This window comes from Bubalus bubalis, chromosome 20 (genome assembly GCF_019923935.1).
Source record: "Bubalus bubalis isolate 160015118507 breed Murrah chromosome 20, NDDB_SH_1, whole genome shotgun sequence".
Taxonomy (NCBI): Eukaryota; Metazoa; Chordata; class Mammalia; order Artiodactyla; family Bovidae; genus Bubalus; species Bubalus bubalis.
This window is the reverse complement of record NC_059176.1, coordinates 1,094,673-1,163,617: the sequence shown is the minus strand read 5'-3', so window position 1 is coordinate 1,163,617 and position 68,945 is coordinate 1,094,673. Positions and strand designations below refer to the sequence as shown.

Here is a 68,945-nt window from a genome sequence, read left to right as displayed (position 1 = left end):
AGGAGAAGGGGATGACAGAGGATGAGATGGTTGGATGGCATCACTGATTTGATGGACACGAGTTTGAGCAAGCTCTGGGAGTTGGTGATGGACAGGTAAGCCTGGTGTGCTGCAGCCCATGGGGTCGCAAAGAGTCGGACACAACTGAGCGACTGAACTGACTGGGAATCCTGGCTGGCCAGGGCCTGGGAGAAGCTGGAGCAGGGACCCTCCCTGGGACCACTTCTGCCCTTGGCCTTGGTGAGGGCTGAGCCGGCTTATATTGTCCTGCTGGGGCCTGGCTGGCGCTGCAGCCAGGGAGGTGGCTGAGCACTGGCTCAGGGCCCCAGATTCAGGATGAGGGTAGGCAGGGGCCCCCAGCCTGAGGGGCTGCCCCCGCTGTGCCGCCTGCTCTGAGGCAGAGGGCTGGCATCACCTGCTGCGCTCATCCCCATGTAACACCACAGTCCCTGCACGCCCATTTCATTTCTGGAAGGGTGTGGCCCCTTGGGCAGTGGACCCCACAGGTGGTAGCCTGCAGCTGCATAGAGGGAGATGGCCCCCAAGTTGGCCCTGGGGCAGGGAGGCTGAGCCCTGCCTCCCCGCATCCATCCCTCCTCCCACCTGCGGAGGCCTTGGATGCCCCAGCCTCGCCCCTGGGCCACAGAGCAGGACAGGTGGGATCTATGAGGCCTACGCGAGCCCCACTCCCGCCCTTCCTACAGCCCGGCCACAGCTTGGCCAGGCCCCTGCCGTGGAGCCCTGGCAGCCAGGAGATCCCGCCGTCAGGCTCCGCTCCAGCCCCGTCCTGCGGTGCCCCTCTGGGCACAGACGCCCCGCCAGGGAAGGCCACAGCAGCTAGGCGTGGCTCAGGAATAGCTGCCCCTGCACCCACCCCCAGAACCTGGAGATATGGGCTGACCCACAGCCGTGCTGGCACTCATAGGGCCCCACACCGCTTCTGAGGGTCACCCTACGGGGGCCGGCAGTGGCCGTCATGTGGCACTCACAGGCTCACCTCCTCCCTAGGACCACCACACTGGAGAGCTGGGGCCACACCCCAGCCCTGGGCCACCGGTCAGGGGTCTCAGACTAGGTCTCGAGGCGCTGGGGCTGGCGAGACAGAGCATGTTGGGGCCAAGGGTGAGGAGCCAGGGCTAGAGCCCCCTAGGCCCCAGGCCCTCAGCAGAGCCCGCAGCCTGCCCCACCCACCTGGCTGGCTGCTCTCATGCCTCTCCAGGCAGGCAGGGATGTCCAGAGCATCAATGATTGATGCCTCCTTGCAGCCGCTGCAGCAGAATAATCAAAAATAGCTCGGCTGGTGTCCCTGCCCTAGCCCAGCTGGAGGGGCATAACTGCATGGTGTGAGCCCTGGGACTTCCTCCACTGCCGTCTGCCCTCCCACCCAGTCCTCGCACAGAGGAGGCTGGGGAGGGCTCCGGGCCTCTCACTGCAGGCTGAGTGCCCGCTCCAGGCCTGGGGAGGGGTGTCCTCCTCAACTCACCCCAAGGACTCAGGGTGCTTCCTGAAGCAAGAGACCCTTCCCCATGGCTCATCAGGTGATGCTCAGAGATGCGAGGATCCTCTGGGGCTCCAGGCAGAGTAGAGACTGGCCCCTTCTTCCTGGGGCTGGGTCAGGGGAGGCTTGGCTGGGCAATGGGAGAAGAGAAGCTCCCCCCACCCCAGTCTGCACCATTCAACAGGGCTGGGGCTCAGGGACAGACCCAGGAGCCCATGTGGGCTTTCTCCTGCATGCTGCACCCGGCCTCCACAGCACCGTGGGGTGTCCTGGCTTGTGTCCCAGTTACTCCCACTTTCGTGGGGACCTGGCCCCTCTGACCAGTTTCCTCCATATGAAGCCATTTAAACTTCAACAGCTGCCTGCCCTGCCCTCTCTGCTCATCTGAAGGGCTGGCCCTCAGCTCCTGTCCCAGGTCGTGCCCAGAGCCCCAGATGCTGGCCTGAGGAGTCGGGGCCACCTGTCAGCTACTTGGGCTTCCCCCACCCACTCCTGCATCCAGCGCCGGGCACCAATGTCAAGGTTACGCCTGCTGCCTCTCTGAGTCTTGGCTCCCCCAACACAGCACCTCCTGAGCAGGGTAGCCAGGGGTCAGCCAGGTGTATTAGCTTCCTATGGCTGCTGTAACAAATACACACACATGTAGTTTAGTTCACTTCAGGTCAGTAGCTCAGTCGTGTCCGACTCTTTGTGACCCCATGAACCGCAGCACGCCAGGCCTCCCTGTCCATCACCAACTCCTGGAGTTCACCCAAACCCATGTCCATCGAGTCGGTGATGCCATCCAGCCATCTCATCCTCTGTCGTCCCCTTCTCCTCCTGCCCTCCCAGCATCAGGGTCTTTTCAAATGAGTCAGCTCTTCACCAAAGAGCTGGCCAAAGTATTGGAGTTTCAGCTTCAACATCAGTCCTTCCAATGAACACCCAGGACTGATCTCCTTTAGGATGGACTGGTTGGATCTCCTTGCAGTCCAAGGGACGTCTTCTCCAACACCACAGTTCAAAAGCATCAATTCTAGTGGCTTACACCAACTCTCATTTATTCCTTACAGTTCCAAGTGTCGGCAGACTTGCATTCCTTCTAGAGGTCTGTTCTGGGGCAGATCCATGTCCTGGCTTTTTTCAGCTCCAAAGGCCATCTGCATTCCTTGGTTCATAGCTCTGCATCACTCTGATCTTTGCTTCCATCTTGCCACCTTCTCTTTCAGACTCTGACCCTCCTCCCTCCCTTTTGTAAGGACCCTTGTCCATTACAATGCTGTAACCTAGGACCATCTCCCCATCACAAGAGGTGTAACATAATCATGTCTGTAAAATCCCTTCTGGGGTTTCCCTGGTGACTCAATGGTCAGGAACCTACCTGCCAATGCAGGAGACTTGGGTTCAATCCCTGGGTCGGGAAGATCCACTGGAGAAGGAAATGGCAACCCACCCCAGTGTTCTTGCCTGGGGAAATCCCATAGGCAGAAGAGCCTGGTGGGCAACAGTCCACAGGGTTGCAAAGAGTCAGACACGACTTAGCAACTAAAGAACAAAAGTTCCTTCTGCTTTGTAAGGGGTCATATTCACAGGTTCTGGAGATCAGGAGGGGCTCCTCCTGGAGGCATTATTCACCTACCACACCACATAATGTAGGACAACCCACCCTTGGCTCTGTGTCATGCCTGGGTCATCCCCTTCTGTCCCCTGAGGGTCACAGGGCCATCCTCACTCTTCACATGGGGAATTGCTGAGGGTCAGAAGAGCTGGTTCCGCCCCAACAAAACTTCCTACTCGGGCTTTTGTGCCTGAGCATCAGCTTCCTTACCTGACGGGGGGACACTCCGCCTACCCCTTTCCAGCTCCTGGACTGTGCAGATGGCATGGACAGTGGATGAGGGGGTCCAAGCAGTGGGTGGACAACAGGGGACAGCTCGCCCTGGGTGCTGTCGGGGCAGGAGAGGGCTGGTGTCTGGTCACCTTCCTGCAGGTCACCCTGGTGACTGCCCAGCGCTGGGCAGTCTGCCTGCATTGCTCCAATACTGCATCTCTGGCCACCGTGCCCCTCAGGAGGCAGGGGAGGGGCAGATAGTCAAGGTCCAGAGTTCAGAAAATGATCTCATCGAGTCATTTTTAAAATTGAAATTTCCTGTAGCTTGGCTGAGAAGGACCAGGGAGAGAACCAGTGATTGATGCAAACTGGACAGGGCCCAGGGAGATCCCTAGGTCACAGGGTGGAGAAATCTGAGCATGGAAGTAGACCGGGAGACCCGGCGTGGATCAGGGCTTCCGCGGGAGCATGATGGTCGAGTCTGCGGAAGGCTGACTTCATGAGACTGGGTAAGATGGAGAAAGGCCCAGAATGACTGGGAGGGGAGTTGGCAGGAGGGTGAGGCTGGTCGTCAATGCCCACCTTGCTCTTGGGCCGGCGGCTGCAGGAGGGTCTGATGGCCCATGGCCCAGGCTGGCCCTGCTCTGCCTTGGGGCCGGCTGGTGACCACGCTGAGAATCAGGGCACTCCATGGGACCCTGGGGTTCGGATTGGGCATCACACAGCTAGACATGCCCGTTGCGGCGGGGCCGCGGAGCGAGGGGCAGCGGCGGGCAGCCTGCTTGGGAGGACTGCTGGTGTGGGCAGCGGGCGCCTGCTTCTCCCGGCCGCGCAGGGCGCGCTGCAAAGGGGCGGATGAGCGAGGGGCGCATCTAACGAAAGGAGAGCCCCTTCACGCGGCGGCCGAGGGGCACAAGGTGACAGCGCCCACCCAGGCCGGGCCCGCCCCACCGCCCACGAGGCTCGGCAGACACGGGGGGGCTGAGCCTGGAGTTGCCACGCCCCGCGCGGCGCCGGCGCGCTGACGTCAGTGCGGCAGACGCCGGAAGTGGGACTGGCGCGCGTCGTTGCCGGGCAACGGGCCGGCGCCGGCCTAGGGACACCCGGCATTCCTGCTGCGCAGGCTGGCGGAGGCGGCGAGGCAGCCTAGGTGGGTGCGGGCCGGGGCTGATAGCCGCCGGGGCCCCAGCGCACCCTGAGTCCGCCCCTCAGGAGCCCTAGGCCAGGCCCGATCGGGGTCCTCAGCGGCCGCCTCGGATCTCCGCCCCCCTCTCCCCCGGCCCCAGAGAGGGAACTACCCCAGCCCCCGGCCCAACTCTCGGGGCTTCCTGGGCACTGCCCTCCCGCGGGCGCCCCGACTCTCCCCTCCTCTGCCGGACTGTGCCTCGGAGACCCTTGCCCACGGCGACCGAGGCAGGACCCCGCAGCTCGCCCACCCTGCCAGGCTGTGCTGACCCCCAGGACCTGTCTGGTCTCTAGGACACGCCCCTGTGTTGGACCGGTCGCCCAGGCGCGCGGAGGAGGAAAGAGGGCAGCGGCTCCGGTCACTTCTCCTGGGTGAACAGGCAGTCTGTGTCCCTTCCACAGCGACAGTGGACTCACACCAGACTATCTGTACTCCTGAAGAACCCGTGGGCAGCTGCTGGGCCGTGGGCGAGCAGGTGACCCCCTCCGGCGCTGTCCACTCGGGGCTGCTCCCGCGCAGCAGTATGGATGTCTCCTGAGCGTCTTCCCATCGCGTCTGTGCGGGCCCGGGCACCAACATGCAAGACCAGCGGGAGCTGGGGGGCGCAGCTGGCCAGGGGCTCCCTCTCCGCGCCTTTCTGAGTGACCTCCCAGAGCAAGGAGGCGGGGTTTCCCTCCGCCAGGTTTCTAAAGACAGCGGTGCCCCTGAGAGGCAGAGTGGTGACGCTGTGGAGTGGGCGAGGCTCCGCTGCGCCCTTCCCCCGCGGGACGGGGAAGCCAGGACCTCTGGGGGCAGCTGCGAGGGCTTGTCTACCAGCACCGCCAGGGGTCCAGACCCAGGGGAACACAGCGGCGCCTGGGGGGAGTTTGAAGTCTTTCAAGAATCCTCAGCCAGCTCTGAACAATTCTCTCAGTCTTTTGAGCTCCAGGAGAGGCCCGCAGCCTCTCAGCCATGGAGAACCGCTTCTGCCCAAAAGGAGCATGGTTCTAGCCAGCGTCACCAGGGTGGAGTGACAGGAACCGGCGCCATTGCCGCTTCTGAGGTATTTCTAAAGTCTTGGCCATGTTGCACAGGAAGTGTCTCCTACCCTGTTGTGGGCTGGTCAGGGAGGGGTCCGCTTGTCTCTGGGCCTTCACCCTGGCCCCTCCTGCTCTCTGTCCCCTCCACCTTCCTGTCTGCCCACTCTCCATCAGCTGGGCTATGTTTTCCTGGGCCCAGTTCTGGGCATGTGGGGGAAGAGCATTTTGTTTGAGTCCGTAATCTCCTTACTTAGAAAACCTTGCCAGATCACATGTCAGTGTGTGTTAGTGATGGGGCGCTGGAGGCAGCCTGGAGAGCCCAGCACGCGCCCCTCGTCCCTCCGGTCCTGCCCTGACCACCAGCGTTTCCTTTCACTGTGACTGCCTCTCACCCTCCTCTCTCTCTGCCTTCTCGTCCCTCGTGGTTTACCCCTAACACCAAAAGCGAAACAGAGAAGGGAGGAGAGGAAAAGGTCCGCTGGTTCTAGGGTGGACCATTTACTTTCTAAACCCGGCAGTGTTTCCCTGGACCTCTGATGAGATCAACTCCCCATTCAGTTAGCTCTGCTCTAATGCTTGTTTTGAAGACAGGACTGTCTTCCAATGCAGTTACTGTATTGGGGAACAATTTGAGTGTAATGTGAACTTTGTCGTAAACACAGGGTAAATGCAGAAAACCACACGTGCTGAACCGAGGCCCACGTGAATACACACCACACACATGCCCACCTCTCCCAGCCACCTCGGTCTGCCACACCCATCCCCCGCCCCTGGGGGCTCCCCCACCCAACCCCCCTGACCTCAGACAACTCACCTTCAGGACTTCACACTTCTCACAACCCACAAACCTCTCTTCCAGGAAGTGACATTTTTACTGCAGTCGGGACGGATTTCTCAACCATTCACTCGTGCGGAACAGCACTCACATTTCCACGGGGTGCCTGTCTTCTTCCCATGTGTCATTGATGAAGTTTTTGACTGTTGTGCCGCGATCGCACTCTCCCACACACCCCAGTCTCCACAGCACGACTCAGTGCAGCAACTTTTAGGAACAAACATGTCATGTTTCAGTAGCGGCAATGATACACGATCATTTACAAATTTCACTTGTGCCACAATTACATTTGGAGTGAGTTGACGTGTATATGTCTCCTAACTTTGGTGTGTTTTTCTTCTTTTTCAGCCTGTTGTCAGCTGTGAGGATGTTTTCAGGTCTGCTTTTCAAGAAGTACCAGTCCCACAGGCCACCGAGGGTATCTCCACCTTAGACCACTTCTTAGAAGCAAGGAATGAAGAAAACTCTGGCCTTGAATCCGCGCATAAACTGTGGTAATGAACTTAAACCAGCGCTGGCGTGTCGTCTGGTGGCTGAGCTGGTGGTCCTGGGGTCGTCGGTCTTCTGCTTCTACTCTGTGGAGAGCGCTGACACTCCCGAGTTCCCGCCACCTGAGCTCACAGGGCCACAGGGCGGCCTCCTCTAAAGAGCCCTGTCCAGCCCCGCCTCGGGGCCCCTCCAGCCGGTCCGGAGCAGAGTGGGTCTGGGTGGGAGCACTGCGGGTTCCAGAGGGCCCAACGGGCCAGTGTGGTGGGCTCAGGGGCTCCTGGGGGATGGGAGCAAGTGATCCCCCAGATCCTAGAAAGGTGCTCAGTCCACCGCAGGGCTGCCACCCCCAGGGCCAAGTCCCTGGGATCACAGGTCACAGAGGCACTTGTCTGCCGATGGCCATTTCGTCAGACGGCTTTAGTGGAAACCCATACTAGCTCAAGTGAACGGTGAGGTGGCCCCAGGCCCCGGAGGGCAGTAGAGGTGGCTGGGAGCCGGCTCCTCTGGGACCTAAGCCCGCCTTACAGGCTGGCACTGCAGACAGCGTGGCGGGCAGGCCCTCCTGGGCCCTGGCAGAGGTCTGAGCCAGCCTGCGCGGGGCACTCTCCCCCACCAGCAGAGGTCCTGGGGACGAGGGCTGAAGTGCTCCCAGGGCACACTGCTTCCCCAGCTTGTGGTCCAGGCCCGCAGGCGGGGGGCATGAGCCTGGGGCACCTGTATGCATAGGTGGGCCTGGGGGTCGGGGCTGGCCTGGCTCAGCACTGTGGCGACATGGAGGGATGGGCCAGAAGCACTTTAGCACTGGGCACATCTGTCGCCCTGGAGCTGTTTGAGGACCAGCCACACACCCTCGCTCCCGGAGGCCCTCGCTCCCGGAGGCCTTAGCTCCCAGAGGCCGGACCAGTCCACCAGGCAGGGCCCCAGCACGCACTCTGGCATCTGCTTCTTGGTCTGTGGGCATCTCTCTGGCACCTGGCATGGTTCCAGGCACCTGAGATCGTCAGGGAGCAAGACGGCAGAGTATATCTAGCCCCCTGGAGTTTCTGCCCTAGGAGGAGACACATGGTGGTGAAATCGGTCATTCAGGCCAGGGCTGAGCTCTGTGGAGACAAAGCCGGCAGGAGGGAGTGGTGTTGGGCGAATAGACGCTTGAGCAAATGAACAAAGAAACAGCAGCCGGGGCTCTGCTTTCAGAAGGCTGGAGGGCCAGATGCCTCCGTGCCTCCCTGCCGAAGGCCTTGCAGGCTGCCCTGTAATTAAGGCAGCTCTTTTGCAGTTCTGAATCTAGAAAACTCTGGAGGGCTCTTCACAACTCCAGGACCACGACAATCTCCCGATGCATCTGGAGCGAGTCCCGCAGCTGGGAAAACTTCCTTCCTGTTCTCGGAGTAGATGCCGCTCAGAAGGTGGGCTGACCTGGGTAGAGAGGGGCTCCCAGGGGCCGGCCGCACCGCACGCCTTGCCAGCCATGCTGCGCAGCGCACCACAGGGCCCGTGTGGGGCTGGGGAGGGGGCAGGCGCACCGGCGGCTGGGCATGGCTTCCTCAGGCCGCCTGGCCAGTGTGGCTCCTCGGGAGGGGCCTGCGGGGCTTGGGGGGGTGGGCACCGTTGGGCCAGGGTTCAAAAAGGGCGGCCCCCCACGGAGCCCAGATCGAAGCCACGTTGCCGTTTTACAGGGAGGTGTGCCGGAGGCCCAGGTGGAAAGGGAAGCCAGGAGGAGAAGACCCTCTAACCTTCTGTCCCTCTGGCTGACTCTGGTTTGCTTTCTCAGAGCCTCTCGGGAAGCCCTGGCCGCACTCTGGGGGAGCCCGGCCTCCATGATCCTGACGAGTTTGGCTTCCACCTGCAGCGCTGCAGAGCCCTGATCCAGACCAAGGTGAGCGTGACTCGCTTCGCTGCTTCACCTGTGGCTCGGAGAGTCTGCAGGGTCGGGGCGGCAGCTCCTCCCCACTGCACGGTGGGGCCCAGGCAGGAAGAAGGGGCTCCATCCCGCAGCCCCTCGCACGAAAAAGCCTCTCCAGGAACGGGTCTCTGCCTACCCTTGGAGCAGGCGTTGGGACGGGGGACGCCCTGAATCTCCTCTAGAGCCCCGAGCTCCACCCGGAAGGGCCTGTCCACCCCCCAACCCCCACCGCGTGCTGGGCATCCCGCCCCCAGGGACAAGGCCTGACGCACAGTGGGTGAGAGGGGGTCATGTGGGGAGGGGCCTGAGTGGAGCTGGGGAGGAGGAGGGTGTGGAGTGAGCCCACAGGCAGAGCAGGGCCGGGCAGTCCAGCCCTCTGCTCTGTAGAACCGTCACGGGGCAGGAGGTGGAAACTTCCAGAGGCACGTGGCTGGGCTGTCTTAGAGCAGCAAGACCTAAGTGTCCCCAGCAGCCCCTCTCCCGCGGCAGCCCTGATGGGGATCGGAGCACAGCGGTGGCCCGACAGGAACGTCCAGGGGCCGCAGCTGGGCGGGAGGAAGACCAGGAGGCCAACCTGGCCAGGCCAGAGCTCCCCTCGGGGAGAGGCTGTGGCTTCGTCCAGAGCTCCTTCGTGTTGACAGTGTGTGGGAGAGCCACAAGACGAGCTGGCCTGGCGCCACGGCCGGGGCGTCCTGGAGGGCACGCGTGCTCGCCCTGACCGGTGCCTCCTCTCTTGGCAGCTCTCGGGGATGCCGGCTGGTGGACAGGGCAACCTGATCGCCTACAGCCTCTTCCTGAAGACCCCCGTACATGGAAATGGGCAGTACATCACGATTCCAAGGAAAAAGAAGATTTTCAGTCCTCGTAACCTAAAACTGACATTGTTTAATAGTGACATTTGCTGAAGTGGGAGAGCTTTTGTGTCTTGATGCAGGATTCTACCGTTTCCTCCGTCTGGTTTGGTACTGGAAACCAGAACTGTTTTGTGGAGGTGGTCCACATCAGGGCAGACACTCTGATGAGGGGGTGCGCCCCTCAGCAGGGCCACCCGCCAGGAAGGGTGCATCCGGGTCCCCAGGAGCACCCCCCAAGCCTGGTGGAGGAGAAGGAAGGTGGCTCTGGGGGCGCCTGTGAGACCCCAGGCCGTGTGCCTGAACCACGCTTCCGGGACCCCAGGCTGGCCTGGCACGCAGCTGGGACTCTCACTGGGAGCAGCCGTCAGGGCCCTCGGAAGGTCCTGCACTGGCCCCCGGCCCGGGTGTCCACGCAGCTGGGTGCGCGGCGGGAGTCGGGGTGCCGCTTCCCCGGAGCAAGCGTGCTCCCTGCAGTAGCCACACCTGCCTGCCAGCGGTGGGTGGCCTGTCATCAGCTAAGGCAGAGATCCCTCCAGTGAAAGAGCCCAGCAGGCGGCACTGACTTTTGTAAAATTTTATTAAATAAAACAGCCCGGACAAGCTGTGTTCTTGCTAAATCGCCCTCGGGGAGGCCTGGGGAAGGAAGGCCAGTGGGGCCCGCAGGCACAGGGACCCCAGACGTCAGCTCCATGGACGTGGGTGTCAGACCCCAACAGAGGCCCAGCGGGGACACAGTGACCAGCAGCTGTCACTTGTCACACGTCACACGGGAGATGGGGGGTGGTGGTCACCTGCACCCCAGCGCCCTCAGCCACTCCACAGACCACCTACCTGTAGATCTGAGGCTTATTTAGGGGTGACTGATTCTGGGGGGCTGTGTGTTTGAGAAATCTGCCTCTCCTTTCTAGCCGGAAAGTGGGAATCTGGAAACAGCTTTCTGCCATGCTGCTTCCATCACAGGGAGGGGACTGTCCATGTGGGGTCTCCCAGGGCCCCACCAGCAGAGATGGCCTGGGCTGTACCATCTCATCCCGACCTTCGGTTAAAGACTTGATGACCCAACATGTGCCATCCTGCGCCCCCCTCTAATCTCGGTGTCCGCGGCCTGCAGCAGGGCCTGGGCTCCCAGAGACAGACGCTGGGTTCCGCTGGTGACAGCACCAGATCCTGGTCACTAGACGGTGGTCAGTAACAAGGGGCCCAGCCCCCAGCTCTACAGAAGAGAGTTCCCACAAAGATGGAAGCAGTGAAGCACCTACTGAGAGGGAAAAGAGTGCCAGACGTGTACAGGCAGGCACAGGGCAGCTCAGAGGGACAGCCCCTGGGTCGCCCTGTGGCAGCTCCATCACTCCTGTGGGGCGTTTCTTCCTTCGGCCAGTCACCTTGGCATGCCTGGCTCCCAGCCCACTTCCCCTGTATCGCAGGATCCTCCCGTGCGCGCGCACACATCTCAGCCAAGGTGGATTTTACCAAAAGGGTGTCTGGATAGAACATCCTTGACGTGACTCCCCTTTGGCCTCCAAGGAGCCTTTTCTGCCCATGGTTGGGGAGGTCTCCTGGACGAGAGAATAAGCAGCGTGTGGTCTGGGTGGGGCCCCGCCTCCTCTTGGTGTTCCCACCCGCAGGGCATGTGTCCGATCACTTTATCCTAAGGGGCCCATCTGCCTCCTGCCTCCCACCCAGACTGAAACTCAGACGCTGCCGTGTTCCCATTCCAACAGCAGCCCTCCCTGCCCCACTGGCCCAGGGTCCAGCCAGGGCTCGGGCAGCTCCTCACCGGTGTCCCAACTTTGAACTGTCCCCCACCCCCCACCCCGCTCTGCTCCTTCACCAGAGCCTGGGCCCCCTCACTTGCCGTCTAATCGGACGCCCAGTCCGGCCCTGATTCTGCACCCTCATGTCCACCCGCCTGAGGAGGGGGCTTCCTGAGCTGGGAGAGACTGGCAGGCTCACGGGGAAGAGCTGCCTGGCCACCCGATTCGGAGGTCAGGGTGTGGACGGCCAGCACCCTCACCCGGACCAGAACAAGCCCAACCAGCCACCAAACCAGGGCTTAAATAAAGCCGCTAGAAAAACTTTAAAAATGAAAGGGGAAGTGTCACTCACTCAGTCGCGTCTGACTCTTTGTGACCCCATGGACTGTATGTAGCCCACCAGACTCCTCCGTCCATGGAATTTTCCAGGCAAGAATACCAGAGCGGGCTGCCATTTCTTTCCCCAAATTTGAAAATAAATGTAAATAAAAAGGGTTGAGGTTATAAAGAATACTTAGGCAGTGGAAGAGGCCCACAGCCACTCTCGTCACCCCAGTGGTGAGTGAAGGGACTTTCAGCTCCACTCGGGGCCAGCGAGCCCAGGGCCAAGCAGCCCCAGCAGGGGGCAGGTCTGGACGCCGCCTCCAGCCCAGGCGGGAAGACTGTAAAACAGAGCACACTGCTCTGACCAGCACTCTGGGGTTTCTGCCAAGTCTCCACCAGCCTCGCGGAGCTGGGTTCACACACAGCCCTGCAGAGACTCGGCTGTCATGTGAGGAGCCTGGCTCCCTTGATGCCTCCACGCTGGAGACAGTGTGCAGCGCACAGTGACCCCACAGACAGGCCGAGAGCTGCCCGAGGACCCAGCACTGGAGTCTGCCAGCCTGGGAGCCAGCCACGTGGGGGGGAAGCAGCAGCCAGGCCGCAATGCGAGAATGTTTATTCCAAAACCAGATGACAATGAAAACACAGCATCAAGATGAAGGAGGCAAGGAAATCAGCGCTTGCTGTGAAATTCACAAACACAAGAGGAGGAAAGGAGCTGAGATCAATCACTGCCTGACACGCCTCAGCACTTCACTGTGCGTTCCCTACGAACTTCTGAGTCACCTTCCCATGTGATGACAGTCTCGTATCACTTACTATCCTTAAAGAGGACAATGTGTGCTTACAATGGACAGTTCAGAAGCTTCTTTCAATGTTAGACTAGCCATTGGTCAAGACGTGTGAACCACCCTCAGGGTTGGGCCCCTCCGGAATCTCCCCTCTCCACAGCTGGCCACCACATCCATACTCCATCCACAGAATCCCACTGCCTCCCACCACACACTCCCTGGACCTTGGGCACCTGGGCAAAAGCAGGTGAATTCCACGTCCTTCCCGTCGCTGAGGAGCTGGCAGAGCTCAGCTGTGGTCAGAAGCAGCTGCAGACACGCACTGAGAACCTCTCCCTGAAAACCCAGTTTCCTTATCTGGAGCCCAGAGCCAGCCTGGACTGGGGGGAGAGGGTCCCGAGGTGGTGGGGTGAAGGCAGAAGCCTTAGGACTGCAGCCAACACGCCTTTTTTGCAGTTTACAAACAGGTGACCGCGTGCACATGGAAACTTAAAGCTTCCCCCTCCCCCTCCCTAGTCCTGCTGCTGCTGCCAAGTCGCTTCAGTCGTGTCCGACTCTGTGCAACCCCATAGACGGCAGCCCACCAGGCTCCCCCGTCCCTGGGATTCTCCAGACAAGAACACTGGGGTGGGTTGCCATTTCCTTCTCCAATGCATGAAAGTGAAAAGTGAAAGTGAAATCGCTCAGTTGTGTCTGACTCTTAGTGACCCCATGGCCTGCAGCCTACCAGGCTCCTCCGTCCATGGGATTCCAGGCAAGAGTACTGGAGTGGGCTGCCATTGCCTTCTCCTCCCTAGTCCTGCACCTCCATTCAAATCCATCACCAGCAACTGACCACTGTTCCTCCCTGGGGAACCTGACACTGCCAGGGGAATCGGTGTCCAGACGGGCCCCATCTCACCCTGCCCAGGATGACTGGACCATCAGCAGGCTCCCGAAATGCAAGTGGGCCGCTGGCAGGAGCAGAAGGAGACTGGGGGCTCAGCTGCATCTGCAGACAGGGACCTAGAGCCAAAGCCCAAGTCACCGCGGAGGCTGCCGGACAAACACTGCGGCCGCCCCCACACGGAGCCCGTGCTCTGAAGACAGAACACCACGAAGACGCAGAGCGCCGCATGGGGTGGGCTGCTCACACACACTCACTTCAGCTCCTTTCCACAGGGAACACTTTCAAAATCCGGAGGGAGCACCCCTTGGACAGCGAGAGCCACAGCCCACCTCTCACCCGCAGCTTCCCAACCCGAACGCCCGGGTGCTGTCCTGCCTGCCACAGAAGGCGGGACGAAGAGCTGCCCCTGAGCCCCACGGGCCTGGGAAGGAGATGGCCCACTGCCCACCCGCCAGCGCCCCGCTGGGTCAGCAGACCGAGCTGAGCGAGGCAGGAGGTCTGCCCAAGGACACCGTCCGGCAGGTAACTGACAACACGCTCCACTCCGTTAGATAACTTTTTAATAAAATGAGGTGTAACCGCGGACACTAAGGAAACAACTCTTCTTGGCTAAAGGCTGGAGAAGAAAAAGCACGAGAAATGGGAAACGTGGGGTGGAGTGGGGAGTGAGACTTACTTGTAAACAAGTGATAAAGATCGAAAAGCTGTGGGCAGTCTGGGTGCCCCGGGCACAGGACACACAGCCCAGACCACCGTCACAACCCTCAAGACGGAGGAGCCATGGTAATGACACGTGTCCAGGCTCCTTCAGTCCTAGACTTGAGCTCAAGCTTAAGAGTCTGTCCCAGCACTGGTTTAACGGAGCACATACAGACGGCCTCTGACCCAGTGGCGCAGACACCCTCCCCAAACACGGCAGCTCACAGCAGCCTCCGCGAACGCAGGCCAAGCGTGTGGGGGCCCAGCAGCTGGCCAGGCGGGGGTGTTGGAGGGCAGCAACTGTAGAAGCTTGGCTGCGCTGGGCAACCTGTGCAGCAAGGGTCTAGACGCAGACCCTCGGAGGCACCATCCGAGACCTCCAGTACGAGTGGTCTCCAGGCAGAGCGCACCCGACCTTCAGCCCCGAAGACAGTTACACATAAACAGGCATAAATAAAACCCTCCAGAACCCACACTGCAGTCCAACAGACATGTGGTCACACAGATCTGGTAAAGGTATCACATGCAAGGCCTCTGACCCTGACCTCGCTCAGACTGCAGCAGGGCCTACGGGCAAGGCTCACACCCGAGTCCAGAGTGGAAATCACGACGCGTGGACACTGCAGACTCAGGGCAGTGATGCTCGTTGTAAAAAGAACAGTGTTCCTTAAACCTTAAAAAAATGAAATATACCAACTGCAACTGTTTAGGCTGTAGAAGTTTCTAACATAGCAGCAGACCATGTTTATAGAAAAAATATACTTTTAAGAAAATAGCTAAAAAAATCTAAAGTGATCAAAGTATAAAAAGTTAAAAAATGTATCTTAAGACAAAATATTGCCTCAAACATATAAAAGTGAATTTTAGAAAATTCACCCATCTAACGCTGGATGAGGCTGGATGCGGCTGGGATCCTCCGGTGGGGCTGTCGCAGGACACGGTTCAGGGCTGAGGGCGGCACGACCGGCCCTCGGGAAAGCCGCCGGCCCTGGGAGGGCGGGGCCGCCGGACGCTGTTCCAGGGGGCTCTCCTGATTACAGAGAGCTGGCCCCCGGCACGCACAGCCTCACACGCCGGCTGTTTCCGTGAGCCTCACAGATGCACCGCTACGCCTCAGCTCAGGTCTCCACCAGGATCTCCACCACGTGGTCCAGCTCGCCCAGGTCCGCTTTGCAGCCGGTGCCGGGGGGCGGGGTGGCCGCAGAGGCAAAGGTCTCCAGCCCCTCCGGGCCCGACTTGGCGCCACTCACCATGCCCGTCAGCACAGCGTCCAGGTTGTAGTAGGGACCGTCCACGTCGGAAAACAGCTCGTCCACCGCGCTGGGGCTGTGGCTCTCCAGCGTCTCAAACACCTGATCTAGTGACCTGGGGAAGCCCCCTCGGCTCTCTCCGGGGCCAGGCCTGCCCCAAGGGCCTCCCAGCACGGCCCCGGGAACCTGCGTTGCCGGGACCACCTGCAGCGCAGAGGCCAGGTCTGCTGGGTCGGGGGCCTGGGGCGGCCCCGCCTGAGCTGAGCGGCACAGAATCTCAGTGGACACCAGGCGGTCACGTGGCGCCCGCCCCGCAGTCTGGGGCCCGGGCAGGCGCCAGCTCCCGTCCTGGGTCATCTCCTCCTGGATCTGCCGGACCGTGTTGGCGATGAGGACTGAACGGCACAGGTTGGGCTCCGCCAGCATGTGGCACAGCTGCAGCTTGACCAGCGACATGTCCAGCAGTGACTGGCGCTGCAGGGGGTCAGCGGGTGCCTCGTCCTCGGAGCACTTCCTCTTCAGCCCCCGGGCGAACATCGTGCCCTGCAGAGACGAGAGAGACGCTGCTGAGCCCGCTGCAGGGGTCCCGGGGATTCTGCTGCACCTCGGCCCGACCTGGGGGGTGAAACATGTGGGGAGGGGTGGCTGGGGCACAGACAGAGCGGACATGCTGCACTGCACCCGCCCCGCCTTCCGAATCCTCCCCTCCTCAGCGTCTGGAAGGCCCAGGGCTGGGGCAGGGTCCCCACTTGGGGCTGGAGCGGTCTGCGGCCACCCCGGGGGGCACAGCTCCTAGTGGACACCACGCCAGGACCACTGGATGAAAATGCTGGTTCTTGGGCCTCCCCTGGACCGAGGCTGGTCAGACACAGCCAACCTGCTGCACCTCTGCTCTCACAGGCAGAAACACAAGGAAGCTGCCTTCTGAACAGGCTCTAAGTTAGGAGACCCCAGGGGACCTTAAAGGTGGAGCAGAAAGGGCCAGGGCCTGTGTTTCCCCACAAGCCCCCTGTGCGGGGTCCCAACTTCCGAGAACAAAGTGAAGCTGTAATGTACAAACCCTCTCTCAAGTTCATAAAGTAACTCAACATTTTTATTTCAAGGAATCCACTTGAGTTACGCATTTGGAGTTAGAGCGGCCTGTGCCGCCAGCCCTGCCCTTGAGCAGAAAGGCCCCGTCCTGAGTCTCCTTTCAATATCACAGCTCTCGCCTCCTGTGCATTTTATCATTTAAAGACTCTTTTAAACGCAGGTGACTTATTGAGCACTTATCCCAGAGAAATGAAAGCCAGTGTTCACATGGAAACATGCACAAGAATGCCCACAGCAGCTCCACTCACAACAGGCCCAAGCTGGGGGGCGGCCCTTCAGGGAGCGGGGCTGCTGCTCAGACGCCACCACGCAGGGGACTGCCCAGCAGCAGGGGCTCGGACGGGCATCGAGGGGGTCACGCGGCATGAGCACGCGGCTGCCCAGGGCCAGCCTCCTCCGTAAGGATCCTACCACTCAGAGGGGGCTCCCTGGGGCCAGGACAGCTCACACAGGGACCTCGGAGGTGCTGCATGAGCCCCGACTGCTCAGAACCACACGCGGGCACACGACATTCGGGCACACGCATGCACGACCTCACCAGCGCCAAGGCTGCTCAGAAGCCAGTTTCCTGCAGGGGCTACCAGGCCAGGCACCGCGCACGGATGCGGACATCGGGAGGCAGGGGGGCAGGGACGCCCCCCCGGGATACTTCTCTACAACTTCCTGTGGACCTGCAACCACTCCAAAACACAGAAAGGGCAGAGAGAGCTAATATAAACTACGTCACACTATAAAGAGACACCCTGCGTTCTGGAGAAACACTCGAGCTTCAAGGGCTCCTCTCTCTGTGGAAGATGAATCACCTCAAGCATCTTTCCACCTAATCTCAAACCCTGACTCTGCACAACCACTGACTTAACCCAGGGCCCAGGGGATTTCCTGGTGTGTGTCCAGGGCTTAGGGCTCAGCTCGCACTGCTGAGGGCCCAGGTCCCATCCCTGGCTGGGAAACCAACATCCTGCAAGCTGCACGGCGTGGACAGAAAAAAAAAAGGTAATTTAGAGCCAAAACAAAACTCCCTCAAATAACATGATTAAGCTCAACTTCACCAACAGAGGAAGTCAGGCCACCCTCCCTTGGGCCCCTCGAGGCTCGGGTCTAGGACAGGTCAGCAGCCACTTGGGCCAGCGGGCATGGGTTGGGACCACAGCCAGGAGGCTTTACGGGGCACCTCAGAACGGCCAGCCCTTGAATTCATAACCCGGGGGAGCCCTCCACTCCAGGCGCTGAACTCAGGGTGGCTGCAGCTTGGTATGCTGAGCACCTGGGGCGGCAGCAGCAGGAGAGCAGCCCGAGGGCAGCTTCCCCGCTGTTTGCCGAGACTAAACACAGAGTGGGGACACCTGGCCGCCGCCGTGGGGAGCAACCGGGACGCAGCCTGCTCCCACCCCAGACACGCGGACAGCAGGCTGCCATCACACAGCCCAGGACACCCCACGGCCGCCGGCCCATGGCATCACCCTCCCCAGCCCAGGCTCCATCAGCAACCTACGCTTCCTGGTTTTTGGTCTCACTCCCCACGGAGGACCAGCTGGAGAAAGCTGCACAGGACGTGCCACCAGCCAGCATGCTGGTCAGTCATCCGGCCCTCAGGCCCACTCAGGACCCCAGGCCCCCCCACTAGGAAGCACTCCCACTCCTCTGCTGCCATCGCCCCTGCCCAGCCTGGTGGTGCTCGAGGCAGCCCCGTGGCAGCTCGGAAGACAGTGCTGTGCTCGTCGCGTGGGGCCCGGTTCACGTTCGCGGTCCCCGTGGGTAACGGGGAGAAGCCGAAACACAGGGCAAAGATGCTCGGCAACCAGTCATTAGGCCGTCTTCCCGGCGTTTCCGGAGCACTCTCTCCCGGGCGCATCCGCGTCTAGGGACGCCCTCCTTTCCACGCCCATCGCGCCTTCCCTGTTACTCGGCACTTTACCGCCGCTTCTGACAGACACATGTTTGTCACAACATCCAACACCCCGACCGTCCTGCCAGTCTCTCCAGGGCTCCACGTCCCCGGCCTTCCGGGGGGCAGATGAGGCGCCATCAGCTCCAGCACGGACTCAGCGCATGGCGGGAGGAGCAGCTGGGATCCTGCCAAACTGCCCTCAGGAAGGCGAGCCCCTGCCCCCTCCGCCATCTCCCCCGTGCTGCCGGCACAGCGGCTGCTGAGTCTCCGTGCCTCACCGACGGTCCCTGCAGAAGCCAGAACCACCCTCCCCCACCGCCACCCCCAGTCTGCCCCACTAGCGGATGGAATGTCCCCTAAGGTTCAAAGTGAGCTAGTGCACGGGGGAAGCGTGCTGTCCCCGAGGACGGGGCACTACGCAGTAACAGAACTCTGGAGACAGACGTGAGGATACGCCCCGCTGGCCTGGGAACACCCGCTGAGCATAAGAGCAATAAGGCAAGAACAGGAACACACGAACTGTGCTCCCTGTGCATATGAACCTGCAGGAGAGGAGAAGGAACCTGGGCTGTTGTCACTGAGGAGTTGGGAGTGGCAGGAACACAGCCCCTCCAGATGGGAGCATGGGTCAGAGAGGAGGTGTTCGTAGGAATTCACTGAGCTGCACAGCGAACATCTGTTTGACTGACTGCACTAAATTATACCTTCATTAGAAACAACAGCGCGTCAGTAAACAAGGCGACGGGGCGGCTGCCAGGGTGAGCATGAACCACCAGCTACCGCCTCTGTGTGCCCAGCGGGCGTGCCAGGACAGAGCGGCCTAAATGACTCCTTTCAAACACTCCGAAACCTAAGCGACTGTTAATCTGTGTTACACTCAACACAAGAAGGTGTTGGCGGACTCACAACCATGGAAGGGAGCAGCCCTTGGGCAGTGCCCCACCTCCCAGAGGCTGTCAGAGGGCAGGGCCAGGGTGGCCCCAGAAGGGGGCCTGTGAGGGTCCCTGCCTCAGACATCTGCGTTTGGGGCCAAATCTGAACAGAGGGTGGTTCTGAGGGACCCTGAGAGATGCCCAGGGCAGAGGAGGGGATGCGAACCCCCGGCTGGCCTAGCAGAGCCCCTTCTCAGCCCAGACTGCGGTCGGAGGGCAGTGAGCCCTAACACAGGGGACACAAGGCCCCAGCCTCCCAGGCCGTCCTCACTGCAGAGCCTGACCCGCCGGTGAGCGCTGAGCAAAAACTGTGGGGCATTACCCACCTCTGCAGTCGGCGGGAAGGTCTCGCCACGGAGCTGGCTAAACCCCGAGGCCCCAGTCCTCATGTGCCACCTAAGACCCCCAGCCTCCCCGGGCAGCCACCTACCAGAGTCGCCCCCATCCCCAGCCTACAGCACCGCCCTCAGGCCTCCTCCGGACCAGCGCTCTGCCGGAGGAAAACAAGAGGGACGGACAGGCTGTGAGTCCCAGGTGGTGGTGGGGCCAGGGGGTGCCGCGCCCGCCCACTGGGGCACCCTAGCATGCACAGCCAGGTCCCCGTGCCTGAGCAGCTCACACTGCAGCCCCCACCGAGAGCTGGTGGGAGATGCAGATCCCTGACTCAGAGGAGGAGGGCAGGGAACAGATGGTAACCACAGCCCTCAGCCCTGGGCAAGCACTCACCCCTGTGAGCTTCAGGTATTGATGGCGAATCAGCATCAACAGTCTCAGTGCTGTCTCACTATCAGACTGGCTTTGAAATACTCACCAAAGGTGCAGCTCGTGTGGTGGGGTCACCCTCCACTACTGCCTGCCTGGAGTTTTCATAAGCTAGCACTAAAAAGTCGATTGCAATTATCTTTTTTTGGGGGGGGGGGCGGGGTGGAGGGGCAGCATCAGGTGACCTGTGGGATCTTAGTTCCCCACCAGGGCTTGAACCTGGGCCCCTGGCAGTGAAAACACGGAGTCTTAACCACCTGACTGCCAGGGAACTCTCTCAAATAATTTTCATTACTTGGAATATAACACAAGCTTTCTCTTCCTCAGAATATGTTCTAATAGCAAGCTTGAGGGAAACTTCCAGCCTTTTCCCAAGATAAAAGCTGCCATCTTCTCTCTCCCTCTCTCAAAAGAAAGTCATAACTGTTTTTCATTCTGAATTTCAATTTTAATTATAAAACATGGTGAAACTTGAAAATAAAGAGCAACTGTATGTAAGAAGTTCATACAATATTTAACTTTGTAAGAGGACAATACCTTTCCTGGCTCATTCCAACAGAATGGTTAATTCCGTAAGGTTGTCCTGTGCAAGCCACACAGGGCCCCCGAAGAGGAAACAGGCGAGTTTCCAGCAGAAGGAAACCGGCTATTTGGACCCCAGCCTCTCCCAGCAGTTACCTGGCAGATGCTCTTCCTGGTCAGCCTGCTCTGGGGACAATCGGCTTTTGAAAACGTAGAGCGGTGCGCTTGCCTCTGAAAGCGAGTCTGGTACTTTTCCTAGCCTGGTGACCGAGGCAGGATGGGGCAGCTCAGGCAGCCCAGTGGACACAAGGTCTGGGAGCCCTCCTCCCCCATGCCCTGCTCCCCTCCCTGACGTCAGCGTCCACTGGACGGGGCAGCTAAGGCCAGGCTGCGGGGAAGCAGACGAGTGTGGCTTCAGGCCAGCCAAGGCTGGCATCACTCCCCTGACCAGCTTATAGAGAAGCTGGGTCTCCTGCTGTACAGAGGAGTGAAACCATTGCAAAACATCCTTAGTGTTCCTTTTCAAAACAATTAAAGCTGAGACACAAAGGAAAGGATCTCAAACTGAACACTCACAGGCACGCAGCCCGCTGCAGGGAGGCAGCCCTGACTTCGGGGGTTCCAGAGAAAGGAGCCTCGGCCTGGGCCATTTCTGGAAGGTAGGACAGCACTGCAAAACCCTAGTTCCGCTGAAAAGACTATGATGAAATCCAAGCGTTCCATTGCGAACACCTCTCACCCACTGCTCGCTGCACAAGAAATGCAGATTGGGAAGGAAACCTCAAAACGGGCGGGTGTGGAGATAAAAGGATGAATGGATAGATGGGTGGAAGCAGCACAGAAGGGTGGACAGATGAGTGACCGAGGGGCAGCGGCGTCGGGGCACTGTGGTCAGGGCTACAAAGAGGGTAAGGGTCCCTACAGGTCTTCCTGGAGGGTCATCGTGGGAGCTGGGGGGCGGAGGACCTGCATGACCTCTTGCAAGTCCAAGGCAGGAAGACAGTGTGGGGGATTCCCCGCGGAGAGCCCGACAGACCCAGCTTAGGGGTTTCTCCTCCTTAAAAGATTCCCCAGTTAAGTTAAAGCTAAGGGGACGCTCCTGTGGACTGAAATGGAGCGGGACAGCCCAAGTTCAGGGTGCGGCAGCAAGGGAGCCCCAGGCGGCCGGTCACTCGGCGGGAGAACGGGCGGGGGACGCCGGTCTCCACGGCCGTGCCCCTCCTCCGACACGCCCTCGGCCCCCAGGCTGCCCCGGAGCCCGACGCCTCGGGCGCCCCCCGGGTCCGCCTCAGCCTCCCGGGTCTCCCGTCTGGGACAGCCCCCCAAGGACCCCTCCAGGAGTCTAGCGTCCCCGACTACGACCGAGCCCTCCCGAAGCCCAGCAGCCGCACAAAGACCCGGGAAACGCCGGCACGCTTACCTGGCCGCCAGCGTCCGCGCCGTCCGCGCCGCCCGCGCCGTCCGCGCCGCCGCCGAAGGAGGGGCTGCCGGAGGGGCGGGGCCGCGCAGCGCCCACAAAGGGTCGCCGCGGAGCCGGCCGCCCCGCCGGCTGATTGGCCGGGCGCGGGGGCGGGGCCTCAGGTTCAAACCGCGGGCGGGGCCTGGCGCGCGAGTTCCCGCGCGGCCGCGTCGGCCGTTGGGCCCGCGCCTCGGGCGCCCCGCCCCGGGCGGCTCCCAGGTCTCCGCGCGCGGCCCCAGCGCGCCTGCGCCGGCCTCCCGCTGGGTAGGGCGCGAGAGGTTGCGCTTGGGGTATTTCTTTTAAAAGCTAACTTTTTAGTGGAAAGGCCCTGAATAGGATACAAAAGCTTCAATGCACTCAGTCAAGGAGCGTTTCTCGAGTGCAAGCCGGGGGCTCGGTGGTGACGCAGTGAGAGGCCTGCAACCTCCCGTGTCCCGTGACGGGTGCCCAGCGGTAGACGCTGGGAGGCCATCTCGCGGGCAGCGCACGCCCACGTTGGATGCGGGCTTTACCCACACAGGCCTCGAGGGCTATGGTTGCCTGAGGACGAAGGAAGGGAATAGAGAGGAGAGCGTCCGGGGCGTGAGCGGATCTGGGTCCAGGTGCGCCGGGTGCGGAGACGGGGGCTTCCTTCCGAGCGAGGCGGGAGACGGCCTCAGGAGTCTCAGCTGGGCATAGGTTGGGCGAATAAAAAGTCCAATTAGCTGACTGCAGGGAGTCCAAAGGTCATACGTGTGCTCGTCAGACAAGGAGGAAAACGAGGGGCAAGTTTGCTGCTGGCCATATGCAGCACCAAAGATTAAATTCCTTAATATGCAGATTACCCTACAGCTGGAACCGAGATGAACAAACCGACAGAAAGTGGGTTGAGGGCAAAGGAAATAAGATTCTCTTAACCAGAGGATGAGAAAGGGCATCACCAGCTCAATGAACATGAGTTTGAGCAAATGCCGGTAGATAGTGAAGGACAGGGAAGCCTGGCGTGCTGCAGTCCATGCGGTGGAAAAGAGTCGGAAAATACTGAGCAACTGAACCACAGCCTGATGGAAAACGCTCAGCCTCGGAGGGAAAGCAATACAAATTTAATCTACACTCGCTTGATTCCAATTTACACTCTCAGATTGACAAAGATCCAGAATGCTGTAAGGAAGGTGATACCTTCCAGAGACTTCAGTCTTACTCACCCAAAATGTCCAGCTTACAATAAAAAATTAACGGGCATGCCAGGACACAAGACCAAAAATGGCAAAAAAACAAAACAACAGATAATAGAAATAGACTTGTGGGTGAACCCAGGTATTGGTGTTATCGAGCTATTTAAAAACAGCAATTGTTGTATTCCAGAAAATTAAGGAGAACTGGAATCTATGAAAAACACTCAAATGGGAGAAATAATACCAATCTTATGCAAGATACTGAGGAAGGAACTCTTTCCAACGTGATCAAAGGATGGGGGGCTTCCCTAATGGTCCAGTAGTTAAGACTCCTGGCTTCCACAGTAGGGGGTGATGGTTCAGTCCCTAGTGGGAAAACTAAGATCCCATCCTCACTCTGACGTGCATTGCAAGCTTATGAGTCACCAAGAATATGGGATACCCCTGTAAGTTAATGATTATTCAAGAAAGCAGGTTTGCTTAGCCACAAAACCAAGAAGACTTGCTTAACAAAGATGAGATGGGAATCCAAGTTCTTGTTCACAGAGCCAAAGAATGGAATCCATGAACACTCAAACATTCACTGTAGCAAGCGAATAGGATTTATTAAAGAGGAGGAAAGTACAAAGCTCTCAGCATAGACACTGAGAAATCTATATGCAGGTCAAAAACCAACAGTTAGAACCTGATATGGAACAACGGACTGGTTCCAAATTGGGAAAGGAGTACGTCAAGGCTGTATATTGTCAACCTGCTTATTTAACTTATATGCGGAGTACATCATGAGAAACGCTGGGCTGGATGAAGCAAAAGCTGGAAACAAGATTGCCGGGAGAAATATCAATAACCTCAGATATGCAGGTGACACCACCCTTATGGCAGAAAATGAAGAAGAACTAAAGAGCCTCTTAATGAAAGTGAAAGGAGAGTGAAAAAGGCTTAAAGCTCAACATTCAGAAAACGAAGATCATGGCATCTGATCCCATCACTTCATGGCAAATAGATGGGGAAACAGTGGAAATAGAGATTTTATTTTGGGGGGGCTCCAAAATCACTGCAGATGGTGACGGCAGTCATGAAATTAAAAGATGCTTCCTCCTTGGAAGAAAAGTTATGAACAACCTAGACATCATATTCCATGGACAGAGACATTACTTTGCCAACAAAGGTCCGTCTAGTCAAAGCTGTGCTTTTTCCAGTAGTCATGTATGGATGTGAGAGTTGGGCTATAGAGAAGGCTGAGCACCGAAGAATTGATGCTTTTGAAATGTAGTTTTGGAGAAGACTCTTGAGAGTCCCTTGGATTGCAAGGAGATCCAACCAGTCCATCCTAAAGGAAATCAGTCCTGAATATTCATTGGAAGAATGGATGTTAAAGCTGAAACTCCAATCCTTTGGCCACCTGATGTGAAGAACTGACTCATTTGAAAAGACCCTGATGCTGGGAAAGATTGAAGGCAGGAGGAGAAGGGGATGACAGAGTGTGAGATGGTTGGATGGCATCACCGATTTGATGGACATGAGTTTGAGCAAGCTCCAGGAGTTGGTGATGGACAGGGAGGCCTGATGTGCTGCAGTCCATGGAGTTGCAAAGAGTCAGACACGACTGAGCGACTGAACTAAAACTGAACTGAGGGACAGAACAACAAATGCCTGATTAGTTTAATATTTTACAAGGTGACAGACAAATCCTTTGATCTTTTCAAAGACCTCCTGGAAGAGCCTGGAGTTAGTTCAAGGTGAGAAAGCCTTCATTTAGAACCCAACTTTTGAAAAGTTTGTCAAAAATATCATAAGGCTTTGGACACTTGCTTAAACTGGACCACGGACTACTAAGAAATGATTATTAATTATCTATTTGACCAAAGTAATGATAAACGATTTCAAAGCCAAATACAAAAAGTTAGGGCTTCCCCGATGGCTCAGGTGGTAAAGAATGTGCCTGTAATGCAGGAGACCTGGGTTTGATCTCTGAGTCAGGAAGATCCACTGGAGAAAGGAATGGTTACCCACTCTAGTATTCTTACCTGGAGAATTCCATGGACAGAGGAGCCTGGCAAGCTACAGTCCATAGAGTTGAAAATAGTTGGACATGGCTGAGCAACTAACACACACACACACACACACACACACGGCTTCCCATGTGGCTCAGTGGTAAAGAATCAACCTGTCAATGCAGAAGATGCAGGAGATATGGATATGATCTCTGGGTCTGGAAGATCCCATGGAACAGGAAATGTCAACCCAATCTAGTATTCTTACCTGAAAAATCCCATGGACAGAGGAGCCTGGTGGGCTACACTCCATGGGGTCACACAGAGTCAGACACCACTGAGTGAGTGAGTGAGTGACATAGTTATAAGAAAAATGTATCTCTTTTAATACTGAGAAGATTTCATTTTCTTAAGTAATCAAAGATCTGATTAAGACAACCTGAAGCACAGGAAATAATTTGGGTAAAGCACAATTTTGGTTTTCTAAGAGATGACTAAAAGGTAAGGAAAAACCTTTCACACTTTCTTATGAGAAGCAGACAACAATTCAAGAAAACCTAGCCCTTTTAGCATATGAAGCTTGTTTTAGTTTTACATGAGTTTTAGTAATCTGAAAGCTTATTTTAAAAACCCTTGTAATAGCAATTCAATTTTTGACATCTTGACTACATATAAAGTTACTTTTTTCGAATATTCCTTTCCTACAAACCTGGAGCAGCAGCTGCACGGTGCTGGAGCAACTTTGAGGAGATATCCCACGTCCAGTGGCAAAGGAGAAGCCCCAGCAAGATGGTAGGAGGGGTGAATTCATGTTTAGAATCAAAGCCAATTCCCACCAGAGCCGCTCAGAGAGCTCAAACAAAACTTGTGCGCACCAGGACCCAGAGACCCCACAGAGACTGAGACAGAACTGTGTTTGGCGGGTCAGCAGTGGGCTGCCGCAGGGGGAGGGGCTCTGGGTGCAGCAGACCTGGGTGTGGCATGAGCCCTGTTGGAGGAGGTCGCCATTAACCCCACCATAGAGCAACCAGAACTTACACAGGACTGGGAAATAGACTCTTGGAGGTCACAAACAGAACCTTGTGCGCACCAGGACCCAGGAGAAAGGAGAAGTAACACCACAAGAGACTGACCCAGACTTGCCCGGGAGTCCAGGAGTCTCCAGTGGAGGCGTGGGTCGGCGGTGGCCTGCTGCAGGGTTGGGGGCACTGAGTGTGGCAGTGGATACATGGGTCACCATTATCTTTGAGGTTCCCTGGTGACTCAGACAGTAAAGCCTCTGCCTGCAATGCAGCAGACATGGGTTCAATCCCTGGGTCGGGAAGATCTCCTGGAGAAGGAAATGGCAACCCACTCCAGTGTTCTTGTCTGGAAAATCCCATGGACAGAAGAGCCTGGTAGGCTTACAGTCCACGGGGTCGCCAAGAGTTGGATTGAATGTCTTCAGTTTCACTTTCACCATTATCTTCATTACCTCCACCATAGTTTGGCCCCCGGCTGGGAGGGATTGAGGGCAGAAGGAGAAGGGGACGACAGAGGATGAGATGGCTGGATGGCATCACTGACTCGATGGACGTGAGTCTGAGTGAATTCCAGGGCTTGATGATGGACAGGGAGGCCTGTCGTGCTACAATTCATGGGGTCGCAAAGAGTTGGACACGACTGAGCGACTGAACTGAACTGAACTGAAATAACAGGGAGGGAACACAGCTCCACCCATCAACAGAAAATTGGATTAAAGATTTACTGAGCATTGCCCTGCACATCAGAACAAGACTCAGTTTCCCCCTCAGTCTCTCTCTCCCATCAGGAAGCTCCCATAAACCTCTTATCCTCATCCATCAGAGGGTGGACAGAATGAAAACCACAATCACAGAAAACTAACCAATCTGATCACATGGACCACAGCCTTGTCTAACTCAATTAAACTATGAGCCATGCCCTGTAGGGCCACCCAAGACAGATGGGTCATGGTGGAGAGTTCTGACAAAACATGGTCCACTGGAGAACAGAATGGCAAACCACTTCAGTATTCTTGCCTTGAGAACCCCATGAACAGTATGAAAATGCAAAAAAATAGGACACTGAAAGATGAACTCCCCAGGTCGGTAGGTGCCCAATATGCTACTGGAGATCAGTGGAGAAATAACCCCAGAGAGAATGAAGAGACAGAGCCAAAGCGAAAACAACACCCAGCTGTGGATGTGACTGGTGACGGAAGCAAAGTCCCATAGGAACCTGGAATGTCAGGTCCATGAATCAAGGCAAATTGGAAGTGGTCAAATAGGAGATGGCAAGAGTGAGCATTGACATTTTAGGAATCAAAGAACTAAAATGGACTAGAAAGGGTGAATTTAACTCAGATGACCATTATATCTACTACTGTGGGCAAGAATTCCTTAGAAAGAGTAGCCATCAGTCAACAAGAGTCCGAAATGGAGTACTTGGACACAATCTCAAGAAAGACAGAATGATCTCTGTTTGTTTCCAAAGCAAACCATTCACTACCACAGTAATTGAAGTCTATGCCCCAACCAGTAATGCTGAAAAAGCAAAAGTTGAACGGTTCTTTGAAGACCTACAAGACATTCTAGAACTAACACCTAAAAAAGCTGTCCTTTTCATTATAGGGGACTGGAATGCAAAAGTAGGAAGTCAAGAAACACCTGAAGTAACAGGCAAATTTGGCTTTGGAGTACAGAATGAAGCAGGGCAAAGGCTAATAGAGTTTTGCCTAGAGAGTGCACTGGTCATAAAAAAACCCTCTTCCAACAACACAAGAGAATACTCTACACATGGACATCACCAGATGGTCAATACCGAAATCAGATTGATTATATTCTGTGCAGCCAAAGATGGAGAAGCTCTATACAGTCAGCAAAACCACGACCGGGAGTTCAAACCAGATAATGAACTCCTTTTGCCAAATTCAGACTCAAATTGAAGAAAGTAGGGAAAATCACTAGACCATTCAGAAACTACCTAAATCAAATCCCTTACGATTATACAGTGGAAGTGACAAATAGATTCAAGTGATTATATCTGATAGATAGAGCACCTGAGGAACTATGGATGGAGGTTCATGACATTGTACAGGAGACAGGGATGGAGACCATCCCCAAGAAAAAGAAATGCAAAAAAGCAAAATGGCTGCCTGAGAAAGCCTTACAAATAGCTGTGAAAAGAGAAGTGAAAAGCAAAGGAGAAAAGGAAAGATATATCCATTTGAATGTAGAGTTCCAAAGAATAGCAAGGAGAGATAAGAAAGCCTTCCCCAGTGACCAGTACAAAGAAATAGAGGAAAACAATAGAATGGGAAAGACTAGATATCTCTTCAAGAAAATTAAAGATACCAAGGGAACATTTCATGCAAAGATGGGCACAACAGAGGACAGAAATGGTATGGACCTAACAGAAGACGAAGATATTAAGAAGAGGTGGCAAGAATACACAGAAGAACTATATAAAGATCTTCACGACCCAGATAATCACGATGGTGTGATCACTCACCTAGAGCCAGACATCCTGGAATGTGAAGTCAAGTGGGCCTTAGGAAGCTTCACTACAAACAAAGCTAGTGGAGGTGATGAAATTTCAATTGAGCTATTTCAAATCCTGGAAGATGATGCTGTGAAAGTGCTGCACTCAATGTGCCAGCAAATTTGGAAAACTCAGCAGTGGCCACAGTAATGGAAAAGATCGATTTTCATTCCAATTCTAAAGGCAATGCCAAAGAATGCTCAAACTACTGAACAATTGCATTCATCTCACACGCTAGCAAAGTAATGCTCAAAATTCTCCAAGCCAGGCTTTAACAGTACGTGAACCATGAACTTCCAGATGTTCAAGCTGGATTTAGAAAAGGCAGAGGAACCAGAAATCAAATTGCCAACATCCACTGGATCATCGAAAAAGCAAGAGAGCTCCAGAAAAACATCTATTTCTGCTCTATTGACTATGCCAAAGCCTTTTACTGTGTGGATCACAACAAACTGTGGAAAATTCTTAAAGAGATGGGAATACCAGACCACCTGACCTGCCTCTTGAGAAATCTGTATGCAGGTCAGGAAGCAACAGTTAGAACTGGACATGGAAAAACAGACTGGTTCCAAATAGGAAAAGGAGTTTGTCAAGGCTGTATATTGTCACCCTGCTTATTTAACTTACATGCAGAGTACATCATGAGAAATGCTAGGCTGGACGAAGCACAAACTGGAATTAAGATTGCCAGGAGAAATATCAATAACCTCAGATATGTAGATGACACCACATTTATGGCAGAAAGTGAAGAAGAACTAAAGAGCCACTTGATGAAAATGAAAGAGGACAGTGAAAAAGTTGGCTTAAAGCTCAACATTCAGAAGACGAAGATCATGGCATCTGGTCCCATCACTTCATGGCAAATAGATGGAGAAACAGTGGAAACAGTGTCAGACTTTATTTTTTTGGCTTCAAAATCACTGCAGATGGTGACTGCAGCCATGAAATTAAAAGAAGCTTGTTCCTTGGAAGAAAAGCTATGACCAACCTAGCTGCTGCTGCTACTGCTAAGTCGCTTCAGTCGTGTCCGACTCTGTGCAACCCCATAGACGGCAGCCCACCAGGCTCCCCCGTCCCTGGGATTCTCCAGGCAAGAACACTGGAGTGGGTTGCCATTTGCTTCTCCAATGCATGAAAGTGAAAAATGAAAGTGAAGTAGGTCAGTCGTGTCTGACTCAGCAACCCCATGGACTGCAGCCTACCCAGCTCCTCCATCCATGGGATTTTCCAGGCAAGAGTACTTGAGTGGGTTGCCATTGCCTTCTCCAAAAGGGACCTTACAGTCCTGAATATTCATTGAAAGGATGGATGCTGAAGCTGAAACTCCAATCATTTGGCCACCTGATGTGAAGAACTGACTCATTTGAAAAGACTCTGATGCTGGAAAAGACTGAAGGCGGGAGGAAAAGGGGACGACAGAGTATGAGATGGTTGGATGGCATCACCGATTTGATGGACATGAGTTTGAGTGAACTCCGGGAGTTGGTGATGGACAGGGAGGCCTGGCGTGCTGCAGTCCATGGGGTTGCAAAGAGTCGGACATGACTGAGCGACTGAACTGAACTGAACTACTTCCCTGGGGGCTCAGATGGTAAAGAACCCGCCTAAAATGCAGGACACCCAGGTTTGATACCTGGGTGGGGAAGAGCCCCTGGAGAAGGAAATGGCAGCCCACTCCAGTATTCTTGCCTGGAAAATCCCGTGGACAGAGGAGACTGGCTGGTTACAGCTAATGGGGTGGCAGAGTCTGATGCGACCGAGTAACTACAGTTAATTAGTTTAGTGGAAGAGAGGGCTCCCCCTACAGGCTAGTCCCGCCTCCTACTTTAGTCTCTTTAATTCCGCAGTACTAAGTTTGCCACTTTTCTGTAAATTGGAAATTCTTTCAAAACATAAAGCTGGATAAAAGTATATACCCAAAATAATTCTATATGATTTCCATAGGTGCCTATGCTGCTGCTGCTAAGTCATTTCAGTTGTGTCCGACTCTATGCGACCCCATAGAAGGCAGCCCACCAGGCTCTGCCGTCCCTGGGATTCTCCAGGCAAGAACACTGGAATGGGTTGCCATTTCCTTCTCCAATGCATGAAAGTGAAAAGTGAAAGTGAAGTCGCTCAGTCATGTCCAACTCTTAGCGACCCCATGGACTGCAGCCCACCAGGCTCCGCTGTCCATGGGACTCTCCAGGCAAGAATACTGGAGTGGGGTGCCATATATAGGCAAGTAAATGTTTAGGAAAAGTGCAACTTCTATAAGTATCAGTTCAGTTCAGTCACTCAGTCGTGTCCGACTCTTTGCGACCCCATGAATCGCAGCACGCCAGGCCTCCCTGTCCATCACCAACTCCCGGAGTTCACCCAGACCCACATCCATCGAGTCAGTGATGCCATCCAGCCATCTCATCCTCTGTCGTCCCCTTCTCCTCCTGCCCCCAATCCCTCCCAGCATCAGAGTCTTTTCCAATGAGTCAACTCTTCGCATGAGGTGGCCAAAGTACTGGAGTTTCAGCTTCAGCATCATTCCCTCCAAAGAAATCCCAGGGCTGATCTCCTTAATAATAAACAAGATGGCATCTCCAACTCAGTGGATATAAGTTTGAGCAAGCTCCAGGAGTTGGTGATGGACAGGGAAGCCTGGTGTGCTATAGTCCATGGGGATGCAAAGAGTCGGACACAACTGAGCAACTGAACTGAACTGAATAACAAAGGAAAGAAAACGATGTCCTTATGATGCTGAAGAGACACAGCAGGGGTTGCAGTGTGAGAGAGCTGAAGGAAGTGAAGGGGGTTGATCAGGGTGTGTGCGCACAAGAGCTGTGGTGCACTGGAGGTAAATGCCACTAGCCCTTAAAAGGTCAAAGACTGGGATGGGCAGGTCCAGGGCACAGAGGCCTTCCCCTGTGTGTGGGCTTCCTGCTCAGACAGCTTTGCCCACAGAGACTCAGAGTGGCTGCAGTCACTCCAGATCTTGCATTCAGTTTCACAGGTCTAGGGAAACAGAGAGCCTTTCCTCCAGGAGGCAAACTGTAGTCCTGGCCCACCTCTCACTGGCCAGAATTGAATACATGCCATTCCAATGGTGTTTGGCTTAGGGCAGAGGTTCTCAGGGTGTGGGCCTGTACCCCCAGCAGCAGTATCTCCTGGGGAGTCATTATGAATGAAAATTTGCTGACTCAGAAATTCTGGGGCTGGGCCCTGTCTGGCTGTGTTTCACCAGGCCCATCAGGGGATTCTGGTGCAGGCTGAAACTTGAGAATCAATCAGAGACCAGTTCAGTTTAGTTCAGTGACTCAGTCATGTCACTTCAGTTGCTCTTTGCAACCCCATGGACTGCAGCACGCTAGGCTTCCCTGTCCATCACCAACTCCCAGAGCTTGCTCAAACTCACGTCCATTGCATCGGTGAAGCCATCCAACCATCTCATCCTCTGTTGTCCCCTTCTCCTCCTGACTTCAATCTTTCCCAGCATCAGAGTCTTTTTCAAACAGTCAGTTCTTCACATTAGGTGGCCAAAGGATTGGAGTTTCAGCTTCACCATCCGTCCTTTCAATGAATATTCAGGGTTGATTTCCTTTAGGATGGACTGGTTGGGTCTCCTTGCTGTCCAGGGGACTCTCAAGAGTCTTCTCCAACACCACAGTTCAAAAGCATCAATTCTTCGGTGCTCACCTTTCTTTATAGTCCAACTCTCATATCCATACCTGACTACTGGATAAACCATAGCTTTGACTAGATGGACTTTTGTGGGTAAAGTAATGTCTCTGCTTTTTAATATGCTGTCTAGGTTGTTCATAGCTTTTCTTCCAAGAAGAAAGTGTCTTTTAATTTCATGGCTGCAGTCACCGTCTGCAGTGATTTTGGAGCCCCCCCAAATAAAGTCTGTCATTGTTTCCATTGTTTAACCATCTATTTGCTATGAAATTGGGACCGTATCTTATGACCTTAGTTTTCTGAATGTTGAGTTTTAAGCCAACTTTTTCACTCTCCTCTTTCACTTTCATCAGGCAATCTTGATTCCACTTTGTGCTTCATCCAGCCCATCTGGTTCTTTTGCCTTTTCTAAATCCAGCTTGAACAACTCGAAGTTTATTTTTCACGTACTGTTGAAGCCTGGCTTGGAGAATTTTGATCAATACTTTGCTAGCGTGTGAGATGAGTGCAATTGTTCAGTAGTTTGAACATTCTTTGGCATTGCCTTTCTTTGGGATTGGAATAAAAGCTGACCTTTTCCAGTCCTGTGGCCACTGCTGAGTTTTCCAAATTCACTGGAGTATTGAGTGTAGCACTTTCACAGCATCATCTTTTATTATTTGAAATAAGTCAGCTCTAATTCCAGCACTTCCACTAGCTTTGTTTGTAGTGATGATTCCTAAGGCCCACTTGACTTCACATTCCAGGATGTCTGACTCTAGGTGAGTGATCACATCTTCGTGGCTATCTGTGTCATGAAGATCTTTTTAATATAGTTCTTCTGTGTATTCTTGCCACCTCTTCTTAATATCTTCGTCTTCTGTTAGGTCCATACCATTTCTGTCCTCTGTTGTGCCCATCTTTGCATGAAATGTTCCCTTGGTATCTTTAATTCTCTTAAAGAGATCTCTAGTCTTTCCCATTCTATTGTTTTCCTCTATTTCTTTGCACTGGTCACTAGGGAAGGCTTTCTTATCTCTCCTTGCTATTCTTCGGAATCCTGCATTTTCAGCTGAGTATATTGTTCCTTTTCTCCTTTGCCTTTAGCTTCTCTTCTTTTTTCAACTATTTGTAAGGCCTCTTCAGACAACCATTTTGGCTTTTTGAATTTCTTTTTCTTGGGGATGGTCTTCATCCCTGCTTCCTGTACAATGTCATGAACCTCCATCCATAGTTCTTCAGGCACTCTATCAGATATAATCCCTTGAATCTATTTGAAACTTCCACTGTATAATCATAAGGGATTTGATTAAGGTCATACCTGAATGATCTAGTGGTTTTCCCTACTTTCTTCAATTTGAGTCTGAATTTGGCAATAAGGAGTTCATGATCTGAGCCACAGTCAGCTTCTGGTCTTGGTTTTGCTGACTGTACAGAGCTTCTCCATCTTTGGTTGCAAAGAATATAATCAATCGTATTTTGGTATTGACTAACTGGTGATGCCATGTATAGAGTATTCCCTTGTGTTGTTGGAAGAGGGTGTTTGTTCTGACCAGCGCGTTGTCTTGGCAAAACTCTATTAGCCTGTGCCCTGCTTTATTCTGTGCTCCAAGGCCAAATTTGCCTGTTATTCTAGGTGTTTCTTGACTTCCTACTTTTGCATTCCAGTCCCCTATAATGAAAAGGACAGCTTTTTTTAGTGTTAGTTCTAGGTCTTGTAGGTCTTCATAGAACCGTTCAACTTTTGCTTTTTCAGCATTACTGGTTGGGGTATAGACTTAGATTACTGTGATATTGAATGGTTTGCCTTGAAGACAAACAGAGATCATTCTGTCGTTTTTGAGATTGCACCCAAGTATTGCATTTCAGACTCTTTCATTGACTATGAGGGCCACCCCATTTCTTCTAAGGGATTCTTGCCCACAGTCGTAGATATAATGGTCATCTGAGTTAAATTCACCCATTCCAGTCCATTTATTTCATTGATTCCTAAAATGTTGATGTTCACTCTTGCCATCTCCTGTTTGACCACTTCCAATTTGCCTTGATTCATGGACCTAACATTTCAGGTTCCTATGCAATATTGCTCTTTACAGCATCAGACTTTACTTCTATCACCAGTCACATCCACAACTGGGCGAATGCCCCCCAAAATAAAGTTTGTCACTGTTTCTATTTTTTCCCTATCTATTTGCCATGGAGTGATGGGACCAGATGCCATGATCTTTGTTTTCTGAATGTTGAGTTTTAAGCTGACTTTTTCACTCTCCATTCTTACTTTCATCAAGAGGCTCTTTAGTTCCTCTTCTCCTTCTGCCATAAGGGTGGTGTCATCTGCATATCTGAGGTTATTGATATTTCTCCCGGCAATCTTGATTCCAGCTTGAACTTCATCCTGCCTGGCATTTCTCCTGATGCACTCTGCATATAATTTAAATAAGCAGGGTGACAATACACAGCATTGTGGTACTCCTGTCCCAATCTGGAACCAGTTTGTTGTTCCATATCCAGTTCTAACTGTTGCTTAACCTACATACAGTTTTCTCAGGAGGCAGGTAAGGTGGGCTGGTACTCCCGTCTGTTGAAGAATTTTCCACAGTTTGTTGTGATCCACGCAGTCAAAGGCTCTAGCTTAGTCACTTAAGCAGAAGTAGATGTTTTCTGGAATTCCCTTGCTTTTTTCCTATGATCCAAAGGATGTTGCCAATTGATCTCTGGTTCCTCTATCTTATCTCACTTGTACATCCAGAGGCTTTAGGTTTACACACTGTTGAATCATAGGTTGAAGGATTTTAAGCATAACCTTGCTAGCATGTGAAATGAATGCAATTGTGCCACAGTTTGAAGACTCTTTGGCATTGCCTTTCTTTGGAATTGGAATGAAAAGTCTCCTTTTCCAGTCCTGTGACCACTGCTGAGTTTTCCAAATTTGCTGGCATATTGAGGGCAGCACTTTCACAGCATCATCTAGTTCCCCTGCTGCTGCGTCGCTTCAGTCGTGTCCGACTCTGTGTGACCCCATAGACGGCAGCCCACCAGGCTCCCCCGTCCCCTACCCAGGATCCAGCCTGGGCCCCCTGCATTGGGATCCTGGAGCCTTCGTTCGCCACTGGACCACACGGCAGTCCTCTCGCTTTGCACGTTGTGAGGCTCATCCCCACGGTAGCAGGTGTCAGAAGTGAGTGACAGTCGCTCTCATCATAGACCACGTTTTGCTTATGGAATGATGCTGCTTCCGACATCCGTCCGCACGGAAGCTCTCCGTGCTTTTGGCCAGGCCCTCGGAGTGGCACTGCCGGGGTCCCGTCCAAATCCGAGGCGCCGGCAGGCCGGGGACAGGGCCTCCGCCGGCCCTGCGCCCTCCCCGCGGCCCGGGCGGGGTCCCCAGCTCCCGCAGCCCGGCCCGCCGCCCCCTGCGCCTGAGGTTTCTCCGGATTCGCACGAGGCCGGGCGCCGGCCTGATGTCCCCGTCAACCTCTGCTTGTCACCGGACACAGGGCCGCTCTCGGCTTCTGAGACCCGGCTCCGCATGCCCTGCCCGTGCAAACGCGCGGTTTCCAGTCTTACAACGTCTCTCAGGGTCCTAGTCCGGCCGGAAAGGGGCCGCCGCGCCCGCAGTCGCCCCCTCGGGAGGTGCTGCCCCCTGGCGGCCGCGGGCCGGACGCGCTGGGCGCTCAGCCGCGCGCGCCCTCTAGGGGTCGCCGCCGGGACAGACGCGCCTCCGTCGAGGGAGGTGGGTCCTCGCAGGGCTCGGGAAAGACCCGCAGGAAGCGGGACCGATGCTCTGCGTTTTGGGCGCCCTCTCGGTGTCGGGCGCAGCTTCCGCTGGGGACACTCCCGATGTCGATGAGCACCCCCAGTAGCGCTGCGGGCAGGTCCTGCGGCCATTCCCAAATCCCAGGGGAAGAACCCTGAGGCGGGCGGCGCGGGTGGCCGGGATGAGGCCTCGCTAAGACAGCCAGCTGCGAGCCTGCGGGACCGCGGCCCTTGGCTGCCTCCTGGACGCACCCGGCCCCTTGCCCATGGCTGCGGCCGGCCCGCGAGGGGGCTGCGGAGGGTCGCAGGGGTGCAGAGGCCCTTCCTGAGCCTCTCGGCTCTGAGCCCCACCCCGCTTGTCCTGTCAGTCCTGCTTCCCAGGGGCAGGCACCCAGTATGGGGTCTGGCCCCGAGTCCTCCCCCACCCCCTCCCACCCCCGCCTCGATTCTTCACACATTTCTCCCCGGATGTCTTCCACATCAGCTCCCCACTTGGCTCCTCCACTGAGGGCTGAGAACCTGGACTGGGACCCAGGGCCCTCCTCGGGGAGCCTGCCCTCCCCAGCTGCGATGGCCCTCCACGCAGCCACCTTCTCACCTTTTGCAGCCCTGCCCCATCCCTGAAGGCACCTCTGAGACTCCCAGGTGGAGGCCCTCCAGGTCAGCCCTCCTGGCAAGCCCCTGGCAGCCCCTCACTGAGCTTGGGGCTCCTGTCCCCACACCCCCCGCCTCAGTGGTGAGCTGATGGACTGGACAGTGCCCGATGGATCCCTCTCGGGAAGAAAGGAGCTGCTTATTGGTGGCGTGACGTCAGCAGAAGACGGAGGAGCAGGGGATTCCCAGCCTGGGTGTGAAGATGTGGTCGTGAATTCACCGGGAAGCCCCTTTGCTGGGAGCTGGGGGTGTGCGTCCAGGATCACGTGACATGCACACACACACACACACATGCACAAACCAGGCAGTGCTCTGAGCCAGTCTTGTGAGAGGACGGAGGGGCGGAGGAGGGACGGAGTGGACAGGACAGGCCCATTCCTGAGGCTTGCACACCCCCGCACTCCAGGCCGAGGGCAGGTGAAGCCCCCTCGGGCCAAGGATGGAGCCTGCTGACAGCGGGGCGCAGTACACACCCCGCCTCTGTCTGATGCCTCTGCTCCTTGGGCAGCCTGGTCACCCTGGTGCCAGCGAGGCGGGCTCTGGCTCCGCAGGGAGAAAGGACAGAAAGCAGTGCCCTGGTATGGGGCCACTGGGCCAGGGAGACTGCAGACCCAGGAGTGCAGCACCAGGGGGCTAGATGGACTCTGGGGCCTGGCATGTGGCCTTGAGACAGAAGGGGCACCCCAGAGAGACACAAAAGAGGGTACACAAAGACAGAAGCAGCAGAGATTGGGGTGATGTAACCACAAGCCCAGGGACCCCTGGAGCCACCAGAGGCTGGTGGAGCAGAAAGGACCCTCCTTTGGAGGCTTCTGACATCTTGATTTTGAACTTGGGCCTGGGAGCTGCGAGAGGGTCAATTCCTGTTGTTCTAAGACATGTCGTCCCAGTTTGTGGTCATTTGTGTTGGCCACCCCAGGACACTGACAGAGGGGAGTTGGAGACCCTGAGCCCCAGAGGGTCCCCCTCGGTGGGAGCACAAGCTTTATGTCCATGATTGAAAATTGAGGCGTAAAATGTCGACAAATGAAAGTGTCAGTCGCTCAGTCGTGTCCAACTCTTTGTGACCCCATGGACTGTAGCCCACCAGGCTCCACTGTCCTTGGAATTTTCCAGGCAGAAACACTGGAGTGAGTTGCCATTTCCTTCTCCAGATATCTTCCCAACCCAGGGATTGGACCCCAGGTCTCCTGTATTGCAGGCAGATTCTTTACCATCTGAGCCACCAGGTAAGCCCAGTGGTGAAACCCCAGGGCAAGTGACACCAAGAGGCTCGGGTGCAGACAGTCCTGGGAGGAGGGCTGCCTGAGAAGGCCTGGGATTTCAGACACCAGGAACTTTCCCCAAGACTGCCAAGGAAGTGGCATGAGGCTGCCAAGAAAAGGTATTAATGAAAATGATAAACTACCATCATTCATTTTTTTAAAGCAGATTTTCGCAGCAACTGGGAGGCCAGCGCACAGTTCTGGGGTGCTCTCACGGTGACCGGGTTTGTCACGGGAGCCACCACGCAGATGGTGACAGGTGCAGAGCAGGTGAGGCGTGAGCCGTGAGTCCGGGGGCCGCTCCTCTCCCGGGACATAGGGCCTGGCGTGCTGCAGTCCATGGGGTTGCAAAGAGTCAGAAGCAACAGAGCGACTGAACTGAAGTGAACTGAACCTCCCCCTGGAGCCATACAGAACGGCTGTTGCTCCCTGTTGCCATCTGTGGGGGGTGGGCTTGTTGCCCCCAGAAGGATATGTCTCATCCTGCGCCCTGGAATCTGCGGGCAGGACCTTGCTGGGAAATAGGCTCTGTCTAAGGGTGTAGCAATGAGCTCACCCTGGGTTATCCAGGGGAGCCCCAGGTCCAAAGAGACAGACAAGAGACAGGGGGATGGCCTGGGGTGATGTGGCCACAGCCAGGAAGCCAAGGATGCCTGAGCTCCGGAGGCCGAGGGAGAGGCCTGGAGCCCAGGCCCCCAGGGCCCCCCAACGCCTCGATCCAGACCTCCAGCCTGACAGCTGGGAGATCCTGCGGTGATTAGTTACAGCAGCCCCAGGAATCCTGTGTCAGCCTCAAGGGAACGCCCTGTGAACACTCCGGACTTTTCTAGAACCCGCCCCTCACCTGGAGAGCCGGGCACGCTCCCTCCCCCAGCCTGGCCCTCCCCCTGAGCCTGAGAAGTAAAGTGACGTTTCTGCACCTGAGGACTTTGGCACTGACGTGTTCTCTTGTGTTTTTATTCCCAGATGTGAAATCACATGTCTTAGGGTCTTTCACAGTAAAGCTCACCCATCGAGGCGGCCTTAGAGAAGCGGGAGCAGAATTTGCCCTGACACCACCTCGGGGCTGCGTGCGGTCAGCCCCGCCACTGACCCACTGAGGCCGGGGTCACGGGCCCTGCTACCGATGAGGACGCAGAGGCAGCACTGTGCCTGGCCTGGCCCTCGGCAGCCACCCCACAGGGGAGCCAGGAAGCCTCCGTGCTGACTACTTGCCAGGTCCTCGGGGCCCTTGGGCGTGTCCCCCTGCCTGGGGCGCCCCTCGGCCCTCCCAGCCCACAGGCGTGCTTGCCACGCACACACGGGGCTTCCTCCGGAGGCCACGTGGACTGCACCCCACCTTGCAGCTCTGCCCAACCCTGCGGCTCCCCTCAGGGCCCCAGTGCTGAGCTGTCCCGGCCAAGGGCCTGGGATACAACTGGCCCAAGGGTACAGTTTGCATGGACGACCTGGGGCAGAAGCAGAAACGCCCAGCCACTTAATCGCATCCAAGTGACGCTTGCAGAAAAGCTCAGGAAATAAAGTCATCACGCAGAGGCTGACAGGCAGCTCCGACACACGGCCTGTGCCAGCTGCCAGAGCACCAGGCGGGCACACGGCCTGCGCCAGCCGCCCTGCTGTGCGCTCATAGCGGACAGCGCCTGCCAGAGCAAGTGCTCCCACCTGCCATGTGCTTTTCCCGCGGCCAGCAGGCTTGCCCTTACCCAGTCTGTGCTGCCACCTTCCCTGAGGCTTCTGCTCAGCCAGGACCCCCGGCGGCAGAGACTCCAGGGACCAGAAATTGGGGGCGAACCATTAAGAGGGGGCTCTCCAGCCAGTACCGTGGACACTGGCTAGCGGGCTCCAAGCAGCACCGGGTGGCCAGCCCTGAACTCCTGTGCTGGGCTCAGCAGGACCCCTCGGCCAGCCCCTCTGGGGTGCCTGGTGATGGCTCTGGTGCGTGGATGGGCTCAGGGAAGGCATAGCTGTTTGTGAGGGACATGGGCGACCGTGCCTCATCTGAGTCCTTCGAGCACGTGAGCTTGGTGTTGTCCATCTTCGTGGACCACTTTTTCCACCCCTTGTGCATTCTGCACACTTCCTGGCGTGTCGCTTCCGCGGCCAGCACGTAGATGATGGGGTCAGCCACGCTGTTCACGGTGGCCAGGCTCAGGAACACCACGGAGACCGTGTACAGGTGGATTTCAAGGGTGCACACAGGGTCTGCGGCCCCTCTGTAGTAGGAAAAGGCGACGGCTTTGATCAGGAGCACCAGGTGATAGGGGGCGAAGCAGACCAGGAAGATGGCCACGACCGCAATGGCCAGGACCCTCACCTTGGCCTTCTGGGCAGCGCTCAGGCTGGTGCTCAGCTGGACAGTCCTGAAGATGCGCTGGTTGGTGACGGCAATGATGGACAGCGGGACGGCAAAGCCCACCGTGAAGCGTGCGTAGTAGTACCCGGCCACCCTGCGGTCCATCGGCAGCGTCTCGAAGCAGGTTCCGTTGTGCTCCATCTTGAACACCGGGGAGTGGACGAGCCCGACGAGAAGGAAGACCACCGCGGAGACGAGGATGGCGGTCTTCTGGTGGCGGCGGCCCCGCATCTCCAGTGCGTACACCACCGCAAGGAAGCGGTCACAGGAGATGCAGCACAGGAAGAGGATGCTGAGGTAGAGATTGCAGAAGAAGACGTAGGCGGCCGCCTTGCAGGCCCAGGGGCTGAGCGGCCAGCGGTGCCCGTGCTGGATGTAGATGACCCAGAGCGGCAGGGTGCTGATGTAGAGCAGCTCGCAGAGCGCCAGGCAGAAGAGGTAGACGGCCAGCACGTGGCCCTGGCGTGCCTGCAGCAGCGTGAGCCAGGCCGTCAGGCCGTTGGCCGGCAGGCCCAGCGCGCACACGCCGCTGTACACGGTCACCAGGAACACCCTGCTGTCGTTGAAGGGCACGTCGCATGTGTGGGAAGACCCGCCCATCGACAGGACCCCCAGCACAGGGCCGATCTCTAGCGTGGCGTTTCCTGTGGGGCACAGACAAGCATGAGGGCGGGCGTGGCCGGGGACCACGTGGATCAGATCACCTGGAGCGACCCTCCGAGCTCGTGGAGTCTCGCAGGGAGGGCCCGCTCCCACAACGCAGGGCCCGCAGACCCTCCCACAGCCCAGCTTTCTCTCCTGTCCGGCAGCAGTTGTGTGCGTATATCTAGTGGGGCGTCACCCGGGGGCATTTCCTGAGTGAAGGGGGGCTGTCCTCCCAAGGGGAGGCGCTGACCTTTGGAATCCTTGGGCAGGTGTCCTGACTCAAAACCCACACCCACCCTCTGTGGGTGGGTCCACGTCCCCTCGGGAAACAGACAGACAGAATCAGTCGCGGAATATAAAACCAGCCCCGACAGCTTGGGCCTGGCCGTGTCCTCCGTTGACTCAGGCATGCGGGGCAGTCGCCGCTGTCCATCATCACGTGACGCCCCGGCCCACAGCACGCGCAGGGACCCGGAGACGCCAGGACGCCCAGCGCCCACACCCGCCCCCCACTTTCCTCTTTCCTCCACCCCATCAGCTCAGCCGTGCTCTCACACCGTCCTTTGGAGGCGTCCCTGGGGCTCCGCAGGGCTCGCGCTGGGACCGTGCCGAGGCTGGCGGGTGGGCACAGGGAGCGAATGCCCCCCGGGCTTCGGGGTCCCTGTTGGGAGCAGGAAGAATGTGAGCCTGGCCTGTGGAGGTGCTGTCCGTGTAAAGGCCTGGTTCTCCAAGAGTGGACAGCGGAGATGGAGCAGCCCCTTGAGGTCAGCGGGAGCTGCGGGCAGTGCCCAGGTGCAGACAGGCCTCTCTGGATGCAGTGGCCTCTGGCAAGGGTGGGCCCCGGTACCCAGCCAAGGGACTGGACAGTGGGCCGCACAGGGCGGGGCGGCCCCAGTGATGGCGCAGAACGTGGCTCTCGCTTCTGTAGCCTGGTGACCCCTGAGGCGTGAAGACTCTTTGGTTACTTACAGTCGAGGTTGAAGACCCCTGGGCCCTTCCACAGGCCTTTCCAATGGCCAAAGAAACCTCGGCACATTCCAAAGCTGGCATGACCGTGGGCGTTTCGCCGTGGCCGGCTGTGAAGGCGGGAGGAGAGCCATGCTTCCCCGGTGGCTCAGTGGCAAAGAACCCGCCCGCAGTGCAGGAGATGAAGGAGACCCAGGTTCGATCCCTGGGTTGGCAAGATCTCCTGGAGGAGGAAATGGCAACCCACTCCAGTGTTCTTGCTTAGAGAATCCCAGGGATCAGGGAGCCTGGCGGGCTACAGTCCATGGGGTTGCAAAGAGTCGGACATGCCTGGGTGACTGAGCAGGGGCTCACAGTGAGGGCGGGTGGCGAGCAGTGAGGCTGTGAAGGAGGCCGAAGGCCCATCGAGAAGGGCCGGACGGCTGGCCCCAGGGCGGTGGAGGCGACGGCCCGCAGGGTGACCCCAAAGTCCAACTGCACCCTCATCCGTTTCCCCCCGTTTTTAAAATTCTAGTAAAACATACATAAGGTATATGTATATGGAGAAGGCAATGGCACCCCACTCAAGTGCTCTTGCCTGGAGACTCCCATGGATGGAAGGGCCTGGTGGACTGCAGTCCATGGGGTCGCTAGGAGTCGGACACAACTGAGTGACTTCACTTTCACTTTTCACTTTCATGCATTGGAGAAGCAAATGGCAGCCCACTCCAGTGTTCTTGCCTGGAGAATCCCAGGGACGGGGGAGCCTGGTGGGCTGCCGTCTATGGGGTCGCACAGAGTCGGACACGACTGACGCGACTTAGCAGCATACATAAGGTAAAAATGGCGATCTTAACCCTCCACGCGTCTGCTTCTGAGGCCCAAAGCGCCTTCACACTGCTGTATGGCCTTCACCACGTCTGTCTGCAGAAATTTCTCATCTCGCAAAACTGAAACTCTGTCCTGATTTAACCCCCAGCCCCTCCTAGGAGTGCACGGTAAAGAGTGTGACCTTGGACGTCCCCGGTGGTCCAGTGGTTGAGAATCCGCCGGCCCATGCAGGGGACACGGCCTCGGTCCCAGGTCTGGGAAGATGGCATGTGCGGCTGGGCAGCGAGGCCCGGGAGCCACGCCTGCTGAGCCCACTCTGGAGCCTGTGCCCCGCAACTAGAGGAGCCCACGCATGGCAACGAAGACCCAGCAGTCAAAGATAAACAACAAATAAGATTACAGAGAGAATATGTCCTGCGACTGGGCACTGCATCCTCAGAGCCACGGGTCCTTCTCAGGGCAGCTCAGAGTCGCTTGTGGCTGGACCACAGGTGTGTCTCCACTCCCCTGGCCAGGGACACAGGCTGCTGTGATCGTGGGTGTGCGATGCCTTCTCCACACCTGCGTTCACTTCCTTTGAGCGCGTATTGCTGGCTCGTGTGATGAGCCCCTCGGTAGCTTTCTGAGGACCCTCCAGACGGTTTCCACGGCAGCTGCTCCATTTTCCATCTCCACATCCTCAGCCACGCTGGGTCTTTCTATTTTGGCAGTGGCCATCCGGATGTGTGTGAGCCGGTCCCTTCTCTGAGGCCCCACCCCCGCCCTAACCCCCTGGGACGTGGGTTTCATTCCATGTGCAGACGGAGGGTGCGGGAGAGTCACCAGACCCAGGCGTCAGTTCCCCACACGAGAGCTGGCAGCACCCAGCAAAGGGGCCGGGGGTGTGTGGGGAGCAGCCGGCGGGAGGGCACTTCTCGGGTGGGAGGCAGCTGACACCTGTCTTGGCCCAACCTGGCCCGGCCTGGACCGACTGTCCCCTCTGGTCGGACAAGTCCTCCACGAACCGACAGCCCACCACCTGGACCACAGCATCGCCCTGGGTCCATCCCAGTGCCGACCCTGTCTTCCAACCCCTTGGGAGGCAGGGTGTGAGGGCTCCCGAAGCCCAGATGGAGACTCAGGTAAGGCCTGTGGGCCCCTTCCTGCTCCCGGGTCCCCCACCAACCGCTCGCCCTCAAGGGTGCCCCCTGGACTCAGCATAGTTCAGTCACACGCCACCTGCTGGGGCCACGTGGGCAGCAGGCGGGGTCCCGTCTTCACCTGCTCGTGCCCCGTCCCCACCCCCAGCCATCTGGCGACCACACCTGGGCACACGGGTGAGGGCGCCCCTGCCCCGGGCCACTCAGAGGACCTGAACTCCTGGGAAAGGAGCCTTCTGTGCTGGGGCAGACGAGCCCCAGGAGACAGAGAGGCAGGCTCTGCGGGGCCCAGGCCCCTCACAGGATGGGGCGCCTCTGGCTTTACTGTCTCCAGGTTAGTTTTTATTTCGAGAAGTCTCCTTTTGCATGCTAATTTTTGAAGCAATTATAGCTGTTATGAGACCAGGTACACTGTAGAAAAATTCACACGGGCTCCCTCCTAAAGGTTCCTAGTCACAGGAGGCCCGGGTGGGGCTCTCACCTGGCATGTCCGCAGGCTCCAGGCGCAGGGCCAGGCAGCAGTGCCCGTCACACGGCGGAGACGGGGCTGTGGAGACGTTCGCTCCCAGAGTGTAAAGTGACCTGGAGCAAGAGTGGGCAGAAATTGCTTTAGGGAAATCAGATTAAATCACAAATCAAGCTGTTTGACAAATGGTTAGTGAGCACTTGTTACATGCCAAGTCTTGGATTTCGGCCTTGCCTGGTAGCTCAGATGGTAAAGCATCCGCCTGCAATGCAGAGACCTGGGTGGGGAAGACTCCCTGGAGAAGGAAATGGCAACCCACTCCAGTATTCTTGCCTAGAGAATCCCGTGGACAGAGGAGCCTGGTGGGTCACAGTCCACGGGGTTGCAATGAGTCGGACACGACTGAGCAACAAAACACGCAAGTCTCGTGTTTACCCTGCGGATACGACAGCAGAGTCTCAATATAGAAAGAAGTCCCACAGATCAACAAAAACAAGTGTCAAAGCTGATAATTCACGAAAGTGAAAACACCTCAACTTGAAGAACACTCAACTCCGCTCACGCACTCAAAACAATGTGTGTACAAAACAACCAAACGGCGATCTCTGTCTTGCCCGTGAGATTGGCACAGATAAAGAACTTCAGCTCTTAGTGTTGGTGAGTGAGTGTGGAAGTGGGCTCCTCCACGCTGGGGACGGGGGCATAAACGGGCACAGAGGCTTTCCAGCGCAATCTGGCAACGCGCCTCAAAGGTCTTCAGTGCGCTTAACCTTTGACAGGGTGAAATCCCTTCCAGGAGTTCTCCTGATGAAACAGCTACCTGAGATTCAAAGTGCACGGCCTGCACCCCTGTGAAAGGGACTGGGACCCCAGCCCAGGCAGGGACGGGCAGGCTCCAGGGTGCTGGCCAATGGGGCAGCATCCCGGCCCCCACCCCTGCTTCCTTCCTGAACCAGAGAGCCCCTAGCACAGGCCCCATCCTAGCAGCCAGAGAGGGTCTGAGGGAGGGTCTTCCCCGCCGGCCTGGAGCCCAGCCCCCACCCGCGGGAGCCGGCGGCTGAAGGCGCCCACGCCGGGAGGGGTTGTCTGTGATGCCAGCAGGCGAGCTAACTAGAAATAACAGGAAACCAAGCTGTTTCCCTGAAACTGCATAAAGTTCATCAGCTTAGAAAGAGTTTATAAGCAAGACCTCGAAAATACAAAGGTGAGATGCAGGAAAGAGTCAGAGAAACACCATTAACATTCTGAAACTGATGTCCTGACCGACTGGTGTGTGTGGGCCTGGGGGTCCCTGGGTCTTCCTGTCCATCCCCTAACTCACCACCATGCTCAGCCAATGAAGGGGGGCTGAGCCCAACAAAGGGGGCTCTGGGAAGGCGGGTGTCCACTGTGAGGGTGGCCCACATGAGCTGCAGTTGTGTGGGGGGGGTGCCAACCCACCTAGGAGCCGTCAGGACGCCCCTGAACCACGTGAGCCCGGGAGGAGACCCCCAGCCCCACCCTGGGATAGAGGCCAGTCCCTTTGTAAGAACTGAGATTCGGGAAAGCTGGGGCGAGTGGTCCCTCCCCCAGGGCAGCCCTGCCAGCTCCTCCCTGAACAGCTGGGAGCAGAGGTGGACTGCTGTCTCTAGAAGTCACTTCTGCAAAAGCCAGAGGAAGTGGCCCAACTGATGGTGTGCATCCCCCAGCGGGGGCGAGGCCTGTGGGCAGAGGTCTGTACCGAGAGCGCAGACTGGCCGAGGCCGGGCGGTGTCTGGGCCCTGGCTGGCGCCCCCCCGCCCCGCCCTCCTGTGCAGAGCACTGACTCTGGGTCCGGGGCGGCGGCCGTGACTGTCGGTGCCCTCGTCGGCCTGGACTGGCGGGTGGGGGCGGGGGGCGTGTTGGGAGGAGCGGGGCGGGGGCGGGAACGCTGCACAAGGCCCAGCCCAGGGCGACCAGCGGCTGGGACGGCCCTATCCCAACGGCGCAGTCCTGCCCTGCCCAGGCCCGGGGGGTTCCTGCCTCTCCACCCACCTCCAGGCCGTTTGCCCCGCAGAGCCTGGCCCATCCTGGGGCTCCTCCGGGCCATGCCACCCCCCCATGCACACTTGGCTTCAGATCTCCGCCCCTGGCTTCTCCGGGGTCTCTGGACCTGGTGGCCTGGCCGCCTGCTGCTTCTTCTCGTGTCCTCGGTCCTGTGCATCTGCCCCACCCCACGAGCTGAGCAACCTGGGAGGGGGCTGTGTGTCTGCCCCACCTCAGCATGTCCCATGTTGTCCCAGGTTGTCCCTGGTTGGCAGCCAAGACACCGCCCAGCCCGCCCAGGGGTGTGGTGGACTGTCCCCCCCCAGCATCCGATCCCTGCCCACCCCAGAGGCCCTGGCCCCTCCCCACCCACGCCTGGGGCTCTTGCGGGCCGGGGTTGGGGGGCCTGGGTCCCCCTTGTTCTCCCAGAGTCGGGTGCTTAGAGGGACACATCCACCCCCCCCAGGCCCAGCTGCCTGCTCTTCCCTGTCCTCACCAGCATCCTGTCCATCTTGGGAGACCCACAGGGTGGTCCGAGCTCAGGGGACATGGAGTGACAGACCCCACAGGAGGCTTTAGGGGATGAGCCCACCCTGCCGCAATGCCGGCCTGGGCCTGGGGGCTCAGGGTCCCTGCTCTGCGCTCTTAGGAGGGGTGGGGGCCACAGTAGCCGCAGGCCAGGGGGTGGGTGGCCTGGGTCAGCCTGAGGCTCCTGCTCTTGGGTTCCAGCAGCTGTGGACGCCGGCCCCGTCCCTGCCCTCCCTGGGCACCACCCCGGCAGCTGCACATCCCGGGAGGGCCCACGGAACCCCCCGGAGGGAGAGACACGACCGGGAGTGACCTGGCCCGCAGAGCTGTCCCCGGACACGCCACAGCCCGTGGGGGCCACGCGTCCCTCCCTTCATTTGGAACACACATTGAAAGGTTTGACTCTGGAGCTTTCTAAACAGGCACCGCCAAAGCACCGAGGACCAGCCCGCCCATGGGCCTCGCCTCCCGGTTCCTGTCACACATCATGGACCCGGCCGTGTTGGCTGCCGGCCTGTCCTGTGGCCGCCCTGCGGCGCCTTTGCCCGATTTGCACCTTCGCCCCTTTTGCCTCGGCTGGAACTTTTGGGTCATTTCCATTTCCTACCCCTGCCTCCTCACGCCAGCGTGCTGACTTCATTTCTGTCTGCCCACGGCTTACACTTTGGGGCGGGACCTCCTGACCTGCGGCGAGTTCACTGCTCTCACCAAGCGGCCCGGCCTCTCCAGCCCCAGGCATCCATCTTCACCGCTCCCCTTTAGGAAGGCTTGCACCTGCGTCTCCCGGACGGCTAGCGAGGTTGGACAGCCCCTCCTTGATCCATGGTCCCTGGAGGCATCTGTGTCCCCCGACTCTGTCTGGAGGGTCCCTTAAAACGTCACCCTGTCGCCACCCAGGTGGGGATGGCGGGAAGCACCTGGTCCTCAGCAGCCAAAGCCCCGGCCCTCCATTCCCGGGAGACACCCCGGGACCCCGCACTGGGCCCAGCACTGGACCTCGTCCCAAGGGGCCAGCCAGCCGCCCGGCCAGCAGGGCCCCCGTCTTGTGGTCCCTCCTCAAACCCACACGGCCCCGGAGGCCAGGGCGGCAGTGCCTTATTCCCACCCGCACCCCCAGAGCAGCAGCAAGCACACGTCCTCTGGGGGCCAGGGAGCTTCCCCGCAGTGGGGTCAGGCCCCCGCACCTGCTTCCCGCCGCCGGCCCTGGAACTCCCAGGCTCCCTCCCCAGGGCCCCTGGTGCCCTGGGGTCTCTCTCGGTGAAGGACCCCAGTTAGGACCCTCCACCGAGCCCCCACCTTCATGCCGAGGAGCCGCTTCTGCTTTTAGCCCCCGACCCTGACGCTCCCACGGGACCCCGGGACTCACCCGGCCCACGGCCTCGCGTTCCTCTCGGCAGACGTGGCTGAGAGCTTTCAGGAAGTAACAGCAGTCTCTAGAACTCCCCAAAACCGCAAACAGAGCAAGACCGGGGTGGGCCAAGCGGCGGAGGTGTCTTCTCACTGGTGGTGAGACGGTGGCCTCATCACTTTCCTGACAACGGATCCAGGGCTGCTTCTGCTCGCACTTCTGGCAACACCCAGAGCTGCTTTCACTCAGGACTTCCCCGGCCACTGGGCCAGAGGTGGGGCCAGCTGGCGTGAGCTGCGGGGACCTACTGAGCCCAGACAGCATGGCTGCACCCCCGGGGCGGGGACCCCCAGGAGCCCCTGCGCTCAGACCTCGAGGGCCTCCCAGGCTGGTGGGCGCAGAGCAGGGCTGCCCCCAGGAGGGCTTGCCCCTGGGCACTCGAGGGGCACGGGGAGCTGGGCTGCCCCCAGGAGGCCTCGCCCCTGGGCACTCGAGGGGCGCAGGAAGCCGGGCTGCCTCTGGGCACCGTCCCACGGGCCCAGGACAGCACCTAGCCCCAGCGCCCAGCTGCCTCACTGAAGCCCCCTCTCTGGCCCTGTCCTGGGGAGGGCCCTGCAGGAAAGGCCAGCATGCCCTGTGCTGGGCCCTGGGCCTCGGTGCTGTCCCTGAGCCCCCGGACCCCCTGTAGCTGATCCCAGCCAGGCCGGGGTGCGTATGTGGGTGAGTTTCTCTTGAGGGGTCCATGGGATCCCCCAGGAAGCCAGGGTCCACTCGGGAAGGCAGGGCTTGCAGGACACCAGCCTAACGCACACGCCACTGTCCTCAGAAGATGGCGGGCTGCAAGTAACCCACCACCTCACTTGGTCACACTGGGCTGGATCTGGGCTTTGAGGTGAGGCACTGGGGGCCCTCCCTGCACCCCCTGCTGCAGTCCCAGCTCTCCAGCCCAGCTCAGGACTGGGCCCCCTAACCTTTGTGGGCCACGTGTCCCCAGCAGCAAGGCAGCAGGTGGAACCAAGGCCCCTGCCCAGTGCGTCCAGGACTGGGGGCCCCAGGAGGGCAGGTGCCCACTTGGCACTTTTCCTCGGGACGTTGCCTTGCGGTTGGAGGCTGGCTCCCTCTCAGCAACCTCTCCACACAGAGTGCTCTCTCAGGGGGGTCCCAGAGTGCCTGGGGAGCCGGCTGTGCGGCGCCTGCAAATCTGGGCATAAGACTCACCTCAGCCCCCCGACACCTGCCCAGGGGCGACGGTGTCGACCACAGGCCACTGCCAAGGGCACCACCCACCACCCAGGGGCGCAGGCCCAGACGAGCGGTCTGCAGCGGACCCGAGGCTTGGTGGTCCAGGGCGCCCCTCGGGGTCTGAGGACCTAGGGCCTCAGCAGGAGCAGAGCCTGCTGCAGGGCTGCGGGCCGGTGCCCTCAGGGACGCCGGGGGACCGCTGCCATCGCAGGGCAGCCTGGGCCCTCCCGGGACTGCTGCACGTGCTGTCCCCCGGAGGCACTGCGTGTTCCCGGCTGCTGAGCCCCCAGCAGACGAGCTTGGGCCACCGTCCCCCTGGGCCGTGGCCGTGGGATCAAGGAGGGCAGCCGAGCCCTCCCTTGGGTTACTCAGGGGGCCTGGGAAGGGAGCCGTGCCCCGAGGAGCTGGGGACTGCGAGCAGTGGGGCAGCAGCAGCGCCCACCCCACCTGCTTCCCGGCGCAACTCCCTGCCAGCGGGGCAGGCGTGGGCAATGGGGTTTCAGGGGAGCCAGGGGCCTGGTGCGTTTCCAGAAGGCTGAGTGTCTGCAGGCAGGATAAGGGGCCATGCTGCAGCCCATTTTCTCAACACGCCCGAGGGCTGCTCAAGTAGAGGCCACTAGCTCCCGGGGCCCCCCTTCTGCCAGGCAGGCACCCCTGATTCCATCTGCAGCATCACTTCACCTCCCCATGACAGGGGAACATTAGTCGTTGTTTTAAGCGGGTCATATAGTCACAGATTTAAACCTGAAAAGACGAAGCCGGGCGGGGGTGGCGACCCCCTGGGGCACCTTCCACACGCCTGCGGGGCAGCGCGCTCCTCCAGGCCGCGGGTCTCCGCTCCCCTCACAGCCTCGGAGGGCTTTATAGGCAAAGGAGGGGAGTCCTGACGGCCCCAGTGACCACCACCCACACCAGTGCCAGAACTTCTAGATGAGCTTCGTGACTGTGAGCAGAATCGGACCCCTGGCTCAGTGCCGTGTTCCCCTGCAGAGCCTCTGCACGCCCTGCCCACCCTCCTCGGCCCCGACAGCTGGCTGGTGGTGCCAGGCGGCTCACGGCGGGCACAGTGCGCCCGGCACGCGTACTTGGTTGGTGTCGGGCATCTCGGTGGCCCCGCTCGGATGCAGCGCTCCCCGACACCCACTTCCTGAGGTGGGCTGGCCGGCTGCCCCCCGATATGTCGCACAGTCTAGATGTGCGTGACTGGGGGTTCCCCGCGTCGCTTAACGTGATCCCTCACCGCGGGTTTCCCGGGTCTGGGAAGTGGGTCTGAAGCCCCGGCTGGTTCAGTCAGTGTTTCTGGCGCTGGGATCCCCGTCGTGAAGGCATGCCTGGTCTCGTCCCCCACCCCGGACCTCCCACTCCCCACCCCAGGGCGGCCTCCGCACTCGGTCTTTTGAGTGGTGACGTTGCCATCGCGTGGTGTCTGCATCTGTGATGGAGCAGGCCTGGGGGCGGTTAGGGAGCTGGGGCCTCCTGCTCCCCCAGCAAAGGGCAGCAAGCCACCTCCTGCCGCAGCTAAGACGTCAGACTCTTTCTCACTATCTCTGCCTGAGTATCACTAGGGACTCAGAGATTTTCACTGCAGTAATTATAGATAGCAAAATCTACCGTTATAACTGCTTTCAAGAGATCGCTGCCGTGACCAGCAGCCTCATGTTGCTGTGTGACCGTCACCGCATCGTCTGTCTCCAGGACGCTCATCTCCCCAAACAGAAACCCTGTCCCCGCTAAGCCCCGGCTCCCCAGCCCTCCCCCACCCCCCTGCTCTCTGTCTCTGTGGGTCTGACTGCTCCAGGGACCCCCGATGAGTGGACTCTCCCAGGAGCATCCTTTTGTGACGGGCCTGGTTCACTCGGCATGAGGTCCTCAAGGCCTGCCCACGCCAGAGCAGGTGTCAGACGTCACTCCCCGTGTGGCTGAGTGCTGTGCCACCGTGTGGCTGGACTGCGTGTGTTTATCCGCCACCCATCCGTGGACGTGCGGGCTGCCTTGTAACACTGTTGAGGATGTGACTGTGCAGTACTCGGGGTTTGCATAGCTTCCGTGTGTCTCCTCCGTCAACTTCAGCTGTTGCCCTTGAGGACCCTCAAGTTGTCCCAGACTCGCTGGACCGTCTGCCCGCCTCTGTGGGGGTGGTCACGTGCTCCGTCTCTTCAGCTTTGTTCTTACGCCACGTTTGGCCCCTCCGTCTCCAAACGGTCCCCGCCTGGACCAGGCCCTACTTCCTCATGCGTTGGTCTGTCTGTGCCACCCTGATCCACTGGGAGATGACCGTTTTTTTCTTCTTCCAGAAAGTCTGCCAGGCTGTCCTGACTGCTGGCCGCTGTCCCCACCTAACTCTTGAGCCTCACTGATGCTGCGTCACTGAATCGGGGGCTGGGGAGGGGAAGCAGGGGCTCCGGGGTTTCCTCGGGACTTGGTGCTTTCACAAGGAGTTCCCCAGTGCCCCCCAGAGAAGGGGCTTTCAGGGTGGTTTCGGAGAGAGCTTCCTCCGGAGAGAAGAGGCTGTGAACGAAAAGGGGCTTTACAGAAGTCATCCCAGGAGCTTGGTGATTCTGAAACTCATTACCGGCCCATCTTCCTCTGACTGGGGCACAGTTTGAATGTGAATCACAGGTCATGGGTTCAACAGAGTTAAATTGTGCTCTAAATCAGCCCAGAACAGGCTGCCCATCACCTCAGAAGCCCCAGACAGCCATGCTGAGCATGTGGAGTTCTCTCTCTCTCTCTCCCTCAGCTGGCCCAGCCGCTTCCATGGCCTTGGGAAACCAGGTGCCTTGTCTCTTGGTCAAAAATGGCTACTTGAGCTCCAGCCTTCGCATCTGCATTCCAGGTGTCGGGAAGGAAGGAAGTAGAGGAGAGTGGGGCCCCTGCTCTTTGAGGAGATGCACCAGAATCTCCAAACAGTGTTTCTGGTCCCGTCTCCTCAGGAATGCAGAGCTGCGGCCATGCCTGGCTGGGGGGATGGCTGGGAAACATGGTCTTTGATTTCATGGTGCCCACTGACCCTGGGTGCTGTTCCTAAACAAGAAGAGCTTCGGGGTATGAGGGGACGTACTGCCTCAGGTACACAGGCTCATCAGCTTCTCTTCCACTTGGCGAAGGCAGGTCCCAGACAGGTGGGCGGGATGCATGCTGGCCAGGCCCAGGGACGAAACTGCCCCCAAATGAGAAGAGGGTCCGGAGCAGGGTTGATCTGGGAGGAGGAGAGAGGAGCTTGGAGAGCAGAAGCTGGGAGAGGGAGCCTGGGGGACCAACGAGGAGGGGAGATGGAGGGGAGCGGGGCCCATGGGGCAGCTGGGGCAGCTCCGCCTAAGGAGGCTTCCTCCCCTCAGAAGCCCCAGGAGGCCCACTGCCCAGAGCCTGCGAAGCAGGGTCCTCGTGGAGAACCCAAACCTTCAGTCCCCGTGGTTCTGGCCCAGCAGCTCAACAGGCCTTGCTAGACTCCGTCTCCACCGACAGAATGTTGCTCCTCCCAGGAAGCTAAAGATGGCAAACAGCGTTACTGTTCTCTCCAGAATTTCCAGAACGACCCATCCACTTGTCAGAAGAAAGTGTCAAGCATGCTTTGCCTGGTGGTATTTTGGGAACCCAGGATCACCAGTGTCTGTTGGAGGCACCGGAGGGTTCTGGACACAGGTCAGGGTCACTGGCCACCGATTCCTGCTCTGTGATAGGCCCTCCCCCTCTGTCTGTCCCCTAGTCCACAAGCCCTGGGGGCTACGGGTTTGCACCCCACTCTCTTTGGTCCCTGAGTCCACCCATCCCTTGTGCATACGCCCCACGAGAGGAAACCATTCTCTAAAGACTATGCTCGAGACTTCCCTGGTGGTCTAGTGGCTAAGGCTGCGCTCCCAATACAGGGGGCCCGGGTTCGATCCCTGGTCGGGGAACTGATCCCACATGCCTTGAGGAAGAACAGAAATCCTGACTTGAGTGCAGAATTCAGACCTGGCACAGCCAAAGAAAGAAAGGATTTTTGTTTTTCTTAAAAAGACTGAACTCATATCCAGCCTCTGGACAGGAAGAATTATTCTTGGGAGGGTGAAAGGGGAAACTGAAACTTGGAGCACCGGAGGTTTGGAAAGTAGCAAGAGACTTTCTCCTTCACACAGAAAAAAAACAACAGCTGTTGGGGAGGACATGGCTACCGGGGCTTCAGAAGAAAGAGGGTGGCTGCCCCCGGCCTGGCGCAAGACAGGTGGGGACCGCAGGCCGCTGCCCCAGGCCAGACAGACTTGGCTCTAAATAGAACCCCAGTGAGGGAGTCTGCAAGGCCGTGAAGTTAATAGAAGAATGTGCAGGAGGGTGTCTTGGCAGCCTGGCCAGAGAAGGACATTAAAAATGTGTTCAAAAGCACTACATGAGGGGAAAAAGAAGGGAAGAGTCTGGCAATAACAACAGTGAGGCTTTCTGTTCAGCCAGGGATGCCTGGCCTGAGTTAATAAGTGAGGACAGAACAGGAGGCCACGGGCGCCAAGATGAACAAGAGCTCATCCTGAAGGCGCACGAGGCGCTTCTGCAGGTGGAGACAGGCATGTGAGGGGCACGGGCACCTCTCGGACATGGCTCTTGCCACTCCTGCCCTGGCCACGGCATGTCCATGTGCCCCGAGCGTGGTCCCTGGTGTGTCACGCGCCCCAAGCATGGTCCTTGGCATGTCCACACGCCCCGAGCGTGGTTCCTGGCATGTCCACATGCCCTAAGCATGGTCCCTGGCGTGTCACACGCCCCGACCGTGATCGCTGGCATGTCCACATGCCCCGAGCGTGGTCCCTGGCGTGTCCACAGGCCCTGAGCGTGGTCCCTGGTGTGTCCACGTGCCCCGAGCGTGGTCCCTGGTGTGTCCACGTGCCCCGAGCGTGGTCCCTGGCGTGTCCATGCTCCCTGAGCGTGGTCCCTGGCCTCCCCAGGGAGGGAGCCTCAGCAGGCAGAGCCCCGGTGGACAGTACTCAGTGGGGCCAGCTGGGGACCCCCAGCCAGCCCAGCTGGCAAGTGGTCACCCGGTCAGGGCTGCCCCCCAGGACTTGGGGTGGTGACTGGTGAGCCAGTCACATGGCAGCAGAAGGAGGGCGTTCGCTTCATCAGCAGCTGTTAATCAAGTGCCTACTGCGCACCAGGTCCAAGCAGGGGCACAACAGACCCTGTCCACCGTCAGGGACCCCGCTTTCCCTCAGGGCCACCCCCTCCCCGAGCATGGCCCAGACCCGGCTGCAGCCCTGCGGCCCCAGCGCCCCTCAGGACTGCAGCCCTCAGGCCCTGGTCCACCCTCAGCAGCCCGTGGGGACAGCCCGCTTTGCCTCAGGGTCCCAGGACCCAGGGAGGGTCTCAGAGGTCAGGGCCCCCCCGGGGGGCACAGCGGGATGGTTTCTGCCCAGCAGAAGCACAGTTGTGTGCGGCCAGCCACCTCCCCCAGGGCAGGGAGAGCTGGGCAGAAGCCGAGAGGCGGCCTGGAACACCTCTGCAGGCCTGGGGGTGGGGCAGTGGCCAGGGCTCCGCCTCCTTTCCTGGCCGCTACTCCCAGGCTCACTTACTGCCAAAGGTGACCCGCAGACGGCAGGTCTCCAGTGAGAGCAGGAGCCTCCCCCTGGACCCCTGCCTCGAGGCCCCCATGGGCCTCAATTCCTTGCAGCCCAGGGTCCCCAACCTGGAGGTTTTGTCCCCAAGGACACCGAGCCTCCCTGGAGGCGACGCCGGGCTTCCTACCTGGCGGGGGTGCTGCTGGAGGCTAGGGATGGTGCCAACACCCCTAACGCCCAGGAAGGGCAGCGCCCTGCAGCACAGAGAGGCTTCCAGCCCCAAACGTCAGCAGGGCCGCCAGTGGGGGGGACCCCACTGCCACCGCGTGACAGAGGCTACCCAGCAGCCCTGCTCAGAGGGGCCCCCTGACCCACTGCCACCCCAGATTCTGGGGAGGCCCTCAGAGGTGCCGGGAGGGCAGGCAGGCAGGAACTCGCCGTGAGCCCTGCGCTGCCCCGCAGGCTCTCCCTGCCTGTCACCCTCTCTACTAAGTGAAAAGCCAAATGGACCTGGGTGGGGAGCAGCTGGGGCTGGGCAGTCAGGGCGCTGGACCCATGCCCGCCCCTCCCCCCACGGACGCAGCCGAGACAGTGGCCGCACGTGGAAAAACACACCCCGGCTGGCGTGCGAGCCTCTGCTCGCGCCGGAAGCAATCCGGTTTCCTCTGCAGGAGGCTGGGGCTCCAGATGACCGCAGCTTACAGCACTCGGGTAACAGCCCGTGAGGCTGCCGGGCTGGGGGGACCAGGGTGGCCGGAACTCATGGTCTGGCCGCCAGGTTAGCGAGTGTTTGCCGAGCGCTGGGTGGCAGGAGTCACGGCTCTCCCGAGGCGCCCACAATCTTGGCAGGTGGCCAGCTGTGGTCGGGAGGGCATGGATGGGGCGGCAGGGGGCAGTGCCAGGCTGGGGAGGGGCCGGGCCTGCAGCTGGGGTCCCAGGTGACCAGGCAGGGGTGCAGCCAACCCACAGTCGGGGCTCTGCTCAGGGCAGGGCAGAGGGGTGTGCGTGTACACATGTATGTGTGAAGCCACAACCTCCACTCCCAGCGCATGGGCTGCCCCCACCTCAGAAACGCCAGGACAGGGTGGAGTGGCCCCCACTTCCTGCCCCTCAGTACAGGCTCACTCCATGGGCCTGTTACCTGCCTGACTGAGGGAGCCCACCCCTGCCCGGACGACCCGCTGGCGCGCCCTCTCTGGCTGCGACACCAAGGCGTGCTTGTTTCCTCACACAAGAGCCCAGTGCACACAGCTGCGCTCACACACGTGGCCATGGAGGCACTCACCCACATGCACGGGCGCGTGTGCACACACTCACACACACACACACCTCCACACATACACACCCCCCACACACACACCACACACCCCACACAGACACACACACACCCCACACATACACACACACACCCCCCACACACACATCCTACACACACACACACCACACACACCCCACATACACACACACACCCCACACACACAGACACAGACACACACACACACCACACACACCCCACACATACACCCTACACACACACACACCACACACACCCCACACACACAGACACACACACGCACACACACCCGCCACATACACACACTCCCCCACACAGACACCCCCCACATACACACCGCCCCCCACACACACCCCCCACACACACAGACACACACACACACACCCTGCACATACACACCCCCCGACACACACACAGACACACACACACCCCACATACACACACACCCCCACACACACAGACACACACACACACACACACACACCACACTGTGGCAGACTCGGTGTGCCCCAACCCCGCCCCAGCCCTGGCCCACGTTCCTCCCTGTGACGGGCAGGCGGCCGGGCTCCACTCTCCCGGTTGAGACAGGGTGCAGGCGGGACTCCAGGAGGGGTGTGAGCACCTGCAGGGAGTGGGCAGAGCACCCGCCCCCGGGTAGAGAGGCTGGGCTGAGTGGGCACCCTGCGCCCAGTCTCAACCCAGCTCCTCTGCCATCTGGCCCCCTCCCTGTTCGGCCCTGTCCTCCTGCACCCCCCACCCCCTCCCTCAGTCTCTGCTGGCCAGGCTGCGGGGAGGCATCGTATCCACCCCCTCCCTGAGTCTGCTGGCCAGGCTGCGAGGAGGCCTCCTCTCTGTCCCGAGGGTGAATTCCTGGGACTGTGTGCCTGAGGCCCCACGTGACGCTTAGGGTGGACACTTCTGCTTCTGGGGGCTTCACAGGCGCCATAGTGGCGACAGAAGCCGCCTGCCAATGCACGAGGCACAAGAGACACGGTTGTAGCCCTGGGTCGGGAAGGTCTCCTGGAAAAAGAAATAGCACCCACTCTAGTATTCTTACCTGGAGGATCCCGCGGACAGAGGAGCCTGGCAGGCTGCAGTCCGAGGGGTCTCGGAGAGTCGGACATGACTGAGCGTCTGAGCATTTCTTAGCATTTCTATTTCTGTAGACAGAACAAAACAAAAGCAGTCACGTCACCGGGACCTGGGCAGGGGCTGGGGTGACTGCAGGCCCGCTCCGTGCCAGCGGGGCGCCCTCTGGTCCGAGCGGGGCGCGGGCCTTCCCTGTCCGTCTGCACTGATTCCCGCTGCAGTCCGTGGCTTCCACGGTGCAGCCCTCTCTCTTCCCTCGGTCAGGCAATTTCTAAGTATTTTATTATTTTTCATGCCGCTGAAAATGGAACTGATTTCCGCCCCCAGCCACCCACAGCACATCCCTGGGAACTTGGCAGGAGTGCAAATGCTTCGGACTCACAGTGTAGGAAAAAAAAAAAGAGAGACAGAATGGAACTGACTTCCTAATTGCCTTCTCAGTTTCTCTGCTGTTAGTGAGTACAAACGCAGTTGATTTCCTTGTTCGCTTTGTATCCTGCCACTCAGTTGGAATCCTCAGGATTTCCTACATATCAGATCACACCATCTGCCAACGGAGGTCATTTTACTTCTTCCGTTCCCCTTGGTCCCTCTTGTGTCGGTGTGACCCTGCAGAGAAAACGTGGTGGTGTTTAGTCGCTCAGGCGTGTCCGACTCTCTCAACCCCATGGGCTGCAGCCCGCCAGGCTCCTCTGTCCATGGAATTCCCTAGGCCAGAATACTGGAGTGAGTAGCCATTCCCTTCTCCAGGGGATCTCCCCGGCCCATGGCTTGAACCCATGTCTCCTGCACAGCAGGCAGATTCTTTACCAATGAGCCACCTGGGAAGCTCAGGAAACTTGTATCCTAACTTCATTCTGGAAGAGGCTCCAGCTCCACTGTGAACTTCCCATTACTGCTGGCAGCTCTGTGTCACCCCCTCGCAGGGACCCAGCACTGGGCTGGGCACACCCAAGGCCCCCCACGGGGAAAGGGGACAGGGCCTTTCTACAAGCGCGAGTGCTACGGCCACGTGTTCACGTGTCAGATCTCACCTTCAGGTGCCACAGTGGGGTCTGGGGTCCCAGGTTGAGCCCCAAACCCCGACCGATGTCAGGGAGACAGTGGGCAGGCTTCCGTCCCCCGCTGCAGCCGCGGGCTGCCGCTTCTGCCTGCATGCCGCGCTCTCGCCCCGCTCCCTGCTCCTCCCTGCCCCCTGGAGCCAAGAGTCGCCTGCCAACCTGGTCAGAGAGCGGACCCTGGCTTTGGGTCACCACCCGTGTCTGTGCCTGTGCTTCCAGCTCCAGGTGTCTGTGTAGAAAGACTTCCGAGTATCGCTTCATTCAGGTTTTCATTTCCTCTAGCCCATTCCAGTTTTCTAATAGTTTGTTCATTTCATTTATGTTTTCAGAAATAACACACGGCAGTCTGCAGTGCCTTATTATCTGCCTTTTGAAATGGGTGTTTTGTCCTTTAAAAAAATCCTCATGTACATGCAGTAAAGTTCACTTTGCAGTGTTCAGCTCTGTAGGTTTCCTTTGAAATGAGCATATTTATTGACTGCCGGCTGTGCTGGGTTTGTTGCTGCATACAGGCTCTCTCAGTTGTGGTGGGGGGCTTCTCACTGCGGGGGCTTCTCCCGTGGTGGACCATGGGCTCTAGGGCGTGTGGGCTCAGTAGTTGTGGCTCACGGGCTTATCTGGCCTGCAGCAGGTGGGATCTCCCCGGACCAGGGACCGAACCCATGTCTCCTGCATTGGCAGGTGAATTCTTAGCCACTGGACCACCAGGGAAGCCTCAGTTCTGTAGGTTTTGACAAATGCACCCGGCTGTGTACCCACCAGAGTCGTGCGGGGAAAAGCTCCATCATCCCCACGCTACCCTCTGCGGCCCCTGAGAGGTAATCCTTTCCCGAACCCAACCCATAGCAACCACTCATCTGTCATCGCCCTCTCTTATTTTGCCTCTTCCAGAACATCACATGAACGGACCTGTACAGCCTTTGGGGTCCAGAGTCTTTCCTACAGACAAGGCACTGGAGGCTCATGCCCACCGGGCACACGGACAGCCCCTTCCCCTGGTGGCATCTTGTGGACAGACGGCAGGGGCCACCGCCGCACCAGCCGGATGACACCTATTTTGTTTCCGGTTTGGGGCGACCATAAATAAAGCTGTTGTAAGGATTCATGCACAGGCATCTGCAGCGCCATGAGCTTTCACTTCTGAGTAAATATTAGGAGTGGAAGCCCTGGGTCACCAGTCGCTGAGACATGATCCCGCCCTTCCACCAGGCTACACTGCTCTGCCTTCTCACCGGTGACACGTCGGGAGTTTTCATTCACAGTTTTGTTCGCAAATGTCTCACACGGTTTCTCGTGTGGTGTTGCTCTTTTATTCTTGTTACTGGTTTCTGCTGTTCTCTCTGAGGTGGTATTGCACTGTGGGTTAATTTGCATTTGCCTAGTGACACAGGGAGGAAGCATCTTTTCAGGTGCTCATTTGCCTTTAGCAGGACACCTTCCTCTGGGCTACATTCAGATCTTCTGTTGTTGTTGTTCATTTGCTCAGTTTTGTCCAACTCTTTGCAACCCCATGGACCGCAGTACGCCAGGATTCCCTGTCCTTCACTATCTCCCGGAGTTTGCACAAACTCATGTCCATCGAGTCGGTGATGCCATCCAACCATCTCGTCCCCTGTCGTCCCCTTCTCCTCCTGCCTTCAGTCTTTCCCAGCATCAGGGTCTTTTCCAATGAGTCAGTTCTTCGCATCAGGCGGCCAAAGTATTGGAGCTTCAGCTTCAGCATCAGTCCTTCCAATGAATATTCAGGGTTGATTTCCTTTAGGATTGACTGGTTTGAGCTCCTTGCTGTCTCAGGGACTCTCAAGAGTCTTCTCCAACACCACAGTTCAAAAGCATCAATTCTTTGCTGCGCAGCCTTCTTTATGGTCCAGCTCTCACATCCGTACATGACGACCGGAAAAACCATAGCTTGAACTATATGGACCTTTGTCTTGGCTTATTTTCAGATCAGGTTGTTTGTTCCTTTACTGTTGAATTCTGGACATTCTTTACTTATTCTGAAAACAAATCCTTTATCTGATACACCTTTTGCAACCATTTCCTGTTAGTCTGTGGCTTCTCAGTTCCTTTTAAGTCTGACATTGCATCTTCTTTTCGATTTACGTTGTTACATTTGTGTTTTTTCTTTCCTTTTTTAAAAATACTGATTCATTTACTTGGCGGTGCCAGGTCTTAGTTGTGGCACGTTGATCTCTGGTTGGCGTGCAAGCTCTTGGTTGGGACACGCGGGATCTAGGTCCCTGACCAGGGATGGAACCTGGGCCGCCTGCCTTGGGACCGTGGAGTCTTAGCCACTGGGCCACCAGGGAGGCCCTTCTTTCCTTTTTCTCGCAAGTTGGTCTGTTTTGTTGGTTGATTCTCTTCAAAAAACTAACTCTGTCTTCGCACACCTACTCCTTCGCCTTTGCTTCCTGTTCATCCTTTCCCAAGCTTGGTTTTCTCTCTATTTTCAAGCTTTCTCCAGGGTTATTCTGTCCCCCCATCAATGCCTTCTTTTTTTCCCCCAACATTTTCATTTGATTTGCAAAACTCAGGGAGAACCTGCATTCCGTGTGGTCCCTCTCGGGTGTGGTGTCTGATTTTGACCAGTGCTCCAGCTCATCGGCTACTGGTGTGACCAAGTACGAACTATCCCCTCCAGCCGCTCTGCAGCCCTGCTGCTCCCCTTCCCCCGAGAGACGGGGGTGCAGCTGACAAGCCCGGGGCTCCCCTCTTTCCCACCTGTGTATCTGGAAGCACCACCGCTGCTGCCCGGCCCCCACAAGTCTGGATACACAGTGTTTTTATTGTCATTCAGCTCTGCGTATTTAAAAACTTCTATTATGATCTCTTCTTTAGCTCATGATGTTTTAAAAACTTTTGTTGATTAATTATCTCTTTTCAACTGCACTAGGTAGGTCTCCATTGCTGTGCGCAGGCTTTCCTTCCATTGCGGCGAGCAGGGGCTTCTCCCGTTGCCAAGCACAGGCCCTAGGCAGGTGGGCTTCAGGGTTGCAGCACGTGGCCTCTGCAGTTGTGGCCCACGGGCTTCATTGCCCCAAGGCACGTGGGATCTTCCCGAGTCAGGGATCTAACCCGTGTCCCCTGCATTGGCAGGAGGATTTTTAACCCCTGGACCACCAGGGAAGTCCTAGCCCATGAGTTTTCAGCAGTGTGTGTACATGTGTGTTACAGGGCTTATCTACAAACATTTCCCCAACATTGTATTGTATTTTCAAACACACAGCACAGTTAAAAGATTTGTACAGTGAAACCTCACACACTCCTCGCCTATGTTCTACAATGAACAACGCACTGCACTTGCTCTTTCATGCATCTCTCCATCCATCCACCCATCTCTCCATGCCCTTCCATCCACCCATCCACCCCCCATTCCTCCCTTCCTGCATCCACGCATCCATCCGCCCAGCTCTCTATCCATCCACGAGGCCCCTCCCTTTTCCCTACAAGTCCCCCTTTCTCACTTGGAGGCCTGCTTACAACCAGGGCAGCTGGTTTCAGCTGCTTTCAGCCCCTGTGCCTTGGTAAATGGGAAACCAAGGACAGAGGCCCAGTGGCTGGCGCCTTGGGGCAGCTGCCCGCCCACCACTCAGCCAAGGGCCCACTGTGTGCTCAGGAGAGGCTGTCTCTGACACTCCAGGGGCTCGGAAGATGCCTCCCAGGAGCCAGGCAAGGGCTAAACCTTTCTCTGGATTGTGCAGCAGGTGGACCCCGGCCCGCTGGGTGAATCATTCTCTGCCCAGGCCCAGAAGAGGGTTCTCTGAGGGTGACAGGGAAGCCAATCCTCAGGGTGAGTGCATGGAAGGGCTCAGGAAAGGCTGCACCCTTGATGGCTGGGGCAGCAGGTTGGGGGTGGGGGTAGGCAGGGGAGGGGCAGGTGGGCAGGCCCCAGGCACTAGAGCGAGTGCTGGCGAGGTGTGGGCAATGCCATAGCTGGAAGAGGGGTGTCCAGCTGACCTGCTCCTCTCTCCATGGGGTTGGACACTGGGAGGCCAGGGTCTGGGGAGGAGTCCCGGGCTGGAGGCCTGCTGTGAGCAAGGTGCCTCAGCCGAGCTCTGACTGGGGTGGGGCGCTGCTGTAGGCTGGGCTCCCCCCACCTCCTCCATCCCATTCTCCACAGGCCCTGCGGACAGGCAGGGCCTCCCAGGTGTCCAGCCCCAGGCCCAGCCCCACGGGGCCCAGGGGCTTAGGACAGGGGCTTCTGTCCCGAGGAGCCTCTCCTGGCTCAGCCACGCCCGGAGCGGAGCGGGGAGCCACCCCGCCTCCAGTGGGCCTGCAGTCAGCCCTCTCACCCCCCTCCACCCCCCCCCACCCCCCAACCCCGGACACTCCAGCGGCCCAGCCTCCCGAAGGCCCATGTCTCCTCCGGGCAAGGCCGGCCAGCAGCGGGGAATTCTCTTCCCGCCCCCACCCCCTATTTTCAGAGAGGAAGTGAAGGGAGAGCCTGGGCCGTGTTCAAGGTCACCTCCTAGGGACACAGCTGGGCTCCGCAAGTTTCATGCACCTAATGCCCCCAAAACCCGCCTTCCTGCCCCACTATTGCACGCAAACTTCAAGATGAGGCGAGGGCTCGGGGGCCTGGGTCCCCGTCTGCGATCCCGGTGGGCGCTCCGGAATGGGACGGCCGGGCCTAGGGAAGCAGGTCGGCGGGGCTCCGCCGGCCGCCCCGCGCCGCCTGCTGGCTGACGTCGGCCCTGCGTCCGCGGGCCTCGCTCGGGGCTCCCCCGATCGCGGGCGCCTCGCGGCCCAGAGCCCCTGCCCCGAGGGGCCGGTGAGGGCAGAGGGAGGCGGAGGCGCGGCCCAAGACCGCCGGCTGGCTTGCCCCGTACCGCTTCGTGCCGTCTGCGTTACCACGAGCCCGGGGACCCCCTCAGCACGCCGGGCGCTGGGACACAAACCCCGAGCCCCCTCCCCTGGGTGCGCGGGACCCACCGCTTCCCCGGCGGAGAAACGCGCGAGCAGCGCCCAAGGGCACGCGAAGGGGCGGGGCGACGCGGGCGGGTCCCGAGACGCCCGGCTCCCCCCGCCCTCCCCTCACCCGGTCTAGACCCCGAGCCCGGCGAGGGGCTGCGGCAGGGCCCGGGCCGGAGCCCCTCGCCGCCTCCACCCACTCCCGCCGCCTAGAGCCGCCCCTGCCCCCTCCGACCCCGGCGCGCTCCGGTCGGGGCCGGCGCGCACCCACCCTCGCCCCGCGGGCCTGAGCGCGCCGGGGCCTGTCGAGGCCGCTGGCAGAGCAGCGCCGGGGCGGGCCTGGAGCAGAGAGACTTCGGTGTGTGCGGCCCAGAGGGGGCTCCAGGCAGCCCCAGAGCGAGCCGGGGCGGGCAGGGTGGGTGTCCTGGGTCCCCTCACCCCGGGCTCGCAGGCAGCGCCCCATCCCGGGCACTGGCGGCGCTCGCCGTGGCGGCTTCTATTTGCGCGATACTGTGCGAGGCAGGCGCTGCTCTGCTTCCACTTTTCCAGATGCGAAAATTAAAGCCCAACTGGGATTCGCGCCCAAGATCCAGACGCCGCCCCCAGCTCACGTAGAGGTCTGTACAGAAACAGCTGAACCGGGGCGTCCCTTCCCCAGTCCGAGTCCTCTTGTGCCGGCCCTCCCCGCTCCTTCCCCGGGGAAGCTGCGACCCTGGGGCGCAGAAACTAGGAGGGAGTAGAGGGAGACCGGCTCCTGCCAGGGCCGCTCTGGGGGTGCGGGGTGGACCCCGCCCGCCCCCTTGGGAATCAGCTCTCCGCGCCAAACCGCCGAGGGGGCCGAGGGGGCCGCAGGGGCAGCGAAGCCGAGCGCGCTGACACACGCGCCTGGAATTACCGGGGAGCCGGCGCCCTCGGCGACCCCTCCGCTCTGGGCCGGCCCCAGCCCGCGGGGGCGAGAAGAGGCCGGCTCCCCGACCCGGCCGGGCGCGGCCGACCCCCTCCTCCTCACGGAGCCGCCCCGCCGGGTTCCTCCTCGTGCTGCGGCCCGGCCGCCCTGAGGGTCCGGGCACCCCCTACCACGGGTCTGAGTCCCAGCTGCCTCGATTTGCCCCTCTGCCTGGCGTGTTTCTTCCATCGCAGGAGGGTTGGTCAGGGTTCTCTGCATCCATGTGGTGAACCCCTGGTAGTGGGGAGGGGCTTGTTACAAGTGCCCTAGAGGAGATACAGGGACCCAGTCACGAGCCCCCTCCGCACTGCTTTGGGTCCGCTCACACGTGCTTGCGTGGGGCTGGTCACCAAGTGTGTGTGGTCTGTGCTCCTCGCTGTGTGAGGGTGTGGGCCTGTGAGTGTGCGCTGGTGTGGCTGCTCACGCCGTCTGCACCTGTGTCCGTGTGCCCACAGCACGCGCGCGCACACACACACACACAGGCTGGCCACTTCCATGGGGAGTTGTGCAAATGCACAGGTCAGTCACAGGTGCCAGCCCCTGGGGATGCTGGGCTCCAGGTGTGCACAGCCCCCCTTCTCACCCTGGTCAGCCCTCACTGAGGAGCGCTTTGCCACCTGGGGGTCCCAGCGTGTGTGGTGGGCCCAGCTCCTGGGTAGGGCAGGCTTGTGCCCCGGGCACAGACATCCATCCAGCCCAGCTCAACCTCCAGGCTCAGGTGACAACAGAGCCCAGGAAGGGGAGCCAGTCACAGGGAGCCCTGTCTCCTGATGCCCTGGCCACGGGCACCAAGGATGGTGGAGGGGGGTGCTTACCGAAGGCCAGGACTGACTGGGCCCAGAGAGGAGGGGTCCTCTGGGCAGATCAGAAGTCCTAGGATGCATGGGGCCTGAGGTGGCTTCCCAGGCCTGTGTCTGCCGTGCCCCGCACCCCACCACCCCCCAGGGCTGGCAGCGGAAGGAGCAGGGGCCACAGGCTACAAGCCAAAATGTGTTCCTGCGCCCTGTGCCCAGAGGCCAGGTGAGTGCCCCGGAGCCTCAGCCCAGCCCTTTACCCAGAGGCCAGCGGGCTCCCACAGACCACCCGGGCCCCTCTTGTGCCTGTGACCCTTGCCCCTCACGGCTTCTCTCTATGCTCCCCCACCGGGGCGGGGCCCAGAGCATGACCCTGAGTTCTGTCCACCCCAGCCCCATCCCTCCTGCCCCAGCCATCACCACCTGCCACCTCTGACGGGGGAGGTGGCACGGTGCCCATGACCAGACCCCAGGCCGGAGCGCGGGGCACACAGGGAGCCAGGGAGGATGAGGGCCCCACATCCGCTCACTCACGGGAGTCCCGAGCCACAAGCCCCTCTCAAGCCTGCGCACTGGTGGCTTCCCGGGGACAAGTTAGGGTCAGGACGGGCCTCTGAGGACGGAGGAGCAGAGAGGACCGCGCTGGGGTCTGAAAGGGGTGGGTGCCCCAGTCTCCTGGAGCCCTCGGGTGCCTGGCCAGCTCCTCTCCCAGCCCAGACCTGCCGAGGCCTCAGGCCGACCACACCCCACGACTGAGCACCCCCTCAGAGTTGGGCTGCTGTCCCCTCACGTGTGAACCCAGCCCCAGGCCCTGCCGCCCCTGCGGTCAGCTTCCAGGGGACACTGCCCCGCAGCCACGATGGCCTCCAGCTACCCGCAGGATCCATCCAAGCTCCTGACGGGGTGGCATTCGCAGCCTCCCCTGCATGGACCCCCATGGACACTCCAACCCAGCAGCCCCTGCCCTGTGCCCCCCAGGGCCTGCCCTCTGCCCCCTACCCTCCTCAGAGCCTTTCTCACCCACGTGCCCATCACTCAAGGGCAGAGGACAGGTGGCCTCGTGCCACCAGTGGCCACCAGGGGGCCCCTTGTTATGGCTGTGGGGTCCCGGTGCGTCGGAGCCTTTTATCTGGGTGCTGGGAGTGGGGAGTAGGGGCAGATGACACTGACTGTTGGCTGGCGCCTCCCTGACTTCGCGAGGGCTCTGCCATGTGCTTACTGTGAGCCCACTCCCCAGGTGAGGAAACTGAGGCCAGAGACAGGGATGCCACCCACCCGGGCTCTCAGGAAAGTGAGGTTCAGGTCTCCACGGGTTCTCCAAGTCCACCGTGAATCTGCTGTGCTGCCTCCACCTTGCTGTGTGACTTTGGAAAAGTCCCCTGACCTCTCTGGGCCTCAGTTTCTCCATCTGGAAAGTGGGGGTGGGAAGGCCAACTCCTGGAGCCAACTACTGGACAGAGCACCGGCCCGGCCTCCAGCCCACGCCCCGCTGGACTCTGCCCCCTCCTCGGAGCAGGGCTCCATCCCCACACCCCAGGACAGGCGCGGCTGGAAGCCGCCACACCTGCAGCCCAATGGCCCTGCATCCAGGGGGTCTGCGCCAGCCAGCAGGGAACAGACCCTCCTGGGGAACTTCTGGGGCTGCCACCAGGACAAGCGTGCCCGCCTTCCTGCCAGTGAGCAAGTTGCCGCAGGCTGGGTGCGGACATGTGTAAGCACACCCAAGCGGGCCAGGACCCTGTCGCTCAGCGTGACCCCCTACGGGCCAGCCCACCGCTGCCCTCTCCCTTCCGAGGCCCCTGCTGGCCCAGGCGGGGCAGGGCCTGCCCACGCAGAGCGCCGGGGGGTCAGGGCTGCACCTCCCCCTCTCGTGAGGGTGACCTGTTCTCAAGCAGAAGACATCCAGGCCCCACCACCCCTCCTCCCACCATGCACCCCACTTTGGCCCCATTGAGGCCTTCGAGGGCAGACAGAGGGGTACCGACCACAGCCAGGCTGGCAAAGAGGGCCACCAGCCCGGGTGCTGGCAGCACGAGGTTCCCACACTCCCCAGTGCCAGTCTTGGCGCCCCAGCCCTGCCCCACCCTTGCCTGGTGGCGACCAGGGCACCCGGAATGTGGCTGCGGATTCCGTCCCCCGGGGCCACGGATTCCTGTCTCAGTGGGCGAGGGCGGAGGACGGCTTTCCGCCCTTTGGTCCCTGCCAACTCCAGGGAGCTGGGCGCGCCCAGGCCTTGCCAGCCAGGCCACAGGGGAAGCTGGGAGGGGGGCAGGGCGGAATCTCACTCCCCAGCTCCCCCAGGCTCTGAACCCCAGCTCCCAGGGCCTAGCCCTGCCCCTCGCATAACCCCAGGGAGCTCCTGCCAGCCAGGCAGTGGCCCCAATCTCTCCCCTGGGGGCCTGGATCTGCTCCCCACCTTCAGCCTGTGAATATCCAACACCAGCCCGGCCCTTCCCCTGCCCCAGGCTGGGGGCCCAGAGGCCTGCTCCCCCTCCAGCTGGACCTTCCAGCCTCACTTCACACCCCCCCCATCACCCCCGCCACAGCTAATCCACCCAGAGACCCCAGGACGTCCTGGCCTCAACCCTGACCCCAAGGAGAGAGGGGAGTGGGAGCGGGTGGGTGCTGGGCTCCGCCTCCTCGGCGCTCTCCGTGGGCTTCCCCACCCGCGGGTGTCAATTACAGTAATCAGCGCCCACCCGCTCGGAGGCCCGCCCGCTCGGAGGCCAGCGGCAGCTGGGCTGTGGGGTCTGCTCTTTCCGCCTCCGCCTCGTGCCCCAGCGGCCGGAGAAGGGGATGGAGGAGGACTCCTGGGGAGGGGAGGCCGGCCTTGGAGCCACGCCCTGGCTCCCAGGAAACCGTGGGCGCGGTCCGGTCCCGTTCAGTCTGCTCTCCTGCCCATCTGCTCAGTGCCCACCCACCCACCGGGTCAGGCCTCGCCCTGACCCCTGCCCGGCCACGGGACTGCCAGAGACTGGAGAGTCCTTGGGGATACGGAGAGGAGCGGGGCTTCAGGGTCAGCGCTCGGGCTGAGCAGGAGGCCACCTGCGACCTGACCAGAATGGCCAGGGACGCTTCCTGGAGGAGGGGGCAGGCATGGGCCCGTAGGTGAAGGAATGCATTCTTGAGCCAACCCCCACCCGAGATGGAAAGACGGGTGGCGGCGCGGCTCACGGAGAGCCCGCGGCCTTCCACGCAGCCGCATCCCGCACCCCGCACGGCGGCCGGGCAGCCCACCGTCGCGCACGTGGCCCGCGCGGGAGGGCGGCGGGCGAATCTCCGGATAGGCCGGGATCTCCGCTCACACCTGCGGGGGCTCAGGGCCGCACGGCGCCCGGCCCGACGGGGTGCAGGGGTGGCGCGGAGTGCCTTTGTGCGGCGTCCCCAGCAGGTCGCGCTCCAGCGCTCGCCCTCGGCCAGCGCCCCGGCCTCGCACGCATTCCTGGCAAGTACGGGCGCCCCAGCGGGAGGTCGGAGGGCACCCCCCCCCCTTCCCTGGAAGAGGTGAATTCCCCCTCAGGCAGCCGTGACCCGAGGCCGTGGCCACCTCCGGCCCAGACCCCGCGCACGTGGGGGGTGGGACCTCCTGGTCCCAGGAGATGGCGGGCTGGGGCGATGGGGCCAGGTGGCCGCCGGCGGGGCCGGCGCTGCTGAGCCCCTGCCTGTCCCAGCGCCTCCCAACTCGCGGGGGCGGCCTGGGTGGTGGCGCGGGGCCGGGGAAGCGTGATGAGGGGTGTCCACCCCTCCGGGCCCGCCTCCGCGCCTCCATTCACTCACTTCACACGCTGGGCGGAAACACCTACCACGAGGGACCAGAGAGGGGACGGGATCTCCGGGAGGTGCGCAGGGGCTGCCAGGGGCCAGTGCGGAGGAGTTCG

At 59.0% G+C, this 68,945-nt stretch overlaps 3 protein-coding genes across 4 annotated transcripts; 1 reads left to right on the top strand and 2 right to left on the bottom strand.

Annotated features, from left to right (window-relative positions):
- Window positions 1-4,825: 4,825 nt before the first annotated feature.
- CLBA1 (clathrin binding box of aftiphilin containing 1) lies at window positions 4,826-10,196 on the top strand. The gene is given in 6 exon segments (XM_025271073.3): window positions 4,826-5,058; window positions 5,061-5,536; window positions 6,697-6,842; window positions 8,114-8,243; window positions 8,609-8,713; window positions 9,481-10,196. Coding segments are annotated over 6 exon segments (1,059 nt in total). The 5' UTR covers window positions 4,826-5,021; the 3' UTR covers window positions 9,646-10,196.
- Window positions 10,197-13,895: 3,699 nt separating this feature from the next.
- Window positions 13,896-22,428, bottom strand: CDCA4 (cell division cycle associated 4). The gene is made up of 3 exons (XM_045163845.1): window positions 22,344-22,428; window positions 21,918-22,216; window positions 13,896-15,844 (listed from the first exon to the last, which is right to left on the bottom strand). Exons 1-3 carry the CDS (start codon window positions 22,426-22,428, stop codon window positions 15,170-15,172), a joined length of 1,059 nt encoding a protein of 352 aa, XP_045019780.1. The 3' UTR covers window positions 13,896-15,169.
- Window positions 22,429-38,874: 16,446 nt separating this feature from the next.
- GPR132 (G protein-coupled receptor 132) lies at window positions 38,875-48,412 on the bottom strand. Of its 2 annotated transcripts, XM_025270960.3 has the most exons (3): window positions 48,227-48,412; window positions 44,344-44,444; window positions 38,875-40,946 (listed from the first exon to the last, which is right to left on the bottom strand). In XM_025270960.3, exons 2-3 carry the CDS (start codon window positions 44,348-44,350, stop codon window positions 39,835-39,837), a joined length of 1,119 nt encoding a protein of 372 aa, XP_025126745.2. In that variant the 5' UTR covers window positions 44,351-44,444; window positions 48,227-48,412; the 3' UTR covers window positions 38,875-39,834. The 2 variants fall into 2 exon arrangements, with proteins under 2 accessions (XP_025126745.2, XP_025126744.2); XM_025270959.3 differs by lacking the exons at window positions 44,344-44,444; window positions 48,227-48,412 and adding an exon at window positions 41,198-42,104.
- Window positions 48,413-68,945: the final 20,533 nt, after the last annotated feature.

Bases quoted from the DNA above. Each gene is read 5' to 3' on its own strand.
- GPR132 (XM_025270959.3), bottom strand. From the start codon at position 41,357: ATGCCTGAGTCAACGGAGGACACGGCCAGGCCCAAGCTGTCGGGGCTG. The intron at 40,947-41,197 runs GTCAGCGCCTCC...TGTGCCCCACAG, and splicing joins CCTGCCCAAGGATTCCAAAG to GAAACGCCACGCTAGAGATC.
- CDCA4 (XM_045163845.1), bottom strand. From the start codon at position 22,428: ATGGCCTCCCAGCGTCTACCGCTGGGCACCCGTCACGGGACACGGGAG. The intron at 22,217-22,343 runs GCTTGCACTCGA...CGCCCTACCCAG, and splicing joins GCGTCACCACCGAGCCCCCG to CGGGAGGCCGGCGCAGGCGC. The intron at 15,845-21,917 runs GTAAGCGTGCCG...TCGTCTCTGCAG, and splicing joins GCGCGGACGCTGGCGGCCAG to GGCACGATGTTCGCCCGGGG.